Here is a 72,089-nt window from a genome sequence, read left to right as displayed (position 1 = left end):
TAAATGATTATGTTTTATGTATGTTGAAAAATATTGTATGATGAACATAATAATTTTTGGTAATGTTTTATAAACTCTAGTTCATCATATTAATTTTTGGTCAAAATTGGTTTTAAAAGGTAATTGATATCTCTTTAACAATTGATATCGGTTTTTCAAAAACTTTGGTTTTACAAAATTTTGACCTTAAATTTTTCTTAATGATTATGCATAGATTTTTTTAATATTATAAAGTTTTAATGCATAACATTTTCAAAAACTTTATGCATGTGCTCTTAATATCGATTATCAACATTGCATAATGTTTTGTATGTGAATGGATTAAAGCATAATCTGATTAGATGAATTTGACAAAAGATACAATGTCTTATTTTTAAATTAAGTGTTTGCAAAATTTATTGACATTGCATCTACTTTGATTATGCTTGTTGGTCATAGAATAGGAAACATTTACATGGTGCATTTAGACTCTATAGAAATGACTAATTTATGCCTAGTTGCAAAGGATGAGCATGATAGTTGGTTATGGCATAGGAGACTAGGACATGCTAGCATGAGTGTTTTGCAACGGTTAATTCAAGGAGACTTAGTAAGAGGGCTGCCTAAACTGAAATTTGAAAATGATAACATCTGTGATGCTTGTGCTAAAGGAAAACAAAAGCGAGTTTCTTTTAAATCCATTAATGATGTATCAACTAGTAGAGTTTTACAATTGATCCATTTAGATCTTTTTGGGCCAACTAGAACTACTAGCTTGGGTGGAAAACAATATGCATTTGTCTTGGTAGATGACTATTCTAGATATACTTGGGTTCTATTTTTAAGTACTAAAGATGAAGCATTAGAACAATTCATCACGTTTTCAAAAGTAATCCAAAATGAAAAAGGTTACTCTAGAACTAGTGTTAGGAGTGATCATGGAACTGAATTTGAAAATCTTGGATTTACTGAATTTTGTAACTCTGATGGTATTAGCCATAATTTTTCAACACCTAGAACCCCTCAACAAAATGGAGTTGTTGAGAGGAAAATCGAACTTTAGAAGGAATGGCTAGAACCATGCTTTGTAAAAATAATTTGCCAAAATATTTTTGGGCAAAAGCCACAAATACCGCTTGTTATGTTGTAAATCGAGTAATGATTAGGCCAATTTTAAAGAAAACTCCATATGAAATTTTCAACAATAAAAAGCCTAACATTAGTTATTTTCATCCTTTTGGATGTAAATGTTTTGTTTTAAACAACGGTAAAGAAAACCTTGGCAAATTTGATGCTAAAAGTGATGAAGGAATTTTTCTGGGTTATTCCTTAAATTCTAAAGCTTATCGTGTATTTAATAAAAGAACTTTAGTTGTAGAAGAGTTTATACATGTTGTTTTCGATGATAATCCCCTTCCGAGGAAGGATTCTTGTGTGAATGATGATGTAGGTCTTATAAATACAAATGACGTTAGACATGACGTTGGAGAACCATCATCAAAGGAAGAAACGAAAAATGAGGAAACTCATGATCCTCTTGAGAATCCAACCATTGAAGAAAGGGAAGTATTTTATCCAAGAGAGTACAACTATGTCAAGGATGGTGAAATTATAGGTGATCCATCCAAAGGGGTAACAACTCGATCTTCTCTTAGAAATATTTGTAATTATGTTGCATTTATCTCATGCATAGAGCCTAAGAATATTAAAGAAGCATTAAATGATGAACATTGGATTATGGCTATGCAAGAAGAGTTAAATCAATTTGAGAGAAGTAAAGTATGGACATTAGTTGAAAGGCCTAGTAATAAATCTACTGTAGGTACTAAATGGGTATTTAGGAATAAGCTTGATGAGAGTGGTAATATAGTGAGAAACAAGGCTAGACTTGTTGCTCAAGGGTATACTCAAGAAGAGGGCATAGACTATGATGAAACATACGCTCCCGTAGCTAGGATGGAAGCAATTAGAATGTTATTAGCATTTGCATGTTTTCATGAATTTAAATTATATAAAATGGATGTTAAAAGTGCATTTTTAAATGGTTTTATAAAGGAAGAAGTGTATGTGGAACAACCTCCAGGTTTTGAAGATTCAAAATTTCCGTACCTTGTTCTTAAATTAACAAAAGCTCTTTATGGTTTAAAACAAGCTCCTAGAGCTTGGTATGAAAGATTGTTAAATTTTTTAATTGAAAAAGGTTTTTCAAAAGGGAAGGTTGACACTACATTGTTTTTGAAGCATAAAGGTAAAGATTTATTAGTAGTTCAAATTTATGTTGATGATATAATATTTGGTTCTACTAATGATGTTCTTTGCCAAGAATTTTCTAAGCTAATGCAAAGTAAGTTTGAGATGAGCATGATGGGGGAGCTCTCATTTTTCTTGGGACTCCAAATCAAGCAAAGAAAAGATGGCATCTTCATCAATCAAGCTAAGTACATCAAAGATATGCTCAAGAAGTTTGGACTGGAAAATGGCAAACCGCATGACACTCCAATGAGCTCTTCAACAAAGCTTGACTTAGATGAAGGAGGTAAATGTATATATGTTAAATTATATAGGTCAATGATTGGATCTCTACTTTATCTAACTGCAAGTAGACCGAACATTATGTTTAGTGTTTTCTTATGTGCTAGATTTCAATCATGTCCTAAGGAATCACATTTACTAGCTATTAAGAGAATCTTTAGATACCTTAAGGACACTCCTAGTTTAGGACTTTGGTATCCTAGAGACTCTAGCTTTAGTTTGCATGCTTTTTCTGATTCGGATTATGGAGGATGCAAATTAGATAGGAAAATCACCTCCGGTACTTGCCAATTCCTTGGAAATATGCTAATTTCTTGGTTTTCAAAGAAACAAAATTGTGTTGCATTATCTACCACTGAAGTCGAATACATTTCAGCTGGTAGTTGTTGTGCACAAGTTTTATGGATGAAACAACAACTTTTTGATTATGGAATTGAAGTAGGTATCATTCCTATCAAGTGTGACAATACTAGTGCTACTTGTCTCACTAAAAATCCCATCCAACAGTCTAGAACTAAGCACATTGAAATAAGACATCACTTCATTAGAGACCATGTCACTAAGGAAGATGTAGTTCTAGAATTTGTTGATACTTTGCACCAATTAGCGGATATCTTCACAAAACCTTTAGACAATGAAAGATTTTGGACACTTATGAGAGAATTAGGTTTGACCAACCTATCTTCACTTAGTGTTTAAAATAATTTTAGCACTTTTAAGAATATATGAAAAATGCTTATAATAGTAATTTTTGATTGCATTCATTGCTATTAGTTAGGGGGAGTTTATGATTCTTAATGAAAAATTAATTTTATGTTCAAATATCGTTTAAAGATTAATTTAATTGTTTGAACATGATTAATTTTCAATATATGAGTTGCCAATACCACTAGAGGAAATTAATTTAGCATTTTGGGTGTTTAAAATCAGATTTTAGTATTTTGGTGTAGAGGGAATCGATCCCCCCATGAGGGAACCGATTCCCCCCACAGGGGAATCGATACCCCCCTGGGGTTCTGGTTATACACGGGCAGAACCCTTCAAAACCCTCAAAAACCCTTTATTTTCTTCCTTGCCGCCAAACTCTCTCCCTATCTCCTTTCTTACCTCAAATCATCGATTTTAATCAGAATTCACTTCAAATATTATCTTCTAAACTTGCTATCATTATTAAAATCGTGCAAACAACATCAAAATCCACTCAATCTCATCTTTCAAGGTAAAATTTTCTAAACTCTCTATTTCATTGATTTTGAACATAGGACTAGTTTTAATTAGTTCTAGGATGAATTTTAGATCGGGCATTGAGTGTTTAGTGATTAGAAACTAGATATCACAACTAATTTCATCAAAAACACAAGAATTTTCCAAAAACAATTTTAAATTTTTGAAATTAAAAAAAATTGTTGATTTTCAAATTATTGTGTTTTGATTGAATTATGTTGTTATGAAAACTATACATATATTGTTTCTCAAAACCATATTTTTCAAAAGTTTTCAAAAACATTGCCCATTAGGATTGATTTAGAGAACCTTAAAATATTGAGGACTCAATTGAGTTTTGGGATTGATTGAATTACATACATGTGTTTTCTAAATTGCAGGTTATCCCTTCTATTCTGATTTCCAAAACCATGTCCAATCCTATGTGTGCTAGGTCATCATCTAGTCGCTCACACCGTCAACCAAATCCACCTCCAAATCCTCCTCCTATTCCAATTTGTAATCCTAATCCCATTGATCCTAACTTGACTATCCAAAATTCGTGTTTCAATCATCCTGGTCCTAGAAAGCATCGTTTTTGGTATTATCAATATTTCGACTCTTACAAAATCCGGGAAGAACGTATTCCTTCTCGTTAAGCTATGTTAGCTATTAATTTTAAATATCTTCCTCTTTTACAAGAGTGGAAATTTGATAAACTCTTTGACCTTGAACCCATCGTTTACCATCAACTTGTTCGTATTTTCTATTCTAATGTCGTTTGTGTTAAAAACCAAACTGAAACCGAAACCATAGGAATTCATTCCTACCTCCTAGGAGAATTCTTATATATTGACTCGGCTTACATAGCCAATACATTCGGATTAGATAATGATGGTATTTCAAATGAAAAACAGGTTTTAGGATCTCGTTATAAAAGAAGAGATAGTGCAAGTGTCTTAGACCTTCATTAACGTTTTCTTCATCTAATGATTTATGGGTGGTTTCGACCATCCGGAGGTCGTTATTATACTATTAGAGCCTTAGATCTTTGGTGGTTACATTGTTTCGAAAATAATATTAAAATTAACCTACCTCATATTATTTTTGCTGAAATTATTGAAACCGTAAATCTTGTTCCTAACAAGAAACTCTGTTCATCTCTTGTTTGCGGTTGCATTTTGAGTAATCTGTTTTCCAAAGCTGGGCTTAGAGTCGGTCTAGATGCCGTTTTTCCCCTTAAGAAACAAATTAATCTTCTTTCCTTAACGAGAGCGGGATGGATTAAGGATAAGGAAACCGGTGAATGAGTTCGATCTTCTGCAAATACTCCGGGAGCTAGTTCTTTACAAGCTCAACTCGAAGCTGACGAAGATCTCGAGCTTGAGCAATTAATGTGAGACATCGATGAAGCCGAAGATGAGCCTGAGCAGCCCGAGGAGCAAGCACAACAAATGCATAAAATGCCTCCATATTTTCAATCCTTTATGGAGACATTCGATTTCCGATATGCTACCATGGATTCGCGCTTTACTTCTATAGAGTCCCACTTATCCACAATGGGAGCTCAACAATTAGAAATTCTTCAGGAGATGCGTGCAAACAACAAAGCAACCAACATACGTATTAATGACCTCACTCACGAAATGACCGCTATGCGAGCTCGTTTTCCTCATCCTGATCCGGATATGTGATTTTGTGCTTAAATTTAAAACTTTGAACTAAACGATTATTGCTTCAACTTTTTGGGTTATTTGATTTTTGTGACTTTGGATTTGTTTGTTTGAATTTAAATATTTTCTTTTGATGGTTTAGTTAAATTTATTGCATCATTTACATCATTATAGCAATATGACCAATTTTGCCATGTCACATTAATTATGAATATTGATTATGAAACTAATAGCTAACGTTTCTCTTGCTTCTGATCTTAGCAGCTTAAAATATAATCAATTGGCTAAATGATTTCAAAACCTTGTTTAGATTCTTTAAAATGTCTTTTTGATTTAACAAAAAGGGGGAGAAGTGTTAAATGTGTTTTTAAATGATAAATGGGAGAAGCGTTAAAGTAAGGGGGAGTAATTTCAAAACTTGATTTCAAAATCTTAAAATTACTAAAATGTTTTGTTATATCAAAAAGGGGGAGATTGTTGAAAACATTTTGATATTTCGATATAACAAATTAAGTTAAATGAATTTTAAGATTTTCCAAATGATTTTCTAAGTATATTCGATATTCGAATATCAAAACATTACTCCAAATCTTTCAAAAATCATTTTTAATCCTTACTCAAGTGTAAAATTAAGTTTTAATCTTAAAACAATTTCAAAATAATTTTACAAAGTATTTCGAACCATTTCAAAGCCAAAAATTCTAGATTGCTCAGAGGGAACCGATTCCCCCCATAGGGGGTACCGATTCCCCCCTGAATGGTTTGGCTCCGAGAATTCCAGTATGCTCGGAGGAAACCGATTCCCCCCCAGGGGGTACCGATTCCCCCTTGTACAATGATCGAAATATTTTAATTTTACACTTAGGGAACCGATTCCCCATAGGGGGTACCGATTCCCCCCACGCTCCAAGCTGTTGTATTAATGGTTTTCACACTTAAACGGCTCCATTGACTCCACTAATCATCCCCAACGTTCAGAATCAATTGAGGAAGTATTTAAACAAGTTCTGAAGCCTTTGATCAACAAGAAATTATAGAGAAACAAGAGAGAAAGCATCAAACACCAAGTTTGTGCAAATCAAGCCAATTTTCCTTTCAATATTCATTTTGCTTTCAAAGAACACCATTTGTGCTCATTTGTAATTATTTGTGAGTGTTCTTTTCTTGTTCTAGAATTGTGCAAACATCTTACCTTGTGAGGTTTTTCTTGTAAGTTTGCAAATTTGTGTATTTCTCTTTGAAAAAGAGTGTGCTCAAGAATTTGGGGTATAATTATTGAGGGAGCTGTAAGGTTACTCTTTGTCCTCAAAAGAAAGAACAAATTAGTGAATTTGTTGGAAAATCCTTAGTGTGGATAGCTAAGGTAGTGGACGTAGACTTTGGTTGATAAAGTCGAACCACTCTAAATCGATGTGCAATTACTTTCAATTTTCTGCAAAAGGTTCCACCAAAATTTTAATTGCCAATTCACCCCCTCTTGGTCGATTCCGTCAACCGATTAACTCAACAATTAGACATCAGAAAAATTTTAGATAAAATTTCGGAGTGCTATAGAGACTGTAAAGAATTTAAAATATGAACGGTTTTATTAAAATTTTATGATTGTAAAAAGTTATCAAAATTTATAATTGAAAAATATTTATATATGTTTAAAATTTTTCTTTTTCCTTAAATCTTTTAAAATAATTGTTTAAAATTTTAGACACTCATTTTCGTCCGGGACTTCAAAGGGCTTATTTAGTATATATGATAATATATATAATAATTTCAAAAATATACAATGCATATAGTTTTTGAAAATATATAGTATAGTTTTTGAAAATATTTTTTAAAAATATATAATATATAGATTTTAAAACGATTTTTTTTTAAAAACATATAATGTATAGTTTTTAAAAATGGTTTTGAAAACATATAATATATAGTTTTTAAAAGAGGTTTTTGAAAACACATAATATATAGTTTTTAAAAAACGGGTTTTGAAAACGTATATAATATAGTTTTGGAAAACATATTTTGAAAACATATATATATATATATATAGTTTTTAAAACGGTTTTTGAAAACATATATAATATATATAGTTTTTGAAAACTATTATATAATTTTTGAAAATATAATATATGTTAATATAGTTTTTAAATAAATATATAGTATGTATTTTATATATTATTTATAGTGTTATTTATTATTTATTATTATTATTTTCATTTATTTACTTAATTATTTTTATTGGTTTTAGGTCCAAATTGAAATCCAAGTCCAGCAAGGGTATAAGGGAGTCCAACCGAGTACGTAGGCCTAACCCAACGAGCTAGGGTTCTACGTTAAACGGGGAGCACCACGTGATTGAGAGCCCTCTGATAAGGGCATGGATGAACGACCTAGATCAAAAATTTCTTAGGGTTTATAAACCCTATCAATTAAAATATCAACACTGCAAAATAGAAGTCGTTAGATCTGATCAATTGATCCACTGGCCCACAACACAACAGGAGACCCCAACGGTCACCGTTCAACGTGTGGAGGTCATGCGCCAGTAACCGACCGAGATTTCCGACCAAGTAACCCAGGACTGAACCATCCTAAGATCCCTGGTCAAACATAAACCACGAACAACCTAAAAAATCACAAAATCGAAGCAACAACCAATATGAATATCGTCATTTTTGGGACCACAACGGCCAGATCCAAGACTATAAAAGCCTCCGGTGAAACGTCGAACAGGAAACATAGAAAAATATCAAAAAAAATAAAGTATCCATAGAAACCAAAGAAAGCACTGAACAAAAACGAAGCAACAATCGAAGAACACACCAAGAAATAAAGCAATACACATTACAATATAGCATAAACCGAGCAAAAAAACATCTCGCAAAGCCGCGAATAAATCACAAAGTGAATGAGCAAACAACCACTTAAAAATCGAAGGGTCATCGGAGATCAAATGTAAGCAACGAAACCTTTTAGTCTAGATTTACGTTGAGGGGATTTGTTTTTGTTGTTTTAGGGTTCGAATTTGGGTTCTTAAGAGTGAGACAAACATTTTGGGGTGTTTTAGGTTCATCCGGCCACCCATGGCAGTGGCCGGGGAGGCATTGAACGGCAGGCGTGGTCACCGAAGCCGGGGGTTGGTCTCTCTCAGTTGGGACTGGGGTTGAAAGAGTTTTTGTAGGGGAGAGCATTTTTTTAAGTAGGAGGGGATAAATGATTTTTTTGGTTAATTTGGGGCTATTTATAGGGTCGGTTTGTAAATATCAAAATTTTAAATTATTTTTGCAGTCCTTGGAAGTTTGAAGTGCAATTCATTTTGGTCACATGCTATAAATTCACCCTTTAATTTTGAATTTATTCAATTTAATTCCTGCTATATTTTTTATACGTTTGCAATTTAATCCTCTAACTTTATTTTTGTCCTTGCAACTTTCAATTAATTCAATTTGATCTTTAATCATTTCCAATTTAATACTTTTAATTTATATTTTCTTTTATTATTTAAATTTTTTATTTATTTAATTTTACTTCAATTTTTTATTTACTTTATTCTTACCCTAATATTAATTTTTTGTGTTTTTCTTTTATCTTATTTTATTTAACATTTTTTACCTTTTTAGGACAATTTTAATCGATCAAAGGTAAGTAACTCGGATCGAATTTCAAATTTTAATTTAACTTTTAATTTTCGTAATTAAGACAATCATGAAATTAAATTGGTACCGAAAGGGCAGTACAAGGGTGTTAATCTTTCATTGACTGTAATCGACTCTTGAATCTGAATTTTTTTTGGTAAAACGCAGATCAGGTAAAATGGTAAATTATTATATTCAATCAACCAAATCTTAAATGATCGGTGGAGGCTCTAACACATTAAATTCAAGTTGAACCCCCAATTTTGGGCCCACCCAAAGGACGGTTACGACATCTTGGCGGCTCCTCTGGGGATAGGTAAGTGAGTCAGGCTAAAATTAAATTTCGGTTGTCTTCTTAAGCGAAAATTGTGAGTTTAAATTTTAATTTATCTTTTTTATCCTTATTATTTATTTTTTATTATTATTTTTCAAATAAATAGTCGTACTGATTTTTTTTAATGATTTAAGCTTTTCAAAAATTAATCTCAGACTCTATACCCGAGCTCCAAACCCTTTCGTAAGTGGAGGTAAAAGTGATGCCTTCGTGAGAATTTATTTTTCGTATAGGCCTATCAATTAACCTTCGAGATTCATATACCTCATGTCTTCGTGTGAATTTATTCTTCGTACATACATAAGGGAATGTGTCCTCTCGAGTTTAACTCAGTCCACATAAGCTTGTAATGGGCTTAGGAATGAGGGTTTGGCAAGCCCAAGATTGCATCAGTAAGGAGAACTCGTATACTTTTTTTTTAGAATCTAAACCGGGAGACTGCAGGAAATTAGAGTCCACCCCGAAACTTTATTTCAAAAACATAGGATGTCTGATTTATTTCTTGTTTTCAAAGCATTCAAATTAGAAATATATGTGGTTAGGATTTGTTCAGAAATTAACATGCGGGATAGAAATCATGTCCGTGTAGGAAAAAACATGTAGGGTAGGAATTTTTATTTTTATTTTTATTATTTTGATGATTATTTTTATCTTACTAACTTGTTTCCCTTATTTTTTGTTTCTTTTATTTATATCATTTGCATCATTTAAAGAGGCGTTGATCCACAAAAAGTGTTCGTTAAAACTCAAATAATTTGCATTAACAAACAAAGGGGTTGTAATGCAAGAGGTGAAAAATACAGAGGTCCGATTATGGTCAGAGAAGACTCAGAAGGAAAAGGGGGACAATTTGCAAAGTAACTATGTATTAGATCTGGTTGGCTATGCTTCTGTCAGCCTTAAACAAAACAATATTCAGGAGTTGCGGTGCATTTGGGACAGCTAGAAAAATGACAGGTTTAATTTTAGAATCCATGGTACAGTTGCTTTACATTTAACCAAGAAGACATGTTTCCCATAATTGAGGAATACACTACCCTATTACATTATGAAAGAATCATAATGGACCAGGTCTACACCAAATATATCAAAGGTTAGCCTTTCAATAATGGTTGACAAAGCAGGGGTAGATGAAAAGTGGGTAACTGACCGGATTTAGCACAAAGGCAAGGGAGAAGGAATTTCTTGGACTCACATCAAGCAATTAGTTAAGAAACATTCTGATGAGTGGAAGGTGATTGACCTTTTTGCACTGGGTATCTATGGCTTGGTTATATTTCAAAAAACTTTAGGATATATCGAGACAGCTGTAGAGGAACTGTTCGAACAACTACCTAAGTAAATAAACCCTGAACCAATAATCTTATCTGAAATTTTTTGTTCATTAAACTATTGCAGAAGGATTGGTGGAGGATGATTTATAGAGTGCACATAGCTTTTTCAGTCTTGGATCCATATTTATTTCTGGAAGACTGATGGGATTTCTTACCGCCGATTCAACACCACTTACTCTCCTTTGGAAGAATTCCTTACACAAAAGTGGCGAGAAGGCATTCCAAAGGAGAAATGGGTAAATGTATTCATGCACCTTCAAGATAAGGACATTGTATGGAGAGCCCATTGGCTCACTCATAGTGACATCCTTTATCGATGTGGAGACTTAGGAATAATAATGTTACTTGGGTTATGGGGAAGAGTTGGTTATTCTCCGCTTTTAGCAATTCAGCAGTATTGAGCACGTTAGTTTGTCCCAGTTACACATGAGATATTTGGATCAGAGTTTGCATACCATGAGAACAACTAAAGAAGAAGGTCAAAGATGTAGCCGAGTCATAGAAGAAGATATTTCGTACAGATGTTGTAGCTGCTAAAGGCATGTTTACTCCAGATTATATAGAATACATGAAGCTAAGGAATAATGACACCGTTCCCATACCAGATCATGAAGATACTCAGACCATGGAAGAGTATCTTAAACATGTTCCCTCTGAATTAGAGATAGCAAAGAAGGAATTCGAAGCTAAAAAGGATGAGTTGAAACAAAGATTAAGGGAACTCGAAGCTAAAAAATTCCAATGGAAGTTAAATGTCGATACTCAAAAGGATCAAGAAGACATGTTAGAAAAGGAACATAAGAAAGTATGATTTGTGTTAGAAGATTTGAGAAAAGGGCATCAAGAGCAAGTTCAAAATAATTCCAGCTTAAAAAGGTCTTTCAAGTACTGGAAAGGTGAAGTTAACAGTCTGAAAAGAAAGTTCGAGGAACAAGATCAAAGAGAGACCATGAAAGAGCAGTTTAAGACTTCCCAAAGATGTTTGTTAGAAAGCCAACACCAGAACAAACGATTGAAAACCAAAGTAACTGATTTGGAAAGATTCCTTCAAAAATAGTAAGAACAGGATGATATAACTATAGCTGAGTTTGAGGTCATTGTAGACAAATTCAAGAAGCATGCAAGTGAGCTTTAGATAGTTCTTTTTGATAGAGGACTTTAGTGGTGTTTTCGTTGGGAGCAGACTCAAAAAAGGGTGAAAGGTAGAGATATAGTCATTCAAGACCTTTTAGAGGAGGTACAGAAAGCAGCTCGTTACCTGTATGGCTTGGCAAGAGAAGCCGGAGCAGTTAGACAAGGTATTCAGCTAGTGACAGATGAAGCAAGAAGACTTGTCAACCTATTAGAATCTGTTCGGAGTCTAGATGACCTAGCTAGAATGTACCTTTGAGTTGTTTTGGTCTCTTAGAAATAACACTTTTTTCTCAATAAAGATTATTTGTAATAACATACACATTTTTGGATCAGTGCCACGAAAACTTCATGCATCATGCATTCCTACATATTTTTCATTTTTCTTTTTCTTTTCATTTCTTTACATTCACAATAACTAATAGAAAATGTCTCATCAAACAAAGGAATAAACATTGGGCGCACCACCTCAAGCATTAAATACACCTCATCCTCACAAAACTCATTCAAAGAAAAAGAAGATGAAAGCTAATATCACTCAACTTGAAGAAAACATGCTAAGGTTACAAAAGGAACTTGAAGAAAAAATAAGTCAAAATTAACAAAATACCTTGGATTCCATCACTAGGATCCAAGAGTCATTAGTTGATCAGATCGTTGCAAGGTGGTCTGGCCTAAATCAAATGAATATTCCTGGGTTAGGGGCATCTGAAGGGGTGATTGTACCACCTACCCCACAGCTGATTATCTCACGTGATATTTTACCAGGACTTCAAGGAGACTCATCTATTGCAAAAGCACAAGCTTCATCGGCTGCAAAAGCACAAGCTTATCTAACTAACCCTCAAAATAATTCAGATGGTTATCGTATTTTGGATTTTGATGAAGAGGATAAAGCAAAGAAGTTGAAGGAGAAAATTAAGTTGTTGGAAGATCAAATGAAGATGGTTAAGGGAGAAGATAATTATTATGGAGTTGATGCTCTGTAACTAAGCTTAGTCCCAGATTTAATTATTCCTTCTAAGTTTAAAGTCCCAGATTTTGAGAAATATAATGGGAACAGTTTCCCTTCAGCTCATATTACCATGTTCTGTCGAAAGATGACAGGAAACGTGGGAAATGATCAGCTTCTAATTCACTGCTTCCAGGAGAGTCTGTCAGGTTCAGCCATCTGGTGGTATAATCAGATGAACCATTCGCACATCAGAACATGGAAAGTTCTCTCCAAGTCTTTCTTAGAACAATACAAGTATGTAAATGACATGAGGCCAGATCGTGTCATGCTGCAAAGTATGGAGAAGAAACGTAATAAAAGCTTCAGACAGTATGCACATCGATGGAGGGATTTAGTTGTGCAGGTTCATCCTTATTTGGATGAAAAATAGACAAGGAAGTTCTTCGTACATACTTTGAAGGATTCTTTCTTCGGGCATCTGGTTACAATTACATCTGGGAATTTCTCTGATCTGATTATGGACGGAGAGATAATCGAGACGGCCATTAAACAAGGAAAGATAGATGAAGGTGAATCAAGCATGAGACCTCCCATGAAGAAGAAAGAAGAATAGATCAACAACGTCAACACCTTTAGTACCAACAAGAGTGTTACGCTCTCTAAGTCAAAACCAACTGCATCTATACCATCAGGTACTTCTAGACAAGATGCGAGGGAACCAATAAGGGAAAAGAAGTATTTCGAATCGATTCCCATGACATACAAGGAACTTTACCAGTAACTTTTTGACACACGTGTGGTGTCACCATACCTAGTAGAACCATTAAAGCCCCCATACCCCAAGTGATATGATGAAAACGCACATTATGAGTATCATGGTGGTGTCCCGAGGCATGCTATTGAAAATTGTCTCTCTTTTAAGAGGATCGTTCAAAGGATGTGCAACATGAAATGGATTTATTTCAATAACTCAAAAACACCTAACGTTGCACATAACCCTCTGCCTAACCATAAAAAAAGTAGAGTTAATGCAATCATCGAGGAGAGAGGTAAGAGGGTCAACACAAGTGTTTTTGAAGTGAGGTCTCATATAGCTTGGGTATAGAAATAAATAGTAAAAGTAGGATTTCTTGTGCCACATACAAGTACATCGGAATATAAAGAAGGCAATTGTTGTTGTTATCACAATGAAGAGGGACATGAGGTTCATGAGTGTTCCAAACTTAAAGCTTTGATACAACTCATGATGGACAAGAAGGAGATGGAATTCAAAAAAGAAAACAAGGACACTCCAGAAGCCGATGTTTATGCGATTGAAGATTCATCTGACAAGGGGCATGGCACGGGTCGCCCTTGATAATCACTCCCAAGGTGAAGATGACGGATAAAATACCGACAAATGTGGTAATAACAGCACCAAGACTTTTTCCCTATAAAGACATCAAACAAGTGCCTTGAAAATATGAATGCCAAGTAAGCTCTTTAAAGGAAGATGTCTATGAAGTGGGGCCTACTGTTGGAAAATACTACTCCCAAAGGTCTAACCTACCGCAGAGACCACTAGAACCATTCAAAGGGGATGTACTAGCAGTAAATGAGCCAATAAAGGAAGAAGGGGCTGTAAAGTTCTTAAAATTTCTAAAACACAATGAGTACAACATTGTGGAACAATTACATAGCCTGTCAGTATGTATTTTAATGTTGGCACTATTGCTGGGTTCGGAGGCACACATAGAGGCCCTTCTAAATGTCTTAAATCAGACATTTGTGCCAAAAAAATATATCAGTTAATAAAATGGATTTACTGGTTAACAACATCCAAGCTAATAATCTCATCTCATTTTTCGATGATGAGATTACGTCTAGAGGAAGAGGTCGAGCTAAAGCATTATACATAACCACTCATTACAAAGGGAATGCTTTGCCAAGCGTATTAATTGACAATGGCTCCGCCCTGAATGTAATGCCTTTAGTCACTCTGAAAAGGCTACCAATGGATACTTCCCACATGAGAACATGCTAGAGACTGGTTCGAGCATTTGATGGGACAAAGAGAGAAATGCTCGGTAAAATTGAAGTATCATTGACCATTGGACCAACCACGCATAACATAGAGTTCTTAGTGATAGACATTGTGCCTTCATGTAACTGCCTTTTAGGAAGGCCATGGATTCATCAAGCTAGGGCAGTATCATCAACACTACACCAGAAAGTCAAGTTTGTTATTGACGGGGCTTTTGTAACCATCAATAATGAAGAAGACGTAGTGGCCAACGTGACCACAGATGCCCCTTACATAGATGTGAATAAGGAGGCTTTGGAGTGTTTGTTCTGATCATTGGAGTTTGTCAATGCCATATTTGTGGTCGAATGGGTAAGATTCCCAAACCAATACTCTCAGAATGCACCAAGATGAAAATCAAGCGAACTTTGGGAATATGTACAAAGATAGGAAGAGGGTTTGAGATTTCTCTACAAGGGAGAATTAGCCCCCATTTTTCCTTTTGCCAAGCTAAATCAATTTGGGCTTGGATATCAACCCAGTCATTAATAGATGAGGAAGGGCAAGAATGACTGGGGAAGAAGTTCAATGGAAACCAATAGTTTTTCCTCCCCTTCACAACACATTCCGATCTGGAAGCTATGTGTTTGAGGATGAAGCAATTATGTTCTTACCTGATTTTGAAGAAGCTCTGAAAGACTTAATCATCAATGTTATAACAACGGATGTCACTGAAGATGTTGATAAATCTGGAATCCATATATTACCGTCGTGGTTTGTTCTTAACAATTAGACGACTGAAGAACTCTATGTGGTTTTCAAATATCTTTCAGAGTAATACTCAAACTTTCCCTATTTTCCTATACCCGAGGCAATAGGTGATCTTTTGTAAGGGTTAATGAATTGTTTTTATTTATATTTTAATAAAAGATGCAATTTTCCTTTCAGTCTAATATTTTTTATTCTTTTTTTATCTTATTTCCTTTCTTTCGTATATAATTTTATTTATTTTCTTCATTTTATGTGGGATATTTCTTCTCTCGCATATACATATTTTTGTCTCCTTACCCTTTCAGGTCTTTGGATCTTCATGATGTGAACAATAACGATTCTGACTCTTTATCAAAATTTTAAATTATTTTCACAGTCCCTGGAAGTTTGAAGTGCAATTCATTTTGGTAACCTGTTATAAATTCACCCTTTAATTTTGAATTTATTCAATTTAATCCCTGCTATATTTTTTATACGTTTGCAATTTAATCCTATAACTTTATTTTTGTCCTTGCAACTTTCAATTAATTCAATTTGATCTTTAATGATTTCCAATTTAATACTTTTAATTTAGATTTTCTTTTATTTATTTAATTCTACTTCAATTTTTTATTTACTTTATCCTAACCCTAATATTAATTTTTGTGTTTTTTATTTTATTTTATTTAACATTTTTTTACCTTTTTAGGACAATTTTAATCGATCAAAGGTAAATAATTTGAATCGAATTTCAAATTTTAATTTAACTTTTAATTTTTGAAATTAAGACAATCAGGAAATTACCTAAAGGGCAATATAAGGGTCTAATCATTCATTGATTATAATAAACTCCCGAATCCAATAAATTTTTGGTAAAACGCAGATCAGATAAAATGGTAAATTAAGGTATCCGATCAACCTAATCTTAAATGATCGATGGCGGCTCCAACATATTAAATTCAAGTCGAAACCCGATTCCCGATCCACCCGAAGGACGGATACAACAAAAATAATTAGAAAAGTATCAAAATAAAATTTTAATTATGATTGAGAGGATACATAAGATATTATTCGTTAATTTAATGTTTCATTTCATCTCTTCAACAGTAATTAAGGATAGGCATGTGCCATTTCAGGCCAGGTTTTTGGCCAACCAAAGTATTATATCCTTTCATCTGATCCTTGTTTATGGACGTTCTATTTGACTTGATTTTAAGAATAAAATCTGTATTCGATACGGTAATGATATATATACATATATCATTTTTAATAAGTATTATATGAGCCTAATTGAAAAAAATATAGGGAGAGATTTATAATAATTATCCTTTAATATATAAAAGTCAATGATACTATTATTTATGAATAAGATATTTCATCTTAATCAAATCCAACCTTAAACACAAATTTTTTAAAATCGATCCTATAAAATTAAACCAAATCAAATCTATCATATATGAATCTAATATCCATCCCTAAAAATGATTAACGACTAATAATGACAAGATGTCTATTTTATAATGAAAATAGAAGTTGAAAATTCATTTTATAATTTTCAAACATTAATAATAAAATAAGAATAAACTATATCGATAGTCCTCTATATTTTCAGTATAACTGACTTTGATTAAAAAAATTAAAGAAAAATAATACCTAACAATATCAGTTCAAGTCTCTAAAGTTATCAATACGTCCATTTAAATCTCTTTACCGTTAACTTTTGTTAAAACCCAAATGACAATTAAAAAAAATCAAAATTCAAAACCCACGCTGTTTTCTTCTTCTTCTAACACATCCGTCACTCCCAACACATAATTATCTTCTTTAACTCTCTTCTAAAACCCCCATCTTCACACAAGCATCTTCTTTAACTCTTTTCTAAAACCCCATCTTCCCCTCACCCTTCTCGACGCTCCCAACCACAATGACAACTCTTAAGTCTCTGGCTTTGCCTCTCCTGTCTCTCGCTCTTTGCTCAACCAACCACGCTCTCTCAAGTATTTCTTTATTTTTCAACTCCTTTTATATTCTTCGCTTGCACTACTCCACGTTGTAAAAGGCCACAGATGAATTAGATAACGTGGTTTGAAAAAATTGGTTAGTACAAGAATCTGATTTTCTTCAACTGAACTCCATTTATCCCTCCTCATGTGTCCATGACTGACACGACGGTGGCTGGCTACTTCATCCCAAAGGGCAGCCATAATTCCCATCGTTCGCATGATCACTCCAGTTGCTCGAACGTGCGCTTCTGGTGTTAAATGACCATGACTCAACCCCAATTCATCAGTGGAAGGCATGGCTGAGCTTCCCTGGGGCTTCAAACCGAAGCCAAGCTCAGCCAGGCGAACTAAGAGACGGGTGTAAAGGAGGAGGGTCTAGGAAGTACTGGAACGATAGGATTTGGCTGTGGTTTTGCATGTTCTGAGGCTGCTTTTGTAAGCCTAAATCACAAGGATTGTAAGCATTAGCCATGGTGGTATTGCTAGCATCAAGTAAAGGATTGTTTGACAATGAAGGAGAGGATGAGGGTCCAGTCTGAAGCCTTTTAGCCGAGGGACGTAAAGGGTAGAGAGAACCCAAAATCCAATATCCATTTAATCAGCAACGAAATTTAATCCGAAACTGTGTTTTAACTCACTCACTTTCGTTAGCGTAATGGAGATTTTAAAAGATCGAAAGCTCGAGAAAACTGAAGTGTGGGAAAGAGTTCATACTGTTTTAAAAGATTGAAAGCTTAAGAAAACTGAAGTATACCCAAAAGTATAGAATTTATGGGTGATTGGTGGGACTAATGGTGGCTCTTTATATTATTTCCCATTAAAGTATAAAAGAGAAGTAGTGACAGGAACCCAAAAGTAGTTTTGGGGGTGGTCATATGGGTGTTATTAGGAGAATATTGCTTATGTCAAACATGCAAAGGGGACCTGCTCAAAGTCGAGCATTTATGGAGGGACGAGGGGCGAGGATGGTTGCTTGTTCGGTTGGAAGGGTGAGCAGGTTTATGATAGCCCAGGTTAATGGAAGAATAAGAAGAGAAAGAAGGTAGCCCAGGTTAATGGAAGAAGAAGAAGAAGAAGTAGAAGAAGAAGAAGAAGAGGAGTAGGAGGAGCACATGAATTTTTTTTAATTTTTAATTGTCACCTAATTTTGTTAATGATTAACGGAAGTTAATTGTAGAAGGACTAAATTTGGACGGAGAGACAATTTTATCTTATTTTCTCCGGTGACTAAAATCAATCATACCAAACATATAGGGACTATTCACATAGTTTACCCATAAAATAATTATTTAATATAATTTAGATACTATTTATATTTTATCCTAATAAATGAGTAAAAAGGAATCCCAAAAACAGAACCTTGGAACCTTTTCCCCAAATTCACTCTAACTCTCTTGATTTCGCAAACGAAAAACCCTTCAAAGCTGACCGTATTTACATCTTCTGCCACTCCAAATACACTTGAAAATACGTATAGAAATCCAGTACTGAATATCCGATACCGTATTATATATTTAATTTTCGTTTCTCTTTCTCATCCTCGTTCGTTTCTGTCGGTGTTCAGATCTTGCAAGCTCTACACTCTTCATTCAGACATTCCTTTTTTTTCTGTTTATTTTATTTGTATATTTCTTGTTTCGAGAAGAGAAAAGGCTGGAGAAATTTGGGTTATGGGTTAAGTTTTCCGAAGACTTGAAGAGAAAGGAATAAGATAGAAAATGGTGGTACAGTTGTTAAGACTGAATTATCAATGACTGGTTTCGAGAGCTGCGTTTATGGTAGTTGAATCCGAATTGTTGTAGTAAAAAGCAGAAAACAAGAGGAGGAAGCGGAGCAGGGTAGTTTATGAAAGATTTAGTTTGGGTTTATTCTGCTGGAGAAATCGATGGGATTATGGACTTGTGATTCGGAGTCGGGGGAGATGGGGCAAATGTGGTTGACTTCTTAGATTTATCCCATTTATTCATTCATCTGGTTCATTTGTTGTTCATTGGGTTTTTGTTTTAACTATCTGTTTCTTCGTGATCTTACTTGGGAATAAATTTGGATTCTTTTTTCACAAGATGGAGCAATATCACCAAAAGAAGGTGATTTCTCAATTCTTCTTTCCTCTTTTCTTGGGGTTTTTTTTTAGTTTATTTATATATAGTATATGATTATTGACAAATTGTTGTGCCCAAATCGAGCTGTTATGTTGGGTAGTTAGGTAAGACATGAAAATATGGGATTGTTGTGTTTTGCGCTGTGGTAGATTTTTGTGACTGAAAGGAATGATTTTATTTTTTATATATTTTCCTCTTTGGTTGAATTAAGTAAGTGAAATGCGTTTCGAATATGGGAAGGAGAGATAAAACAGCATAAATTTAATGCATATTTTGATTTGGAATAAGTGAGTTTCATTCTTTTTCTGGAATGCTATATATTGAAATAATGGCTTTATACTCCTCTTTGATTAACTGGATGCTTCATTACATATGTAGAAAGTAGGGAATTGGAGTCCATTATTGTAAGTTTAGTACAATAGGGTTGTCTTCTTTTACAGCCTTTTGCTATGCTGCCAATCTGAAGCTTGATTATATATATAAAGAATTGTGTTAAAAGTTTTAATGTCTTTTTTTTTAAATATTAGTTGCCTCTGCTGAAAGTAATTGCTTAATGTTTAGTTTATGAGTTTAATGTCTGTATAATCATATAGTGATTGAAAAGAAGGAAATTGTAGGTTGGCTGTAGGGAGTTTTAGTATTTCGTTCTGTTTCATGTAGATACAGTCAGTCACGCACTAATACTTCATTGATATTGACGGCATTGTCGTATCCTTTTTTTCCCTTCTTGTTTTAGTTTTTTGTTCTACATTTGTAATGTTGATCTTTGTTTTGAGTTAAATGGTGTGCGTTTGATAGTACTTAATTTGAATGATTCAAGATATGCATGTCATTACCTGTGTCATTTATGATGTCGTGCCATATTGAGCTATGTGCCTTGTTTTTGCTGAAAATTTATATGCTTGGCAACCTTGTCTTATATGTACTTTTGTGCCACAGAGTTCAACCGAGATGGAGTTTTTCTCTGAATATGGAGATGCTAACAGATTTAAGATTCAAGAAGTTATTGGAAAAGGCAGTTATGGTGTTGTGTGCTCTGCAATTGATACCCATACTGGTGAAAATGTTGCAATAAAGAAAATACATGATATTTTTTAGCATCTTTCTGATGCTGCTCGAATACTCCACGAGATAAAGCTGCTCAGACTTCTTCGGCATCCGGATATTGTTGAGATTAAACACATCATGCTGCCTCCATCCCATAGGGACTTCAAAGATATTTATGTTGTTTTTGAGCTCATGGAGTCAGATCTTCACCAAGTTATTAAAGCTAATGATGACTTCACTAGAGAACACTACCAGTGTTTTCTTTATCAGCTACTCCGTGCGTTGAAGTATATTCACACTGGTAATTGTCACTCTGTATGGGCTCCAGTGCATTTTTCTGATACTTTAAACTGGTATATAGCTATATATATGTGTTGATCAATTGTGATAATTACACATAAAGTTGTCAGAAATAAGCTTTTTTTACTTTAAACTCCAATTATGCATGATATTTGGTAGACATTTTTCTGGTTAATATTTTTGTTTAGCCCATTTACAGTTTCCAAAGGCAGTTTTCAATTTTCAGCAAACCTGTTGTCCTCTAAGTTATATTCATGTTTGGTAACAAGTGTTGCTTGTAGCATGTGGTAATGTTTCTTGGTGCTTTTTTCCAAATTCATTATGCTCTCCGTTCCCCCCCCCCCCTTTTTTACATCACCTTTGATGTCTTGTTCTGTGGACAGGATTGATTATATTCATAGACTGCAGAATGTATCCGATATTTGATTTTTTGGCTGCAGCAAATGTCTACCATAGAGACTTGAAGCATAAGAATATTTTGGCAAATGCAAACTGCAAACTTAAGATATGTGATTTTGGTTTAGCTAGAGTTGCATTTAACGATACTCCTATGACGATATTCTGGACGGTATGCCTTTTAAAACAATTATTCATTGATGTTTCCGTATTCTAACTGTTCTACATATATCACAATAGAAAGAGCTGATTTTTCTGGACTTTTTTTGTTGGACATTTTCAGGATTACGTTGCTACCAGATTGTATAGAACTCCAGAGCTCTGTGGATCCTTTTTCTCCAAGGTAAAGGGGTCCTCTTACAAACCCATTAAAGTTCGGAACTCTACAAACTTAAATCATGCCATGTATTTATTCCATTTATGGGATTATATTGGTTGAAGTTTTAACTATGTTTCAATTTATGTAATAAAGCTTAGTCTATTCTACGGTTCATGCAATGTTCTGTCTAGATATTCAGTTTCTTATTTATATCTAGTTTCTTTAATTTAGATCAAGAATTGAATTTAAAAGTGTGACTATTTTAACAGATGTACATGCCTAGTGTTTAAGTTCTCTCTAAAATGCATGTAGATGAATTATTAGGTTCATAGGATTTTCATATCATGCAGTACTGTAGCAATTTATTTCATGAAATGGTTGCTTTTAGTCTGGCTAGATGTGCCAATCTGAAATGAATTGTATATTGTGTATTGGTATGTGATCAAATTTAAGATTTGTATTTAACAATACAAAATTAACAAGTTTTGGTCATGAAATTCTTAAATCTCATATTTGTTTAGATAAAATTTTTAATTGTTTAAATATATCTTTTTAAACATATCATGTGCATTGTTATTTAATTTATTTTAGATCATACAATGTTCACATTCAACCCATTATATTTATTCATTATATTTTGATCAGGAATGTTGTCAATTTTGGAAGCTCAGCTCGAAATCTCAATTATGTTTTTTTTATAAGGAAAGAATGAACAGTATAATCCTCGAGAGAGAAGGACTCTATCCACGGCGAGTGAAAGAGAGAGGGAACTACTTATTTGATCACTCATCTATTATTTAGTTTTTATATTGATTATTCAATTATTATTTTTCTAAAACTATATTTAATGTTATGTTTTAATTTTGTTTTGATCATCCATCGCTAAAAAATTAATAGTGATGCTGACGTAGTATTTTTTTAAAATTATTTTTCGATAGTATCATGACACTACCTTATGATAACATGTCAACATCACAGTAATTGTTTTACGGCGAGTGACATAAAAAGAACCAAAATTTAATATTAAGTATAATTTAAAAAAAATAATAATTAAATAATTAAAATAAAAACTAAGTGATAGATAAATGACCAATTAAGTAATTTACACCCTAGTAGTTATTTTGAATAGCAGTCGTTCTTAATATTATATTGGTTTAGCTTTCCCGATCTGAAATACGTGACGCTATGAAATCGTTCCAATCCAATACAATTTTTTTTATCAACCATTTTGGTTTAAGTGATAAATAATGATGTTATTTAAGTAGGTCTCTCGTTCAAGTCTTTGTGTGCGTATAAAATTCCAATTAGTAAATTCACCCACTAGAATCCTGTGTACGACCCGAATCGATCCAAATTAATCAAGATAGAATAATAAAACCGAAAGAGCAAAAACATAAAAAACAATACAGCTTTTTTATATAAAAGTTGTGCCTATCCGATACGAAAGATCGTGTTGAGATGTATTAATTAGTCAATAATTAAAGATGTTTATATTGTTTTATTTGTATGAATTTAAATCTTAATATTTATTTAGAAATATAATCTCTCTCTAAATAAAAAAATATGAAAGATAATGTGCAAGAAATGCCATTGTTAAAATCTTGAGTAAAATATATGTTTAACACTTAAACTATTATTTTTGTTCCGTTTTAGTTTTTAAACTTTATTATTTTTTAAAATCATACATAATATTTAGTTTAGGTTTCATTTTGATACCCGTCGTTAAAAACTTAACATAACTGTTATACGTGACATTTTTCTATGGATAAACTAACATCATACATCACTCAACTATCTTCTCTTTTCTATTTTTGGTCACTAAAGTTTAAAAATTTTCAATTTAACTATTTAACTTTCAAATTGCTCTTGTTTTAATCACTCTAATTTATTTTGTTAATATTTTTTGTTACATGACATTTTTACTATTATTTTATTAATATATAATTTAAAAAATAAATTTGTAAGTTAGAGTGATTAAATTAGGAGTAATTTAAAATTTAAGTAATTAAATTAAAAAAATAAACTTCAGTGGCCAAAATAGGAGTGAGAAGATAATTAAGTGATGAATGATATAATTTACCTATAAAAAATATCATGTATAATAGTTTCGTTAAGTTTTTAATAATAAAGTACCTTAACAAAGTAAAAAGTAAATGTTATGTATAATTTATAAAAATGAAAGTTTAAGTATCAAAACAGAAAAAATAATAATAATTTAAGTATTAAATGTATAATCATGAAATCTTTAATAACCATTTTAATAAGATGTAATCACAAGAGAATAATATCCAACAAATTCAAAAGTAACAAATAAAAATAATGAATATATCATCATGGTGAGAAAACATCAAAAGTATTTGTCAGATCATTTATTTTAAATTTATATTAATTTAATCATTTTATAATTAAATGGATTAACTTAATCCCTCTTCGTTTACAGTAATCCTGTAACACCCCCAATCCGTACCCTACCCGGATACGAGTCCGAGGTGTCACATTGACTTTTCAAACTTTGACTCATGACAAAAACTCGAGAAAATTTAAAACTTTCATTAAAGTCACAGCGGTTTATTTAACTCAATCAATTAGTACATGCCAACTATATTCAATATACAGAATCCATCTAATTCAAGACATCTTTTCTAATATGATCTTCGGTAAGAAGTAACTGACCTGTCTTGCTCATCTTCACTTTTCTTCTAGCTTTCCGGAATCTATGTGTGAAATACTCACACGCTAAGTCGATGACTTAGTGAGGCATAAAAATATATAATTCCTACTAATGCATTCATAATCTATACTTATTATATTATACACAATCATACATTCTGTCATGCAACCACTATCCACTTGTACACACACACCATTCACATATTCTTATCATATATCATTATAAGTAATTCAATTTAACAATTGATCTAGTACCTATTATATTAGTTTTGTCATATAACACGCATATCATTTCTCAAGGAAGGACACATCACATCATATAATTCCTATAACAGGTTTCATAGCACAAACATGTAAATCATATGTAAGGTATTTATTATTATCTCTTTATTAGTCTTATTTTCATTCTTTATCTTTTTGTCATATGTTCTTGCATCTATTCCTCTTAACCAAGATATATACACATCATCATATCACATATATCACTTCACACCATAAAGATTACAAACCAATCACATACTATCATGCAAGGTTCTTTTATATTTTTTCCTTTATTAGCCCATGTACACATGTGAGAACCATAGATATGTGAGTCTATAGAGGTTGTGCACTAATGCTGTCACCACAACTCATATAAATTGCATCGAAGTGCCACGTAGAATTACACCGTAGTGCAGCGTAGAAATGCACCGAAATGCCATATAAGGTTGTCCCTAAGGACCACATATCATTCCTTAAGAATCATATACATATGCCAAGGATCAAGTATGTGTCTCAAAAGACCTCACACATGTTCCAAGGAATACATATATGTCCCTAAGGACCGCGTAGACCCTCGACTCTTGGCATGCCAACTATACCCCTAGCTCTCAAGACACATAACATGGGCATATTCTTTTATACTTATCATTTCACATAACACATAGTTCACTTTCACATATCACGTAGCTTATATAACTTTTCGTGTCATTTTACATTTCTTGACACCTTACTTACATTCTATTATTATGACTTCTCATAATTACATATACACATAATCTTATAGTTCATTCACATAGCTCATCATAAATTTTCATAAGATCACACCCATTCACGTAGTTCATTTCCATATAATTCACTTGTACCTATTTTGTTTCTCATATAATCGCATAGTCTTATAATATTTCATACTACCTCATACATCACATCACCTAGATACATACTCAAATACTCATAGTTATATAGTATTTAAATTATTCCTATTCACATCATTCATGGTCATATAGCTTCCATCACAAAGTCACTTATTTTATCTCTTATTCTCATGTATTCATATTTATCATATAACACATAACCTGTGTCATATTTATAAGCATGTATTTTATATTATATGTGCATATCATCACTTTATATCCAAATCTCCTAAGTGATATATTATTCTCAGTTTCTTTTATAGTTCAATTTTATCTAGTTTTCCTCCATTCTCCATAAATCTTATAACTCTAATGCACAATTTCTCATAATTGATCATATCATTACTTACTTGTCTCATTTATGTTTCTATTATTTATATAACCTTTACACATATTTACCTAATTCAGTTTTACATACTTATCACATATACAAGTATTCTAATAAATTATCATCAAAAGCTCTTATAACATCTTCCTATAGCTTCATAGATCTTTACCATATAATTGATCTTACATATCCCTATAACCAGTTCTATCAATATCTCCTAATATACATATATCTATTAATCTCATATTGTTCTATAGGCCAATAAGGAATTATTCATATCTAAATCATTGAACTTTCATCTATCCTACTTTTATCCCCAAATTCTAAAATTTTACTATTTAATCACTAACTCGGTATTGAGGATGTTACAAATCCATTAATTATTAAAAACTAATTTTATATTAAAAAAATTCCAATAAGATTATTTAAACATTATTAATATTTTTATAACCTTTCTGAATCCACAAATAAAATGTTGTTTAAAATGAAACTACAATGAAATAATAATAATTATAATACCATTTTTTTTAAAAGTGTAAATGTTGAATATGTAAAATTTAACCTTATTTAATTCTTGGGTAAAGTACACAAATGATAACAAACTATATGATATTATTTTATTGAGTCCCCGACTATTAAAAATTATAAAATGATCATTCGACTATATGACGTTAATTTGTTGAGTCATGACTATTAAAAGTTACAAAATAATCATCAACTATTCATATGTTTCAAAATCATCATTTATGTTAAAAAATTTATGATAATCTAAATTGAATTTTAACATGTTGACTAGAATATGATCCTAGAATCTCATACGATTATTATGTCTCAATCAACATGTCAATATTCAACTCATACGACTATTAATCTTTTAACGAAAAAGAACAAGTTTAGAACATATAATTAGTCAAATTATCATTTTGTAATTTTTAATAGTCGAGATACTCAACAAAATAAGGATCATTTTATAACTTTTAATAATCAGACACTCAACAAAATAACACCCTATAATCAGGGACCATTTGTGTACTTTTACCCTTAATTCTTTTTACAAGTACATTGATTAATAGTAAAATAACTAACTTGAATCCGTGTCCGTAATAAAGAGACTAAAGTGATACAGAAAGATATGTAATGCAACAAGTTGCATTTACCTTGATACTCCTAATGGACACCCCTCTATGCAAAGGATCCACGTACTTCGTAAAAGCCCCGGCTAATACATCCTTGTCATGCTGTACTGAACAGTCCCGACCTTCCGATGAGCTGTGGTTGTTGCCACAGCAGTTGCAGTGACACCTATTCCACCATACTGAGCTTTTGCCTGCAACAAGTTCGTATCATTGGCAATTCTATTTTCAGCCTGATCCACCTTCGCTCTGGTCATGAAAAATGGATTACAGTCGATATCGATAGCAATATCTGGCACAAATTTGGCTGCCATGCCACATTGAGGACCTTGTTTAGCTTGGGATGGCAATTCCCTTCCAGATCTTTCTTCGTTTCCTAAGCTAGTTATGTGATAAGAATATGCAGGGTGGACAGCCTGTTGTGGAATGCCTATGCTTCTTATGAACATTCTTGGATCATTAGAATCTTTCATGATCGTTCCGTTCTCATACAACGCAACAGCACCAACTATATTTCCAGGTTTAGCTGAAAAGAGATTCAAGCACCAATAATAAATACACGAAAACTAGAAGGGAAAAAGAGAAAGGAAGGGCGTGCCAGGATACCCTAAAACATACCCAGTGGGATTCTTTGTTGTGCTTGCGGAGTGGCTTTCGATAAATGTAGCGGAATGGCTTTGGTTTCCCTGGAACTTTTTCTGTATGCATCTTCTGCATTCTGCCTCTCTTTTAAGGACTTGAGGCTTGGTTGCTCTTTGGGGGCAATGGTATTGGAATGTACATTTGTTGACCTGCCACAATTCATAGGATTACAGTTTCAACCATCAGACTAATGCCCCCAAAAATTAAATGCTTATTTGCAATGAATTTCTCCCAATCTCGTATCTGATCAAAAATCTGAAACTCGGGTCGCTAGGAATGAAAATGAGCTTATATGCAGCTTTTCCAGATGCATATTTGCTTTTACAAAGTGAACCACATGCATAGTTAGAAGCTTTAGCTTCATCTTATTTATTTCTAATTCAGAATTTCAATCATGAGAAATAGGGGATCCTGGAGTACAACAGAAACCTCCTAAACAATAAAATGATAGGATAGTATTTGTTATTAATAGCATTAAGAGTTCAATTCTTCACCTTGAAGAGCTTTTCCGCTACAAAAGTAGAAGCAATGTATTTGGCTGTCATAATTTTCTACTACACTATAAGGCATTGACAGTAACAAGATTGAAAGTAAAAGGTACAGCATAATATCTACCTTGGAAGGGAGGCATGCTTTCGTTCGAGGGGAATAACTGGTGCACTTTTACCACCGTTTTCCTCAAGATGTGCAAACTGCTTTCTGAATTGATCAACCGCACTGCATAAAAAGTAAAAAACTATACTACCGAAAATAAACTGCAAGTAGAAGCAGATTGATCACTAATGAACTTCGGTAAGTTTAAAACAATGAGAAAAGCAACAACAAAAAAACACTAAATGAAACCTTGGATAGAGAAAGTTTGTCCTCTCAGTTCCACTCATATGGTCTTTCAACAGCTGAGGATGGTATTCCAGTATTTCGCGGAAAATTAGCTCCTGTATATCATCTTTTGTGACCTTTCGCCTCTCAAATTCAAACTCCATCTTTGTAATCGGCTGACAAGAAGGCTCCCTCTCAACTGTTATAAAAAGATGCTATTGTTATAAAATTCAAAAAACGATTGATATCAAATATGTTGAAGTCAAAAGAAACTTTGCAAAAGAATATTGTCAGAAGAAAACCAATACTTTATAACAACAGACCTCTGCAGCTGTTGGCCGGTCTTTTGGATCAAACACGAGCAACCTTTGCAGTAGACGTAGAGCCAAAGGATCTGCATTTGGAATTTTTTGTTCAAATGGGATCGGTTGCTTTTTTCTCATGCTAGTTAAGTATCTTCTAGCCTTTTCATTTCGAACCTGTGAGCAAGAAAAAGAAAGAAGTTAACAGCTGTCATGTCTTCATGACCAAGAAACTGCAAAGAAGTCTTGATGTGCATACTCGAGAGATGGTGTCTAATGAAGGTGTACCAAGCAAATCAGTCATCAAATCCAGCTGGTGAACAACGTTTTTCCAGGAAAAAATGGCTTCCCAGTTAATAATTCAGCAAAGATGCATCCGATACTCCAAATATCAATAGCAGGTGTATACTGTATTAATTTGAAGTAACAAGGATGGCAATCAGAAATATGAAAATGAACAGAGAAAACATGAAGCATCCATTCCAAGTAGTATGAACGTTAATTAAAAACTTGAAATTAAAAGAAACCCCATCATGCAAGCAACCATTTGAAGTAAAAAGAGCATGAATACAAAAAACAAAAATGAACAGATATCCGTTGTGAAAAACTTGATCGTATATGATGCAGGAAAGACAAAATGTCAATTAGATTTTTTTTTTTTTTGGAATGGAAAGAAGCCTATTACTGTAGGCTAAATAAAAGCAAGGTTTTCTTGTTGGGCTGTGTTTGCTGGTGAATTTCTCAAATAATGTAGTTGAAAATTTGAATAGGACACTCTTAAAATTATTTCGTGAAATAGGATGAATGCTACAGTAAACCTGAAGATGCTTTGGAGTCCAAGCAACTTACATATAAATTTGGGGGAGACGCATGGAGTACAATGCGTCTCCCAAATTTTTTCACTTTTTCATAAATGTACAAAGGGTAAATTACACAATTAATCATTCAACTTTATTCTCTCTCCAAATTCACTTACTGTACTTTTAATTTTTTCAATTTAATCACTCATATTTTGTTTTACTCCTGTTTTGATCACTCATCGACCATTGATCGAGTTGTTATATGGAAGTCAATTTGATCCATCAGCTCTAGCATTGAATTTGTGTACTAAAGAAACCAACATCGTGCTTACATAATTTCTAATTGAAATTGTTGTTCAAAACAGTGCAGTTGCATTTAATTAATTTATTTTTATTATACCCTAAATTAGTAGGGGTCATAACTCCCACCTAAACCCAATTTCAATTAGAAATTATGTGAGCACGATGTTGGTTTCTTTAGTACAGAAATTCAATGCTAGAGCTGGTGGATCAAATTGACTTCCATATAACTACTTGAACAATGGTCGATGAGTGATCAAAATAGGAGTAAAACAATCCATGTCATTGTAGAGTGATCAAAATAGGAGTAAAATAAAAGAGTGATTAAATTGAAAAAATTAAAATTACATTGAGTGAATTTGGAGAGAAGGTGAATAAAAAAGAAATGAAGGCGAATAAGAAAAAAGAAAATATTAAAATAAAACATGGTCTTAAGTACACGGTCTTACAAGTTCAAATTCATAAATCTCAACCACTTGTGCCAACACTCGTTGCAAACTCAATTGAGAAGGTGAGCTTGTAAGACTCAATTGAGATTTATATATGAATTTATACATGGTCTTACAAGCTCAAATTCATAAATCTCAACCATTGTGCCAACACTCGTTGGTAATGTTAGGAGTCTTTTCATTTTAAAATAAAACGTTAAATATTAAAATATTTTAAAAAAAGAAAATGATTATTTTAATAATTAATTTTCATATTATACCTTATTTATAAAAGACACAAAAATGGTTCTCATCATGATTGCCGCGTGACCGTAAGTTTGCCGCATTATTCGAATCTACCATTTTCTCTACATTTCTAAACAAAACAAAGCTATTCCTTCCATGGAAATGTAGTATTAAACAAGACTTTATTAGTTGGTTATTACTTTCTTCTGTGATTTTCTAGGCATCCAAACAACATGGAGGATTCAATAATCACCGACGAGAACGATAACGAAGCAAAATTAATCCATCTCACTCAAAAAGTCGAAGCGCTCGAGAAAGAAAAGCTCGGATTGGGCGACCAGAACAAACAAGTGAAGGAAAAGATCAAGACTCTAACCCTACAAGTCAATCAATTACGAAACAAGGAAGATGAGGCGGAACCTGAGTTGGACGAATGGGAAGATGATCACGCCGTCCTCGAATCGCTCGCCTCTAGATCCGCCGATCTCGAAAACGAGGTCTCCAGGCTGCAACATGATCTCATAATTTCCATGCGTGACATAGACGAAGCCAACAAAGAGGCGGTTGATTTAAAGAGAGGTCTGGAAGAGAAAGAGGCGGTGATTGAATCACTGGAGAAGGAAATGGATGAGTTGAAGAAAGAGAAAATGGAGATCGAGAGGAAAGAGAGGGATCTGGAGAGGAAATTTGGGATTTTACAAGTGAGGGAAATAGGAGAAAGGAGTAGAAATGTACGGACCGAAGAGGAAATGAAGGAGAAAACCGATGGATTGCAGAAGAAAGTCGAGGCACTCGAAGCGGAGGCAGCAAGGACGAGGCTTGAATTGGAGAAAACCAATGCGGAAACATTAGGATTCGAAGAAACGGCGCTAATGTTGGAGTTCAACATATCGGAATTGAAGAAAATGGTGGAAAGGAAGAAGGTCAGTGAAGGCATTAATGAAAGGTCGACGGTTAAAGGCTTCAAAGCGTGTTTGTTTAGGATAACGGCGGGATCAGCGGCGGTTCTCTTCGCGGCTGCCGTGGCCTATCTATTTCGTAGGAAGCGATAGTGGTGGATGGTTGCTACTGTGGAAGATCAATGTCGTCGTCATCATCATCATTGGTTTCACCATCACCTTCTGCAATCTATGGTTCATTTTATTGGTCGTCTTTCTAACTTTATGCTAACGTTGTTTATTAAAGAAATTATCGGCTTACTTTTTTTTTCAGAAATAGGCAATTAAACGAATCAAATAATCAACATGCAAGAAATAAATAAATGAAATAAATATGAGTAAAATACATAAATAATTTTATCATTATAGGACGTTTTTAATTTCAATATGAAAAGTTATCAAATGATTATTTGATCTTAGAAAATAATAATTTAATCGTTTATCATTAAATTATTAACAAATGTGACATTATAGTTAATAAGATTGATATAATAACAAATTCAATCCTTAAACTTTAATTTTTATATTTTCTTTTAATTTGATTTCAAGTATAAAAAATAATACTCTATATTTTAATGTTATACCAATTTAATCCCTCTCCTAACCAATTTTTATAATTATACTCATGACCAATGTTGTGTGAATGTAATATGATTTTTGTGGAAACATACACGTCATAATCAAATAAAGAGAACGTGTGGAAACACGTTGGATATCGAATCCACAGAGAATGGACAATAACACTTGGTAATATTTGGAGATCCATCGCATCTACTAAGATTTACAACACTTGAACAATAAACATGAGACATAAATAAAGAAATTTCGAAACAAGATATGTACTAAAACAAGTATTTAGAGTTTAACATACTAGAAATTTAAAAAAAAAATCTAGTTCAAAGGAAATAATCAGTGATCGTATAGGATCAAGACAACAACAAGCATCTCTCCAAAGCTCAGTTGCTAGGACGTGATCTTCACTTTTAGATTATGTCAATTGCATTACAAAAGTTTGCTCCAATGAATCAACATGTATCGACACTTAGAGAATATATTAACAAGCTTTGTTTTAACAATAAAAAGCTTAAACGACAGATAAGATAATTTTTCTCCCCTTAAAGAAAATAGTTTGTACATACAAGTAAAATACTAAACTCTAAAACTAACACTAAAATAAAAGAGTTTATAAAAACTACAACCTACTGGAGAGTTATCAACCTTCTATCACCTTCTTCGCGACTTTCTATCTACTCTTATGACCTTCCTCTATTTTCATAATTATACCCTATAAATCTTTTATGAACCACCCAAATTACAACTATACATCGACACCACATAAGAATCTACCCCCAACCAAACCAGAAAAGGGTGGAGCTGGTGTCGAGACTCATACCGAAATCCAACTCGATGAGCTCAATAGCTTTGTAAACAATGATTTTTTTCAAGTCATATTGGGTTAGGATGATGGACGAAATCATAGGAGGAGACAATGATACAGCCTCAATTGAAGCCATTTTTTGGGGTCAAGCAATCTCAGTGGCACAGGTTAACTATGGAACACATGATATTATATGTAACCTTAGTGACAATAATATATTCGACACTAATTCCACGGGCTATATCCAAATATCATATATATATATATATATATATATATATATACATATATATATATATACCTAGACACGGTTATCTATTATATACTAAATGAATGAACTATTAAAAAATCTTCATTATAATGACTATGGTATGGATGCGATGAGACACATGAATTGTGTTTAATGATGCTAAAGTATGTTTAGTCCACGTTAATTTATTAAGTGATATAATAGAGCAGATTTGTACCACTGAATTTTGTAAAGTTATTATTATTTTTTTGTGTGTAAATTTTTAGATTTTGTGGTCGAGTTAGGGCAGAGCATTCTCATAGGAGTTTTAGCAAGAAACATTATCATAGTACAATACATAATTTCGTTATGCATATATGTATTTGCATGACCTTTAATGCTATATTTGGTTTGTAAATCTTATTTCATATATTTGGCCTTATATAATGTTTAAATATTGGACGACACGAGAATATATGGGTTAAATATCAGTTAAATTGTGATGACTTTTCAGATGGGATATGGGCATTTTTGGGTTGACAAGTATTCTTGTGAATCAATTGTCTATCAATTATCTTTATAAAGCAGCTTGCAATACCTCAATCGGACCTCAAAGACTCAAGATATGTTTGTTTTAGTGAAGACATCACAGGCAGAAAACTAGATACAAGACACATAATTTTTTTTTAATTATTATGAATATTATAATTATTTTATTGATTATTTATAATTAAATTATCTTAATATTTTATATTATTTATTTTATATAATTTAGGGTCATATTAATTATTTATCTATTTAATTTTAGAATTTATTTTCATAGTTAAAATTATGTTTATTTTATGTACAAACAAGGTTGTTTTATTTTCAAGTGAAAATATTTTCTCTCCAAATAAATTTAACATTAATGTAAAAGATATTGGGGTTTTTTGTTATATTTTTAAGGTTTTTAAATCTTATAAATCGACATTTTTTATATACGTATATTTTATCTCATAATCAATAAAAAAAATCGTAGTGCAAAGTTCTCTCGAAAGCTTTTCTTATTTGTTCAATATTTTATTTTATTTTTACTTTGGAGTATGAAGTTCCATCTGCGTTGCGATGTGTTGAAATGTTATTCTTCGCTATGTAAGTTTCCTAGTATTAACTATCTTTATATGTTAAATAGTGTAAAAAATTCCATGATTCCGATCATCTACTTTTCTCGAATGCACCATAAAATATAATAAATCTCTATCTTCTTCCACTCTCTTTCTCAACTATTTCTACATGTACATAAGTAGATGAAAACTAACAAAGATGGACAATAGTACTTAGTTTCCATTCCATGATTTTCTCAAACCACATACATTCCAACAAAATATATTCACTTCATCCAGTTGGTCCATTGATCTAAGCATGTCGATGCCATTATGTAAGCCAAATTCCTGTTGGAAGTGTGAATGGGCACTCGGTGTACTTAATAATTTACACAACATTATTTCTTCAAAATAAATTACGATACAACCCTAGTAGCGGCTAGTTCACAAACACAATTCGTTACAATTTTGTAGCTCTCTTAATCTCTCTAATTTTTTCTTCCCATATATATACATTAAACGAAGCTAAAACACATAATTATAAGGGTAATTAAATGCCTAAATGAAAGGTCTAAATGTTGCCAAATTCTTCCTGCATTGCCGCGTCAAATTACTTGTAGTAATGAAATTCCATGTCCATTTTCTTGCCACGTTGCCTCCATCAATTTATGCTCAAATTTTCAACCTTAAGCTGCTGCCAAATGATAATTATTGCTGCCGTTTTAAACTTAGTAGCTACCACTTCATTCTCTTAATTGTTAAGCATCTTTGTACCGATGACGTGACTAAGTTTTCATGTTGGGTTGCCACAAAACTTCATCTCCACTTGCCAGATATGGTTATCCATATAGCTCTCCAAGTGGAAATTTCCAAATCCATTATTTTGATTCAAGCTTTTCCATCTTTAATGGAAAAACAGGTTTGATATTCTAACACTCACCCTCAAATATGATTTTCCATTACAATATTTTTTTTATTTTTATCTTCGAATGTTTCTTCATATGTTATGAGATCACTATTCGCAAGTAGACTGAAAAGTGAGAGATTTTGTAATTCATAATCATTGTACCTTTCTGGTATTCGTCTCTCCCTTGTAGATCTTTGAACTTCTGTTTGAGGTACGTCAGAAATTTCTATTATGCTGCTGCTACTGCTGTTGTAGCTTGATGATGGTGATACAGTTAAATTTTGTTGAGGACCTTTATCATCATCTTGTTCATCTTGATCGATAAGATTGTCGTCATCTTTATCTTCATAAAAAATAGTCTTTCAACATTCTTTTCTTCTTTGCTCCATCTATAGTATCTTGCTTCATCAAACTCGACATATCTTGAAATGATTATGTTCTTCGTGGGAGCATTATAAAGTCTACAGACTTTTCTTCTTTCATCATACCCGATGAAAATACACCTTTCTCCTCTATCATCGAGCTTCTTTCTTATCTACTAAGAATCCGTACATATACGATGCATCCAAAAACCTTGAGGTGTCCAACTCCTGGATTCTGACATTCCACGCTTCATTTAATGTTATATACTTCACACTTTTGGTTGGACACCGATTTAACAGGTAAAATGTACTACAAACTACTTCGGCCCAGAAATTTCTTTTAATATCCCAAATTACGGGTTAGTGACTAAATTGTAAAAATTCAGAATTTGGTGATTAAAATAAAATAGTTGGATAGTTCAAGAATTATTGGAGATATTTTATGAATTATTATTAGTAATTATTAAATGAAGTGAAGGGCAAAATGGTCATTTGACAAGAAAGATTTTTATTTCCTTATAAGATAAGGAAACCCACGTGGAAGTGAAGAAGGAAAATAAACTTCCATAGTTATCTTCTTCTCACTTCTTCTCCCTGCGTGAAAACTCAAGGCAAAGGTGAGTTTTTTGGTTAATTGATTATTTGTTGATTTTAAGAGTGAGTTTTGATCCTTAGGTGATACTTAAGCTTAAGGAAAGCTTAAGTTGTCTTATAATCAAAAGATGAAGAAGTTATGAAAGATTAAAGAGAATGGGTTTCAAAGTGAATTTATGAAAAAGAGTAAATAAATGAACTTTGAGATGGATTTTGACTTTTCATAAGTGTGAATAAGAAGTTATAAGTGTTAGAAATAAGTTTGGATTACATGGAAAATTTAGTAAGATTCTTAGTTTTAAGAATCTGAATGATATATGGGAGATAATAAAGTGTTGGAATGAAAAAAGTTAGTTAAAATGGTTGTAGTTGAGTTTAGTGACATGAAAGGAGTTTTATATGAGGAAATTCAGTGAAGAGTTGATGAATTTTCGGGTGAAAAAACCTATTTTGGGTAGAGTGTATCGGTACCCTAAGTATGTGTACGATACCCTCTTGAACGAAAAATCATAGAATACAATAAGGGTACCGATACCTTAAGGAGTGTATCGATACCCTCCTAAAGGAAAAAGTGAATATTGGTCTATTAAATTCGTTTAAGTTAATAGCATCGAAGTATAAGGTTTAGGCTTTTGATAATTGTCTTGAAAATTATATTTATGTAGATATAGAGCCTAAACGAGTTCCGGAACAATTGAAGAATTAGGATCGAATCGAAGCAAGCAAGGCTAAGGTGAGTACATATTAATTGGTATATGATGTTTTATGGAAATAAGACTTGCAATGAGTCTATTTCCTATACTATAGTGTATGAATTTATGAATATAAGCATGTGTTTGATATGATTATTATGTGTGCATGAGTAATTGAATATGAGCATATGTGTGATTTGTTATTGTATATGTTACATGATTTATGTGAATACATGTTTGAGTGATAACCCATGTGAACTAGTATAAATGACATATGTGATTACATGAGAGTATTATATAAGTTATGTGATATGAACATAAGGGATTATATGAACATGTGATATAAGATATGTAAAACTGAACTATGTGCATATATGAAACTGTGATATAAGTTATGTGATGAGGAGTTATATGTTATAAGATTTATGTGAAGATATGAGAACAAGATGTCAGTTACGTGACCATGATCGATGTGAACATATGAGAATAATATATGAGATAAGTGAAGGTATGCATATATGATGTATGAAATAAGATATATATGATTATATGAAATATATGAGAAAAGATACACGTAACATGTGAATTTATATGGAAATGATCTACTTGTAAGTGAACTACGTGACTATGTGATCATGTGAAAATGTAACAATGAGCTATGTGAAAGAACTATGAGATTAAGTGCTTATGTGATTCTCATGTGTGTATGAATAAATGGAAATAGGTATATGTTATTATATGTGACATGATCTACATGTTTACATGAATATGCAATATGTGATATATGTTATATGATATGAGTTAAATGTTTACACATACATGTGGTATGTGACAGAAGAAAGAAATATGTGATCATAAGAGCAATGATATGAATTATAAATGATAATGCCCATGTTATGTGATACGAAAGCTAGGGGTATAGTTGGCATGCCAAGAGTCGAGGGTTACTTATGGCTTTTGGGACATATGGACAGCATTACCTATGTCTTTTGGGACATATGGACATTATTACCTATGTCTTTTGGGACATATGGACAGAATTACCTATGTTCTTCGGGACATATGGACAATTTACCTATGTTCTTCGGGACATATGGACAGTTTACCTATGTTCTTTGGGACATATGGACAATTTACCTATGTTCTTTGGGATATGTGGATAGTTTATCATATGAGCTGTGGTGACAGTATATGTGTGTACAACCTCAGTGTACTCATATACCTTAAGTTCTCAGTAATGCACATGAGCCTATAAAAGATATCAAAAGTATTTTCATTATTATATGATATCGTGTTATTATTGTTTACACTAAATTACATGTGTACATGGATTAATAAAGAGAATTCATAAACAAACTTGGTATGATGGTATATGGGTATGTATGCATTTCGTTATATGAAATGATTTATGGTTTCTATTATATGTTTCATATGCCTCACTAAGTCAACGACTTAGCGTGTAATTGTTTCACGCGTAGGTTCTGAGAAGAAGAAGGAGTAAAGTTAAGCCAGACAGACTAATTTCTCCTTTCCAACATTTTTCTTTAAATTTGTTATAATTAAACATAATTCAATAGTATATTATCGTATTTCCTTAATATTAGTAAAAGTTTTAAAATTGTTCACTATTTTGTACAAGTAAATGTTTTGAAATGTCAATGTGGCACCTCGGATTCGTATCCGGGTTGGGTACGGGTTGGGGTTGTTACATTTCTCGGTAGGTGCTTCCATTTTATCATACTTCTTACCATGTCAAGAATTGTGTTGTTCTTTCTTTCAACAACTCCATTTTGTTGAGGTGTATATCTAACTATCAGTTGATGAATTATGTCATGCTCTCTACAGAAGTATTCAAATAAATTTGATGTATACTTGCCTCCTTTATCATATATGAGTATCTTTAAATATTGACCACTTTGTTTTTCTACCATTGCTTTGAATTCTTTGAATTTCTATAGTGCTTCTGATCTTTCAAAATATAAGTCAACTTTTTCTTCTAAAATCATAAATAAAAGTTAGGTAGTACATGTTACCACAAAGTGATGGGATGTCAAAAGGACCAACCATGTTAGTGTGCGCAATCTCCAACGACCTTCGGACTTGCCAAGATTTGCCAACTTCGAAGCTTTGTCTGTGTTCATTTCTTTTAATGTAAGCCTAACATAGTTGATTTGGAGGGTTGACTTCTATCAATCATTTCACCATATTTTCCTTTTATAACAACTTTAGGCTAAAAAAATAAGATGCTTATATCGTAAATGTCACATCCACAAATCATCATTGATTGTTGTCCTCATGCACTTCACTTCTCCTTACTCAAATATCAATGGTAAATAGATGATTTTGAATCATGTCAACCTGTCTATAAACTCTCCTTTATTTTTAATGGAAAGTGAGCGATTTTTCATCTACACTTTATATTATTTTTCCAAGAGTTGACCAAGACTGATGATATTATTTTTCAAAGCAGTTACATAATAAACATATGAGATGTACTTATGTTCATTATTTTTCTAAGTAATCATGACTTCATATTTTCCTTTGACTTCTGTGTGCGAGTCATCACCAAAAATTACTCGACCATGGATTGTTTTGTCTAACTTCACGAACAACTCTTTTCGACCACAAATATGGTTGCTAGCACAATTATCAAGATACCAAATATTCTTCTTGAACTCTTCATTTCCTTTATAAGTAAGGAATACATGAGATTTTTCAATTTTCTCTTCTTCAACTTCTGTTACGTTATTTCTTTATTCATGCTAAGGAGCTGATATGCACTCGTAACTAAAGTGACCACACTTGCTGTAATTATAAAATTGTAGTTTAGATTTATTTCTTTGTTGATATATATCTCTGCCTTGGACTCTAAATCTTCATTCACAATATGATGTTTGGTAATTTTCACTCGTTTGAGTGGTGTCATATAATCGAACACCACGTCCTCGTGTTCCTCATCTGCCTCTATATCTTTCATAAAATCCACCACAATTTCCTCGACCTAGTGTGTTGCTGCTGGTAGCTTTCCCTTCGCAGATGCTCATTTTTCTTTGTAATGTTAGCTCTAAATTTTCAGAATCTTCATTTTGTTTCATCTTCTTGATACAGGTCACCCTAACACCAACAAATGTCATTGTTGAGCCCTTTGATTGTTTTGATCTATGATGGAAAAAAGGATCCATGTATAATCAAGAAGTCTAAAAAAGAATGATTAATGAAAGATAGAGCTGGATACGAAAATTATAGATGAAGATGATGACATGTATAAAAGGATATAGTGAATTATATAAGGTGATATAGTTGAACGTAAGATGGGGAATAGAAGTATGGAGATGGTGATGGAATTTCATAAATAATATCTCAAGTATCAAGAAAGGAACAAAGTCATATTAAAGCTTAACCCATACCTTATAAGATAACTTTGAGGTGTGGTGTTTAAGGACTTTGACCTATTATCTATAAAGAGATAGGAAATAGAAGCATCATGGTGAAAAAAGAGGGTTGATGCCACAAGCTAAGCTTGATAAGTCGATAAATCCCACTTAAGAACTAAAGAGAAAAAATTCTCACAAGTTTTGATTAAACAAAGTTGGTTTTACAAATGAATGACTTAGTTATTTATAAGCCTTAAAATTGCCTGATATAATGCACGCATGGTATGAACTAAAAGGCCTTAATGAATGAACATTCATGGATGAATGTCCATCCTTTAAGTAGATACAATGTACACCTAATATGAACAAGGATAATTCATTGGATGAATGCATGTTCATCTTTTAAATGAATTAAATCCCCTTGGCCAAATTCATTCCCCTTTGGAGCAAACAAGATGGTTTAGCTCTCGTGTGAACATGATGGTTTGACTATCTTCATGAATTTGGTTCCCATGTGAACATGATGGTTCAACTACCTTATATGCACTTGACTCTACACGTCTTGGATGAATGTATATGTTGATGAATGTACTTGAATTAAAGTGTATTCATCCTCCTTGTTCTTACATGTAATTCATTCTTGGTTCTTGATTATGGATTCATGAATGATTACATTCATTTCTCTTATAGTGTGAACAAGACTCTTAGGTTGCCTTGGTTGAATGTACACCTTTCATGACCAAATGTACTGATTCTCTTTGCATAAATTCATTGTATGACGAAATCATGATCTTCACGTGGTTTTTACCATGTTAATATGTTCACATTGAGGTAAATATGTCCCTTTAATATATTATAGCTCCTTATGTCTAAAGGTGATGAATGCTTGGTCTTGGACACATGCTAAGCTCATGAATCATGCATGGCACTTAGGTAGGCACTTAATTGGCTATCTAGGTGAGTGTAACTAGGTAGTGTTACTCCAACTAACACTTCAGTTGCCTTAGTCATTTCTGCTACTTTCCAACTAAGTTTAGATGCCCTTCAACTCCTTTAGTTATCCTTTGCATACAATGAGATGATATTGAGCTATGTGAGCTATCTTTTAATGTTTATGAGCTGATATGAGCTGCCAAAGATTGTATCTTTTAACCCCGAGATTCAATAGCTTGCCTTAGCCTCCAATGTACCTAAACAAAGTATGTAAACAAGTAATTAGATAGGAATTGAGCTAGAAGAATGATGAATGCATGTTGTCACCCATGTTATGAATGCAAACGAGCTAAGGGTAAATCTAAAACATGAGATAAGCATAATTTAAACTAAGTATAAAATGTGTATGCATTAATTGAGCTAAATTGATATGATCTCGATTATGAGTTTCAAATCATATATATGATTGCCCGATCGTGATTCTTGTATGAAATTGAATTGCTTGCTTTGAACAAAAGATGATGGAAGTTGTAGTTTGGATGTAATGAAAGTATAGCGAAGGTATGGGTTGGTAATGGTGTGGAATATGAAAGATGGATTGAAAAGAATATGGATTGTAACCCTCTAACTATATGGAGTTAGGAACTATAAATATAAATAGATGAAATCGAAGTGGAAGTAGATGGAACATGACCCACTAGCTATAGATGAGTTAGGAACCAACGCTATAACAAAAGGAAATGGATGAAGACAACAAGACTATCTTGAAGCCAATAAAGTTCTACAAGAGATCAAGAATGAAAGAAACCTCTCAAAGATGTTTTTTATATTCAATGTGTGTCTACAAATGATCCCAAAGGTGTCTATTTATAGTGTTTCTAAGCAGCATATGAAAAAAAGTCAAAAGATGAAAACATTCCCATCAATTTAGCAATAAAATGCACTTGAATGCTTTGTCTTCTTATCTTCAAGGTTGGTTGAATATTCTAGATCATTTTGGGGATGAATCTAGACAATTTGAAGATGAATTTGACCTTAATTTCGTCCAAGGGGTGAAAGACTCTTGCTATTCCATGCTGAAAATTGTCTTAACAAGTGAATTAAATCACCCTTCATTGCATACTCCCTTGAAGAATATGAACAACCCTTAAACTTAGATGATAACAATCAGATTTGAATGCCTTGAATGGGTGAATTAAGATTCCTTCAATGGATTTTCACTTGGATGAAGTTGAAAATACTCTCCCTTGGCTTAAACTCATCCAAATCATCCATGCATAAAATTCCATTAACAAAATTTCAGCTTGCACTCTCTTCAATAAATTGATCATATCTCAAGCTCTCGATATCGGATTAAGGTGATTCAAAAGGCGTTGGAAAGATAAGAGATAGAGAAATAATGTCCAATTTATTTCTAGAACCAAACACATCTGTATCACATTCATAATTGGAAGACATTCTGACTGACATTCTTGTATATGTTGAAACCATTCAACTTCTTTCATGTACCTAGACACAAAGGTGAACTTTATTCAATATTTAATTGAAAACATGCATGAAACATTTAAGAGTTAATTTAATAAACAAACTAGTTTGATGAATGAACTACTTCCCTAAATGAACTAGATTATTTAAATGCAATGCATGCTTGGATGAACAACACACTTATTAAATGCAATGAATATTATGCAAACTTTAAATTGTCATGCAAATTCATGCATAAGCAACGTAAAGTGTTCATCCCTTATTATTCCTTCTTCATCACGTTCTAAACTTGATGTAAACATACTCTCCATGGCTGCTTGAATTTTTTAGCCGTTGCTCGTGTGATGGGGCCACTTGGGTACTTCTCCGGGTCTTTGCTATTGGTGATCATATCAGTCCCTCCCTCTTTAAGGTGATTTGTCCCCAAATAGTCACCTATATCATAAGGAGACAAGTAATCAACATTGAAGGTTGCATTGACATTAAATTCACCTGGAAGATTTAATTGATAGGCGTTGTCATTGATCTTCTTGACTATTTGGAATGATCCATCTCCCCAAGGCATTAATTTGGACTTTCGTTAAGCCGGAAACCTTTCTTTCCTCATGTGCAGCCACACCCAATCCCCTGGCTCAAAAGTAATTCGCTTACGACCCTTATTTGCTTATTGCTCATATTGCTTAGTTCGCTTTTCAATGTTCTCCCTCACTTGTTGATGAAGCTTCTTAACAAACTCAGCTTTGTTAAGTCCATCTTTATTCACAATTTGATCAGCGGGTAATGGTAACAAGTCTATCGGTGTTAATGGATTGAACCCATACACCAATTTGAAAGGCGTACGCCCCGTAGTAGTATGGATTGAATGGTTGCATGAAAACTCCACATGTTGTAAACTCTCCTCCCATGTTCTCAAGTTCTTCCAAATGACAAATCGAAGTAACATGGAAAGTGCTTGATTCACCACTTCAGTTTGACCATCCGTTTGAGGGTGGAAAGTGATGGATAATAGTGTTTTAGTACCAATCTTACTCCATAGGGCTCTCCAAAAGTGGCTTAAGAATTTCACATCCCGATCAGACACAATAGTTATGGGTATACCATGTAGCCTTAAAATTTCCCTGAAAAACAAAGTAGCAATATGTGAGGCATTATTAGTTTTTTCACAATGAATGAAATGAGCCATTTTGGAAAATCTATCAACAACTACAAAGATGGAGTCTTTGTTATTCTTTGTGCGTGGAAGCCCTAGCACAAAATCCATGTGGTATGACTTTAGATTTGGCCTTCTTGCAAGTAATGCAACACTCACATAACCTTTCCACGTCTCATTTCATTTTTGGCCAATATAGACGTTCTTGAAGTATAGCCAAAGTCTTTGCTATCCCAAAATATCCCATTAATCCTCCTCCATGGGTTTCCTTAGTGAGCAATTCTCGCATGGAACCTTGAGGGACACATAGTCTCCCTTCCTTGTATAGAAAACCATCATGCTTGAAGTATTTATCAATCGTCCCTTTCTCACAAGCTTTGTAAATTTCTCCAAAATAAGAGTCAGAAAAATATAAGTCTTTAATAAAAGTAAAACCCAACAACTTAGATTCCAAAGTGTTTAAAAGAACATACCTTCGTGGCAATGCATCGACAACTATATTTTCCTTACCTTTCTTGTACTTGATAACATATGGAAAAGTTTAAAGAAACTATACCCATTTGGCATGACTTTTATTGAGTTTATACTGCCCTCGAATATGTTTCAATACCTCATGATCGGTGTGAATGATGAACTCCTTAGGCCAAATGTAGTGTTTCCATTGCCCTCATAAAAGCATACATCTCTTTGTCATAGGTAGGATAGTTAAGCGTAGCTCCACTTAATTTCTCACTAAAATAGGCTATAGGATATCCACCTTGAGACAAGACTGCTCCAATTCCTACACCTGATGCATCACATTCAATTTAAAAAGTTAAATTAAAATCAGGTAGAGTAAGTAAAGGGGCATGTATTAAATAATCTTTAATGCTATTAAAGGACTTCTCTTGATCTTCCCCCAAAAGAATTTAGAATTCTTCTTAATAACACTTGTTAGTGGGGCAGCTATGGTGCTGAAGTTTAAAACGAATCTCCGATAAAAACTTGCAAGTCTATGGAAGCTCCTAACTTGATAAATGCTTGTTGGTCGTGGCCACTCTTCAATGGCTTTAACCTTCTATTTATCAACCTCCAAACCTTCAGAACTCACAATAAAACCTAGAAAAACAACCCCGTCAGTACAAAACATACATTTTTGTAAATTAGCAAACAGTTTTTCCTTCTTCAAAACAAGTAAAATTGACCTCAAATGTTGAACATGTTCTTCCATGATTTTACTACATATTAGAATGTCATCAAAATAAACCACACAAAACTTACCCAAGAATGGCCTAAGAACATGATTCATTAACCTCATAAATGCGCTTGGTGCATTAGTTAAGCCAAAAGGCATAACCAACCACTCATAAAGACCTTGCTTCATTTTTAATGTTGTTTTCCACTCATCACCATCTCACATTCGTATTTGGTGGTAACCACTCTTAAGATGAATCTTGGAAAAGAAGTTAGAACCGTTAAGCTCATCTAACATGTCATCTAAGAGAGGAATAGGGTGACGATACTTTATCGTAATTTTGTTTACCGCTCGACAATCCACACACATGAGCCAAATTCCATCCTTCTTTGGCACAAGTAGAACCAGCACGACACACGGGCTAAGGCTTTCCCTCACGTACCCTTTTTTCATCAACTCAGATACTTGCCTTTACAATTCATTAGTTTCTTCGGGGTTGCTTCGGTAAGCTGGTTGATTTGGAATGATGGCTCCAGGAACAAAGTATATTTGATATTCTATGCCACGAATAGGTGGCAACCCACTTGGTATATCTTTCAAAAATAGGTCATCAAACTCCTGCAATAAAGACACAAAAAAAGCAGGCAAATTTTGATCAAGGTAGTTAGTGTTCAAAAAAATTTGCTTGTACATGAGCACAAGTAGTTCCTTTGCCGTCATTAAACACTTTTTCAACTCTCTCTTTAGAAAGAATGATGATTTTCCTTCCCTTATTTTGATCACACTCTTTTTCTTTTACCTCCATTTTGGTCTCTCTCTTTGGCTCTTTCAAATTTTCCTCTTAATTGAATTTGGTCTTCATGTATTTTCTTTGGTGAAAATGGAGCTAAAGTGATCTTCCTTACCCCATGGGTGAATGTATACCGGTTGGTATAACCATCATGGATCACTCGCCTATCAAATTGCCAAGGCCTTCCAAGTAGTAAATAGTTTGTGTACATTGGAATGACATCACATAACACCTCATCTTTGTACTTCCTAATGGAGAAAGCAATTCAAACTTTCTTGGTCACCTTGAGTTATCCTCTATCATTGAGCCATTATAGATTATACGGTTGTGGATACTTTGTTGTTGCCAAGCCAAGTGTATCTACTATTAAGGTACTAGTAACATTAGTGCAACTACCTCCATCAATAATAACAAATCATATATTTCCTCCAATGTGGCAGCGAGTATGGAAGACATTTTCACGTTGTTCATCTCCTCCATTGGATTGCACGTTTAGGCTTCTTTTGAAAACAAGAACCTCTTCTTCCACACATGCTCTAATTCTTCCATATCAATGGTAGCAGCTTTTTTCTCATCCTCTTTTTATTCCGATTTAACTTCTTCATCATCTTGAAGAAGCATGATGTTACGATTTGGACATTGGCTTGCAATGTGTCCATACCCCAAACACTTAAAACATTGTATGTCACGGGAACGATTTGGAGTGGCGGCAATCATACCCTTGCTGGTTTCGACAATGGGCTTAATTTTTTTGGGTGGCCCTCCTCTTTCGTGGGATGGCAATGGAGGGGTCTTCTTGTATGAACTTTTCCCCATTTTGAAGTTACACTCCCATAAGATCATGTGGCACAATTCCTTTTGAGTTGCTTTTCCATCTTTATGGCCATATGCACTATGTCTTCCATTTTCACATAATGTTACAACTTAACCACGCTCGTAATGTCCGAATTAAGTCCCGATAAGAATCTTGCCATTGTGGCTTCTCGATCCTCATCGATGTTGGCTCAAATCATGGCCATCTCCATCTCTTTGTGATAATCTTCAATACTTCGGTTACCTTGTGAAAGGTTTTGAAGACGGATGAATAACTCCCGATGGTAGTGGGTTGGAATGAATCACTTTCGCATCACTGCTTTCATTTCATCCATGTAGTGATAAGATGTTCTCCATTGTGTCTCCTACTTGATGTCAATTGACCCCACCATATTAGTGCATAATCCATAAACTTAAGGGCAGCTAGTTTTACCTTCTTGAGTTCGAAATAATCATGGGACCAGAAGATATGCTCTACCTTCTTTTCCCATGCTAAGTAAGCCTCGGGATCCGTCTTTCCTTGGAATGGTGGAATGAAAATCTTGATATTAACAAGATTATCATCCATTAATGGACGAAACCTTTTGGGCCTTGTACCTCGATTTCCCTTTCTTTATTGAGATGCACGATCTTCTTCTGGTCTTTTCACTTCTTCATTTCCTCCATTATTGGCATCTTATTGCACTCGGAATCCTTGAGTACACTCCTCTTCAATACGATAAATATGTTCATGGAGAGGTTCCAACTCTTCCCTCAAAATCCTGGTCAATTCACGCACCATTGCTTGCATTTGTAGGTTTGGTTCAACATTACCTGTAACTTGAGAATTATCTCCTGAATGATGAGACATAATTAGTAATAAAAAAATAACCTCACACAAAAAAAAGAAACCTCACCAAACACTCTAAGAAAAGTCACCCCACTCGTGTTTCATTCGAGATGACTTTTACTCTTAATGATCACCCTTGCCTTTTACCACTCCCGCTTTGATTTCAAGTCCTTTTGGGAACTTCCTCAAGGCTTACAAGGTCTAGTTGACTTCGGCTGAAACAATTGTGGCTTGGTAGTAAGGATAGTGAAAAGAAATTGGCTACAAGGAAAAGAGATGGTAAGTAAAGGTAACAAAATTTAATAATTGAACATAAAGATGAAGTAAATATTTTTTTAAAGATGAAAAGAATTACTCCCTCCCTCTTTAAATTTTTTTCTTTCTTCTTTTTTTTGATTTGTTTTTTTACTAACATGGGAGAGAGAAAATAAAACGATACGCTTATTGAATCGACTAGATCTGATACCAAATGATATGATCTCGATTATGAGTTTTGAATCATATATATGATTGCCCAATCGTGATTCTAGTAAGATGATGGAAGTTGTAGTTTGGATGTAATGAAACTATGGCGAAGGTATGGGTTGGTGATGGCGTGGAATATGGAAGATGGATTGAAAAGAATATGGAAGATGGATTGAAAAGAATATGGATTATGACCCTCTAACTATATGGAGTTAGGAACCAGCAATATAAATAGATGGAATTGAAGTGGAAGTAGATGGAACGTGACCCACTAGCTATAGATGAGCTAGGAACCAACGCTAACAAAAGGAAATGAATGAAGACAACAACACTATCTTGAAGCTGATAAAGTTATACAAGAGAACAAGAATGAAATCAAACTCTCAAAGATGTTTTATATATTCAATTTGTGTCTACAAATGATCCCAAAGGTGTCTATTTATAGTGTTTCTAAGCAGCATATGAAAAGAGTCAAAAGATGAAAACATTCTAATCAATTTAGCAATAAAATGCACTTGAATGCTTTGTCTTCTTATCTTCAAGGTTGACTAAATATTCTAGATCATTTTGGGGATGAATCTAGATAATTTGACCTTAATTTCGTCCAAGGGGTGAAAGACTCTTGCTATTCCATGCTGAAAATTGTCTTAACAAGTGAATTAAATCACCCTTCATTGCATGCTCCCTTGAAGAATGTGAACAACCCTTGAACTTAGTTGATAACAATCAGCTTTGAATGCCTTGAATGAGTGAATTAAGAGTCCTTCAATGGCTTGTCACTTGGCTGAAGTTGAAAAGACTCTCCATTCGCTTAAACTCATCCAAATCATCCATGTATAAAATTCCCGGAACAAAATTCCAACCTGCACTGTCTTCAATAAAACGATCATATCTCAAGCTCCCGATATCGGATTAAGGTGATTCAAAAGGAGTTGGAAAGCTAAGAGATAGATGAATAATGTCCAATTGATTTCTAGAACCAAAAACCTCTGTATCGCATCCAGAATTGGAAGACACTATGACTGACATTCTTGCATATGATAAAACCATTCAACTTCTCTCATGCACCTAGACACAAAGGTGAACTTTATTCAATATTTAATTGAAAACATGCATGAAACAATTAAGAGTTAATTTAATAAATGAACTAGTTTGATGAATGAACTACTTCCCTAAATGAACTAGATGATTTAAATGCAATGCATGCTTGAATGAACATCACACTTATTAAATGCAATGAATGTTATGCAAACTTTATATTCTCATGCAAGTTCATGCATAAGCAACGTAAAGTGATCCTCCCTTATTATTCCTTCTTCATCACGTTCCAAACTTGAAGTAAACATACTCTCCATGGTTGCTTGAAACTCCTTAGCTGTTGCTCGTGCGATGGGGCCACTTGGGTACTTCTCTGGGTCTTTGCTATTGGTGATCATATCATAAATAAAGATGTGAATTAATAAGTTATGCATGAATATCATATATTATACAATAAATGAAAAAAATATAATACTCAAGCATGATCTAAAGAATATTCACTTCACATTTAATGCATAGATGAGTAAATAAGAAATTAAATAAGGTAAAACTCCCTTAGAATCAACTTGGAAGAACTTTAAAGTTGTGAGCATGTTCTGAACAAATTTGGTGCCCGACATGATCACATCACTTCTGCTCATGGGCTTGAAGAGAACACACAAGCTCATTGATCGATATTTGAGATAAATTTTTTGATTTCCACGACCAGATAGTCAATTTTTTGTGAAAATGACCGCAAAAATCTTTTCCATCACTCTAACCTCTTCGAGAGATCCACCTTTCTTTTCATTTCATTTACTACCGCTTTCACATGGCTAATGTAATCATTGTTTTTTTGTATTTTTTATTTTTAACATTACAAACTCTGCTCTTAGGGATTGTAAACTTACTTTTTTCGCTTTTCGGCACCTTGAAGAGATTTTTGTAAAATCTCTCATGCTTGTTTTGCGGTCTTTACATCGAATTTTTTTTCAAATGTAGATTCGTCTACTCCATGAAAAATAAAGAACAACACCCTCTTATCTTTTTTACGAGCTTCCTTTAGTGCCCTTTTCTCTTTATTTGTTAAAGCTACTTCGACCGCTACATTATCGGGCTCGACGTAACCTTCCTCGATGATGCCCCAACAATCTTGGGAACCACGTAACGCCTTCATTTAAATACTCTAATTGCCATAATTTGACTTTGTCAATCTCGAGATTTATGGTTGAATCGTGTTGATCATCTTCTCTGCTACGTAAACTCGAATCAAACTCTAGATATCACTTGTTGCAAGAGTAAATGTGCACTAGATGTACTTAATAATTTAAGCAATATTACTACTTCGAAACAAAATACAATACAACTCTAGTTGCAGCTAGTTAACAAACACAACCCTACTACAATTTTGTTGCTCTCTTAGTCTCTCTAATTTTTTTCTTCACATATACATACACTAAACTAAAACTAAAACTAAAACACATATTTATAAGGGTAATTAATGGCCCAAATGAAACGATTAGATGTTGCCAAATTCTTCTTGCATTGCCGCAACAAATTACTTGTAGTAATGAAATTCCATGTCCATTTTCTTGCCACGTTGACTCCATCAATTTATTCTCAATTTTGCAACCTTAAGCTACAGCCAAACGTTAATTGTTGCATTCGTTTTAATCTTAGTTGCTGCACCTTCATTCTCTTAATTGTTAACATCTTTGTATTGATGACGTGATTAAGTTTTCATGTTGTGTTGCCTCACAACTTCATATCCACTTGCCACATATGGTTATCCATATGTGGATATTTTCAAATCCACTATTTTGATTCAAGTTTTGCCGACATTAATGGAAAAGTAGGTTTGATATTCTAGCAATTCCAAAGAATCCACAAGATGAGTAAAGAAATCAAAGTTAAATGTTGCTCTTCTACATCAACAATATTGAGATTAGCAAAATCCCTCCTCCATAACTACATGATGAAATTGCTAAGAAGAATAAATGAGACAACCGAAACACAAGGAAGTATAGAAACTAAAATGTAAATTTAAGCATAATAAAGGGACCAAAACAGGAATTTGAGCTATTTATTATTGTTGGCAAAATCAAGGAAACTTATCAACGGTTGCGGGAAGAGGAAATCCAATCCGGGAAAAAAGAAAATGCATTTGTTTATCGAGTAAACAGAAACAAATTCATTGGAGATGCAGCCGGTTGTACTTGCTGCATTCCCCAACTGTTGCTCTTTCGTTCCCACACGCCTAGTTCATTTCAATTCCGGAGAAAAACCCATCACCATTAATGTTTCCTTCCCCAGGAATCAATCGCACCTCAAAACCCTCTGTTTTTTAGCTCTCCCTAAGACCACCTACGATTTCAGCCAACCCCAGCACGAGAATCAGAACAGAACCAACAGCTACACGTACCCAGATCATAAATCCACCTTTTTAGAACAATTTTATCCTTCCTTCAGCCAGAAAAACGTGAATAATCAAGACCCAGATCCGCAAGACCAAGAAGAAGAGGAGGAGGAAAAACATCCTGAAAGGACCAATTTTGGGGGTTTTCTAAGAGTCATTTTCTCGAAAATGTGGTGGACGGATTTGAGGGCAGCTGTGGGACAAAGAATCAATGTTGAAGGCATCTTGTTTTCGGTCCGGGTGTTTGTTAAAGACCGTCACTTGGCGTTGCCGCATGTTGCAGTGCGTGATATAAGGTGCATTGATTGGTCTGAGCTCCACAGAAGAGGGTTTAAAGGCGTGGTTTTCGATAAGGACAATACCATTACTGTTCCTTATTCTTTGACGCTTTGGCCTCCTCTCCGTCCTTCCATTGACAAGTGCAAGGATGTTTTTGGACCTGATATCGCCGTGTTTAGCAACTCTGCCGGTACTTTTTTTGGCTAGTCTCTTTCGAAATCGTGTCCTTTTTATTCTTTACTCATTGATGTTTTGTTTCCCCCTTGTCTCCATGAATTAAGGTCTTTTAGAGTACGATTATGATGGTTCAAAGGCGAAGAAACTAGAAGGGACTATTGGGATTAAAGTGATAAGGCACAGTAAGTTTTCCCCTTTCCTTTCAAGATTTTTGTTTAATTCTGTTAACAAATTCATTTCTATAGCGTTTATGAAGGAAGAAATCGATTCTTCAGCTGTATGTTATAGTTTCAATCATGTGTTAGAACATTAAACACGTAAAAACCTTGGGATGAGTTACAACTTCTGCTAAAGATTGTAAGATTTAGCACACATTAATTTGAGTTAGATTTAATTTATGAAGAAAGTGTTTGGTTTATCTAGAATTGATTAGGGTCTCCATATGATGTCTTTGTAGAGGTGAAGAAACCAGCTGGAACAGCTGAAGAAATCGAGAAACATTTTGGATACAAGTCATCGCAACTTATCATGGTATGTAAAAGGCAATAGAGCTAACTGGGGGTGGTTAATTTTATCTTGATTTTGGATTATGTCGGCGACATAATTTATGTTCATGGCAGGTGGGTGATAGGCCCTTCACAGATGTTGTTTATGGAAACCGTAATGGATTTTTCACTATACTAACTGAGCCTTTAAGTGTTGTTGAAGAGCCATTCATTGTTAGGCAGGTTGGTTTTCTTCTCCTTCTCCTTTCCTTTTCGTTTATTTATTTGTTTTTTTGCTCTAAAGGATCTTATTGAACAATCTGAAAAAATAGGATTGAGGACCCAAACCCTGACGAAGTATCTTTGTACTCTTATTCTGTGAGTAACTTGCTGGCTGCTGAAGGTTAATCTCGGAAATTAAACCTAGCTGTTAGCTTTAGATGTTAATAAACCATAGCTATTGGATCTTTTTTTCGTTCTTCTACAACGCCTTAATCCGTTTGGTTGCCTTTTTCTAATCCTGTGTTCTCCATTTGATGAGTAGACTGTCTATTAACCTAGCATATTTAGGGTTGATGGACTCAAAGTCTTCAACTCTCACAGCAATTATACGTATGTCTATATAAATAATGATGAGAATTGTATGGTGAATTTTGTGTTACAGGGGTTCAGCTAGTTTTGTTCCTTGATATAGTGTTTTGTGGATCACCTAGATCTTTTTTTTTCTTTGATGGAACTATCTAATCCCCTGCCAATTGATACTGACTTGAATTATCCCGTATCTGCACTACATTAAGATAACACCTGTTCGGAAAAAATTATTCCCCAAGTTTTTTAATTGCATGATGCTTGCGTCAGTGTGCTCATATGTTTATGAATTTTATTCTGTTATGATATTCCAACAAACTTCCTTTATCGATCAACACTCATTCTCTGGTAGATATACCACTTCTTTTCAAGGTGGGTATTTCGATTGACAATTATACTGAACAACATGGACAATTTTTGAACCATCTTTTACCTGTTTTCATTAATTACAATCGTGAGACGCATGTTCAACGAAGGCTTTTCACACGAGGAGGATGGATTTGGGAAGTTAACTGCAAGAACCCCATAGAAAGAATGGATGTGAAAATTGTACTCTGAGCTATTTGTTTGTTTTGGACTCTCTTGGATGCATTCCATCTTTCTAATGTCGAACATGAAATATTTTGGGTACTATATATGAAATAATGTGCTAAAAGATTTATGCGAGACAAATGTGTTGTGCTGTTTTAATCTTTAATAGTATATAAAATGCTAATTATCTGTTTTTCTTTTCTTTTTTCCTGAGTTTTCTAGTGTTTTAAATGGAAAACAACTGTACATTGGATTGAAAGCTGAAATAGTATAATGTGAAAATAAGATTTTGCTGAAAGGATGATTTACAGTTTTCTGTTTTTGCTTCTTTGTTATCCTGTTCATCTTTGCTTTGGCATCGTTTCATGGTATGTATAATATCTGATATTTCTGTCAAATGCTTGATGAACTGTAATGGAAGAAAGTAAATGTTTGCAGGTTCGGAAACTAGAACTGACCGTCGTAAATTGGTGGGTTAGAAGAGGTTTGAAGCCAGTTAGTCATAGTTTGCTACCAGATGCAAAGCAGTGTCTGAAAGATTCAGATTGTTAGTAAGAATGTTATGGATACATGTGAAAATAATTGTTGATGTAGCCTATGACAAATTTTTTAGTCATGATTATTTGGTTTTACCAGCCATGTGAGCCCATTAGTTTTTTCATTATTTGTTGCTATTACCCAACAAGTGAATTTAGTCTTTGAATTTACCCAAGTAAGTTGATAGGCATAGGCCTGTAAATGAACTGAACGTTAAACGAACCGTTCATGAACCGTGCAGCGGAAAATTCGATTACGTGCGTTATTTATTAAAAGAACGAACATGAACAAGATTTTGTATTCATTTAATTAAATGAATGAACATGAACATAGGTTTCGTTCGTTCATTTACGTTCGTGAATGTTCGTTTATGTTCGTTCGATTATGTTCGTTTATGTTTATTCATTTATGTTTAACCCAATCTTCTTAAATCAATTTTGGTGACCAATTTGTAAGTATCTTAAAAATATTAATTAATCTGATATTTTGATGACAAATTTTATAATTAATCCAATTTTATTTGGAGATTAAATCCAATATGTTAATCCTGTGAGGCACCTCGCACCTATATTTATTTTCCCTATTTTTTTCCCAAACCCTAGTGTTCACTAGAGAGTGGAGATGATCTCTGAAAGCTTCAAAAACAAGTTATATTATAGTGCAATCTAAATTTTTACAGGTCTGTTTTCATCTCTTTCTATGTTTTATTTGACTTAATAGTTAATATGTAAAGTTATTGCGGGTATCTTCACATCTAAAACTCAAGAAAACATCATACTTCTTTTTAGAAATATATGGGAAGATAAAGGTCACAATCGGAAGTATATAAGCATCAGTAAAGAGAAAAACATATAGAATTTACCAGAAAATAAAACAAAGGTTTTTATGCAATTTCTGAAAAATAGTATAATAGCGGAAGTAATGGGTTTTCTAGGAAGAATTCATTAATAAGTAGAAAATACACTTTGATAATGAACTTTTGTTTTCATAGTTCTTGTGTGACTTTTAGTTGTGGAGTAGACTTTAGGTACGCTAAAATTTTGAATGGTGATTTAGCAATAATATCGTTTACGATATGTAGCATCGAAGGGATTTCGGATCTATCTTATTGTCTTATAGTCCAATTTGTACCGTTCGAAATCTTCATGCTGTTAAATTTTCTACTCTGCCAACGGAAAGGACCAGTATGAACAAACCTGACTAAAGTCTGACATTGATGTCACAAAACTTTTAGCCGGCGAATTTATTAGAATAACGTAGTGGAAAATGATTGTTCATATGTAATCATGGACCACTAAGATAAATGCTATAGCGTTAAATTAAAGTCGAGTGAATAATTTAATATCTTTAAAAGATCGATCGAAATATTTGATATCTTCAAATATTTCATCACTACTAATTAGCTCTTACGCTGTTTATCACTGTAGATTAGGTTGATTTGCATTGTCGACTATTTTTCATGAAAGAACAATGTAAGGTAGGGTCTCCAATGTTTATGTTCGTGTTCGTTTATGTTCGTGTTCGTTTATGTATTAAATAAACGAACATGGACAAAAAAAATTTTGTTCGTTTATGTTCGTGTTCGTTTATTTATTAAATGAACGAACATGAACATACCTCCGTTTGTATGCGTTCGATTCGTTTACAGGCCTAGGTAGGCATAAAATAGGCAAATTGGTTTTTACTATCTCACAAGTTTGCTTAGCTGTGTTGATTCTCCATCCTCATTCATTTTTGGTTTAATACTCAAATAAGTGTCCAAATTATATACTTTTCATCCAAATTGGTGCCTATAGTATTTTTTGGTACATCCACGTGCCTAATTGTTATAAACATGACCAATTTAGGTGCATGGGATGTAACGGCTGTTAGTTTTCACTGTTAAGTGACACATGTTATAATCTCTTAATTTTGAAATTTATATATTTTTTTAAAAATATTAAAAATATTATTATATTTATAAAAAACTTAATTTCTTTTAAATTACAAAAAAGTCTCAAAATCACTAAAATCTCCAAATCTTAATATTAACCCGTCGCCGCCGCTCTTTCCGGCCAAAACCATTACTGACGACGTAGTCTCTATCATCATCCTAGTTATATGTCGTCATAGTAGTCGTCAATTGGCCGTTAGTATCCTGTGGGATCACGATTTTCATCCTAGGGTATGCGGGGTTTAAAACATCGATCAGTCATGATTTCATAGTAGTTTTGGTCGCCGGTGGGAGGTGATGTCGGGTGAGCTTCATCGACGGCAAAGGGCGGTGGCCAGCTTATGTTTAGGGGTTGAAATGAAGGTTTTCAAAGTTTTGGAGTTATTTCAAAATTTATATGTTTTTTTAAAAAACATAGAATTTTATTTTTAAAGTTTTATAAGAAGTTTTAAAATTATCGTATTGTGATATGTGTCAATTAACGGAGGAAATTAATACCGTTGACGGCCCGAACACTTAAAGCGGTAATGTTTGTAACATTTGGCACCTGGATGGGTCAAAATATATTGTAGACACCTATTCGGAAAAAATGATATAGTTTAAGCACTTATTTGGGTATTAAGCCTTCATTTTTCAAACAGGATAGGTGGATTTACAACCTTTTTCTTCCCTAACCGACTGTTTTCAGTTTCAATTTTTATATAATTTCTGATACATTAAACTATTTTTATTTTACGTGTTATTTATTAAAGTCACGTGTTTTAGTTCCAATGTAATCTCAAGTTTATTTAGTTATATATATATATAAAAAAAGCATTATATATTGTTTACATTTAGGTATTACTTTATTTTGAATCCATCAAGTTTCGGTTGTTAATCGAAGAGTTGCTCTTTTTAGAGTTTTGAATTTGAAGATCTACGTTTGTATGATGTGTGTTACATTGTCAATAATGAGTATATATTATTTTGTATTCGTCCTGAATTATTAAAAAAACAGAGTGCCTATTTTTTATGTTTTAGTAGTCGATGAACTCAATAAAACATATTCTAATAATCGAAAGATTATTTTGTAACTTTCAATAGTTTGAAATTCAATAGAACACAATTCTATAGTTAGTGAATTATTTATATATTTTACTTTTCAATTTAATATTAATTTTATGATGATAATAGTCAGTAAAACAATTTACATCATTAATTGTTCTCGTTAAAAAATTAATACTTTATTTATAACAATTAATATTAATTTTATAATGACATTAGTCGGTAAAATAATTTACATAATTAATTGTTCTTGTTCAAAAAATAATATTTTATTTATAACAAATCCATTTTAATCAGGGATGAAACTATGCTTCGTCCCGGGGTTAATTGTCCCCTACTTTTTTATAATTTAAAAATATATATGGATATATACCAAATTAGGCCTTATAATTTTAGTTTATTTTGATTTTATTTTTCATTTTCTATGGTTAGTTTTACTTTGTCTCCCTCAATTTTTAAGGTTATTTACATTTTGTCCCTTTAAACTAATGTCTCGGCTCCGTCCCAGATTTTAATAGTAGATTTTTCTTGTGTCAAAAAGGAAGTTTATAAGAAAAATGTATTGAAAGTAACTGTTTTAATGACATGACATTCTAAGAATAGAATGCCTAAATTATATCAAAGTACATAGATTATATTTGGAGTATAATAGATGATCATTATATATATATATATATATTATTTAGACTTGAATGGAAAGAAAGAATCATTTTGGGGTTTTGGGAGAGATGTTGATGGGCATTCCTTTAGATGGAAGTGGGAGAGGATCCATGATAATGGACTCATTAGGATGAACCAATGACCAGTTGTAACCAGTAAGTACATAATGCAGGAATATGAGGATGTTTAACTTGGCAAGCTGATAGCCGGCGCATCTTCTCGCCCCTCCTCCGAACGGAACATAAACATAGGGCGGCACCGATTCCCGGAATCTGCTGGGATCAAATCGCCATGGATCTTTGAAATACTCTCCATCGTAATGTGTTCCGTACGCTGTCCATAACACCTGCATATGCGCGCATATAACGCCATACTATAAGCCATTATCTTCACCAGAGGAATTAATGAGTGCAGCTATGAGGAGGTACGTACCTTCCAGCCTTTGGGAATGGTGAATCCTTGGTATTCAATGTCTGCAACCGCTTTCCTAAAAGAGCCGAATATTGGAGGGAACAGCCTCATGCTCTCTCGAGCAGCTTCCCAGATATACTCCATTTTCTTCACATCTCCTAGTCTCAGTTCTTCACCTTCCTTCTTCGTCTTCATCACACCATCATGCTCTGTCAAAACAATAGGGCTTGTTTTGAATATTATGTAGTTGAAAAACATTGCCTAAAGTACTTTGAAGGGGATGTTGCTACTACACCTTGAAGGATTCTAGAGTAGCAGTGTGGATGTTGAGCTAACATTTTGAAGGTCATGGCAATGGCGAACGAGGTCGTATCATGAGCTGCAAAGACCAGCAAAACCACATTGTCAATCACCTCTTCTTCTGTGAGATCCCCACGAATCATTGCAGCCACCAATCGTGCCAGCAGCGTACTACTACTACATCCCATGCTGGTTTTTTCCATTTCTTGTCTCTTTTCAGCCACTACTTTCTGCAACATCTTCACAATCTCCACCCTTGCTCTCTTGGCTCTTGAAAATTTAGAACCGGGGAAGTTGATGGGTGGAGCGAAGGCACCTTCCAAAACTCTTTCAAATGTCCCCAACATCTGTGGCTCCACATTGATCCCTAACAAGCACTCGAACACTATGGTGAATGTCAAAAGCTTCGTCGAACAATAGAGGCTAACCCTATCTTTTCCATGCCAGTAACTTTTGAGGTGCAATTGAACTGCCCTGCATATTTTAGGCACTAGACTCCCCAACGCTGAACAGCTGAGGCTGGAGGTTATTAAACCTCGTTGGAATCGATGTTGGTCCCCTTGCTTTTCCATGATTGAGTTTCGTCCCATGAGTTGAACCGATGACGAAGGCCATGAGCTTATCACTAACTTGAACTCGTTCGACAATATGAACCCATTCGCTTCGGCTCCGTTGACGATGACGGTCGGTGATCCCATGAGGCTTGTTTTGAAGATTTTTCCGTACTTTGCTATGCGCGGTTCGACGAAATCCTCGAACAATCGATTGCTGCGTTGAGCTTTGTAGAACTCCATTGTTTCACCTATCAATGGCAGCCCAAGTTTCCCCGGCGGGAGTTTACTCTTTGATGTATAACAACGTTTCTTGCGTTGGAAGAAAACGGTGGAGGAGATGATTGCTGCTAGGCAAAACAAAATCAATGGAAGAAAACTGTTCATCTCCACAGCCATTTTCCTTTTGAGGTATGAGGAAAATATACTGAGAAAACCAAGAATTTATATACCTTCCTGGATATTGATACTCAAACTCAAAACCCCATTTTTGGTTTTCTAAGAAATGTCAACTATGTATGTATGTATGGGCTCAACAGAGATTGACTTGGAACAGAAGAATATGAGAAGAATGAACAGTGAACATGGGCAATGCATGTGCCAGCAGATACCCTCACCGCCCTCACAATAACAAAAGGTAATCATCATAAAATATCTGAAAATTATTCATTATCTGATTGAGTGGTAAAGAATCCCTTGTTTAAGTGTTGCTGGAATTTTATTTTTTAATTCTCAGAATATCCCTACAAATCTGCAATGTGAAAACAAAGTCAAAGTGAATAAAGAGGGGTAATTAAATAAGGGCCAAGTTATGAGAATCAAATGTCAACTCGTGGGATATTCATTCAACTTGAGTATGTAGGAGCAAGATTTTTTTTTTATTAATTTGGAGAAGTACAACACAATATCTGATTAAAGATAACTCTCAATCATTTGGCATTGAACATTCATACTCGTGATATTTCTGATGTTCGAATTCAGGGCCTCAAAGAATAACTACAATTCTTTTTACCATCGAGGTCGCTTAGTTCGTGCTAGGAAATTAATAATAATATAAAGAGTAAACCACACATTTAGTGCCTAAACTATCACTTTTGTTTCATTTTAGTACCAAAACTTTCATTTTTTTTAAAATCAGACCTAAACTCGACTTGAATTGAATTCGAGTTGTAATTTCATAAACTCTCCTCGACTCAAAAAAATTTCAAGTTCAAATCAAGTTGTAAAATACAACTCGAATAACTTGAAATTTTTAATAATTAGTAGATTGATTTTCAAGTTTGAGTCGTGTTGACGAAAACGGGTAAAGAAAACAAAAGAACACGAGAATTTTACGAGGTTCGGCAATGTGCTTACGTCCTCGGTGCCTAGGCGGCGCTAGAAGTTTTTATTCAATGATTGGTATTTTAGGTCTAGGTTACATCTCTATTTATAATAGAAAACCCTGGTACATAATTACAAAATTAACCTTGTACCGTACCGCGGGGGCTGCGCCCCCGCACCCCCAACCCACATAATTCGTAACCCCACAACGAGACTTTCTTTGTAAGGACAGTTGATGTTCGCTTCGCTCACTCCGCTCCATCTCCTGTCCTCTTTACTGGTATATTTATGAGCCATACCTAACAAATCTCCACCTTGGCGAATATCCTGCCTCTTGAAAATTCAATGTGGGTTGGGTTACCTTGATTCTTTAACAACTCGAAACATTCAACAAGTCCAAGCAATGCTTGAACTTGTCTGTCGTAACTGGCTTAGTGAACATATCAGCGGCATTTTCATCAGTATGTACCTTCTGAAACAAAACCTCTCCAGATGCAACCAACTCTCTGATCTTGTGGAACCTTACATCAATATGTTTAGTTCTAGCACGATACACCTGATTCTTAGCCAACTGAACTCCACCTTGTTGAACACCCAACTCCTTCACTAAACCAGTAAGCCATAAAGCTTCTTTTGCAGCTTCAGCCGCTGCCATGTACTCAGCTTCAGTTGTAGATAGAGCCACAATAGATTGAACAGTAGACTTCCAACAAATAGGCCCTCCACCAAGAGTAAAGACATACCCTGTCGTAGATCTTCTATTATCCAAGTCACCTGCATAGTCTGAATCCACATATCCTACAACCAAAGGATTATCCCGCTGACTCCCAAAAACAATTCCATGTCCCACAGTACCCTTTAAGTACCGAAAGATCCACTTGACTGCTTCCCAATGTTGCTTACCAGGTTTAGACATGTACTTACAAACTTGACTAACAGCATGAGCTAAATCAGGACGAGTACATACCATCGCATACATCAAGCAGCCAACAGCATTAGAATACGGAACCTTTGCCATATCTTCAGCTTCCTTATCTGTCTTGGGGCACTGTTCTGATGAGAGCTTAAAGTGATTCGCCAATGGAGTGCTAACTGGTTTTGCGCTGCTCATCGCAAACCTTTCTAGCATTTTCTCAACATAACCCCGTTGAGATAGCCGCAGTTTCCTTGAGTCTCTGTCCCTGCAAATTTCCATTCCAAGAATTTTCTTTGCAGCACCTAAATCTTTCATATCAAATTCCTGACTCAATAAAGTTTTCAAACCGATAACATCATCCATGTTCTTCGCAGCAATCAACATATCATCAACATACAGTAATAGAAAAATAAAAGAACCATCATCAAGGCTCTTAACATAGACACAACAATCATACTCACATCGGTTGTAGCCAATCTTGATCATATAGGAGTCAAACCGTTTATACCACTATCTCGGAGACTGTTTCAACCCGTACAAAGATTTCTTCAATCTGCAAACTAAATGCTCGTTTCCAGGTTGAGTGAAACCTTCAGGTTGCCGCATGTAGATCTGCTCCTCTAAATCACCATGCAAAAAAGCAGTTTTAACATCCATCTGCTCTAAATGCAAATCCCAACTAGCCACCAATGCAAGTACTGCTCGGATTGAAGTGTGCCTGACCACAGGAGAAAAGATTTCATCATAATCAACTCCTTTCTGCTGTGAAAAACCCTTCGCTACCAAACGAGCCTTGAACTTCTCCCCCTCTTTTTCTGTTACTACTGGTTTCTTCTTATACACCCATTTGCAACCAATCGGCTTCTTACCCTCAGGAAGGGGAACTAACTCCCATGTGCGATTGTGATTCAAAGACTCCATCTCCTCAACCATGGCTGCCATCCACTTGTCGTTTTCCTGACTAGTAACGGCATCATGAAAAGTAACCGGATCATCACTGCTAACAATAAGTGCAAAAGATACCAAGTCTTCAAAACCCAATCTGTTCGGAGGCTTTATATTCGTCCGTCTCACCCTGTCTCTGGCGAGACTATAATCCTGCAAATCATCCGTAGTGGAACCACCAGAAGTCGGTTGAGAAGTTTCTGGTTTCTCAACTGGAAACTGCTCGAAATCCACCACTGTCGTGTCTTGCTTCTGCTGCAACATGGATTGTTCATCAAAAACGACATCTCTACTAATCACAACTTTCTTCGCAACTGGATCCCAGAACTTGAATCCTTTGACACCTTTCTTGTAACCCAGAAAAATGCACTCCTTCGATTTTGCATCAAGTTTGGATCTCTCATCAGCAGGTACATGCACATAAGCAGGACAACCAAAAATCCGTAAGTTATCAAAACTAACATCATGACCAGTCCATACCTCTTCTGCAACTTTCCCAGCCAGCGATGCCCTTGGCGATCTGTTGATAAGGTAACACGCCATGTTAACAGCCTCAGCCCAGAAGTGTTTGGGAATCCCCGCATTCAACCGCAAACATCTGGCTCTTTCATTCAACGACCTGTTCATTCGTTCCGCAACACCATTCTGTTGTGGTGTCTTGCGCACTGTAAAATGCCTCTGAATCCCATGCTCCTTACAGAATTGTAGGAACTGTGAATCTGTGTACTCCGTACCATTGTCAGACCGCAAACACTTGATTTTTCGTCCTGTTTGGTTTTCTACCTCAGCTTTCCACAGCTTGAACTTCTCAAAAACTTCAGATTTCTGTTTCAAAAAATACACCCAAACTTTCCGTGAAAAATCATCAATAAAAGTAACATAGTACCTAGATCCACCCAAAGACGATGTCATGGAAGGCCCCCATACATCAGAATGCACATAATCAAGAATCCCTTGAGTTGTGTGCTTCGCAGTCTTGAAACGGACTTTAGTCTGTTTACCAAGAACACAATACTTGCAAAAGTCGAGCTTACAGCTTTTGACACCATGCAACAAGTTTCTCTTGTGTAATTCTGCCATACCACGTTCACTAAGATGAGCAAGGCGCATATGCCACAATTTTGTCGTATCATCACAGGACTCAACAGAGTGAACTCCACCTGCAACGGTACTCCCTAACAATCTGTAGATATTCCCTGCAGTCATCTTGCCTTTCATCACAGTCAATGCTCCTTTAACAATCCGAATGGTTTCCCTATCCTCGTCAGCCTTAGGGATAAAACCATTCTTGTGCAAAGTGCCCAAGGAAATCAAATTCTTCTTCAAGTCTGGGATATGTCGAACACCACTCAACGTCCGAACGGAGCCATCGTGCATCTTAATTCTGACATCACCAATACCAACAATATTGCAACATCGATCATCACCCAAATAAACCGAACCAGAATTAACCGGCCTGTATGTCGAAAACCATTCCCTATTTGGCGTGATGTGATAAGAACATCCAGAATCAAGAATCCAAGCATCCGTCAATTGTGTCGTTGAAATAGAAAGCATATCACCCTCACTGCAATCAGAATTATCATCCTCGACCACGCTCACAGACTTGGATGAGCCATCACGCTTCTCATCAGTCTGCTTTTTCAACTTCGGACAGTCTCGCTTCATATGTCCCGCCTCCTTGCACTTGTAACAGTGAATCGTCTTCTTATCCCTGGATTTGGATCTGGAATTCCGCTTCCCGGACCCTGCCTTCTCTGGCTTCCATCCACGATCTCGATTACCCTTGACATATAAGCTATCGGCTTGAGAGCTTTCCCCTGCATTCTGCTTCCGCTGGTTGTGAGCCAACAAGGCTGCAGTAATCTCCTCAACATTGATAGTCTCTTTCCCATATGTAAGAGTAGTCACCATGTGTTCGTAAGAGGGAGGCAACGAACACAACAGAATCATCGCTCTGTCTTCATCCTCAATTTTCACATCAAGCCGAGCCAGATCAGAAACGATTTGATTGAAGACATTCACGTGTTGCGCCAAATCGTGATCGTCCTGCATCTTCAGCCCATACAGCCGCTGCTTCAGATACAGTTTTGTCGTTAAGGATTTGGACATAAACTGACTTTCCAACTTCCTCCAAATTTCGTCTGGAGACGATAGATGCATGACGTGATACATGACCTCGTCCGCCAAGCATAATCGTATGGTTCCTGCCGCTCGCTGCTGCAATTCTTCCCAATCTTCCTCATCCATCGACGCCGGCTTTGTAGATCGCAAAGCTTTCAAGATCCCTTGCTACGCCAATAGATCCTTCACCCTCGTTTGCCATAATCCGAAGTTACCCTGACCATCGAATTTCGCGACTTCGAATTTTGCTCCTGACATCTGATACCAATTGTTGACGAAAACGGGTAAAGAAAACAAAAGAACACGAGAATTTTACGAGGTTCGGCAATGTGCTTACGTCCTCGGTGCCTAGGCGGCGCTAGAAGTTTTTATTCAATGATTGGTATTTTAGGTCTAGGTTACATCTCTATTTATAATAGAAAACCCTGGTACATAATTACAAAATTAACCCTGTACCGTACCGCGGGGGCAGCCCCCGCACCCCCAACCCACATAATTCGTAACCCCACAACGAGACTTTCTTTGTAAGGACAGTTGATGTTCGCTCGCTCCATCTCCTGTCCTCTTTACTGGTATATTTATGAGCCATACCTAACAAGTCGAAGTATGAGTAGAGTCCCTCGACTTTGTATGACATATGTAAATTACATATGAAAAAAATATATATATGTATTGTATATGGCTATAAAAAAAATTTAAATTAGAATGAAACAATGTATTATATTATAAATATTTACAATTAAATTTAAATAGAAACTCAAAAATTTGACTCGACTCAAATTTTATAAACTCGACTCGAAAAATTTCGAGTCAACTCGAATAATTCAAATATTTTTGACTTGACGCGATCGAACGCTCACCCCCTATCTATAAGTTGTTGAAATAAACAATATATTTCTACTTACAATTTATTTTTGATTATCCTAAATTGTTCTATAAAATTTTCAAATAAATAATATATCTGATTATAGTTTATTTTGATTTTCTATAAGTTGTTTTACTGTGTTTTTTACAAGTTGTTCCTTTACCCTACTGTCTTTTTACAACATGCATTTAGTGTGTGTTTTATTTTTCATATGTTTCCTTCAATAGACAAAACAGTGAGATCAACAAACATAAACTATCTTTATATTAATTCTAATAGACAAAACAGTAAAATCAACGATCAAAAAAGACAATTTGATCAATACAACATTTAAAATAAGGGTGAATTATCCCATTCATATATGAAGTATACTAAAATTTCAGTTTCTTACATAATTTTTAAAAATTCTCGATTTCATATATGGTGTTTTCTACTGTTAACAAGTTCATCCATTTCCGTCACAGAATGTGACATGAAACTCTATGACCACTATCAAAATGTCATGTGACACTTCAAAAAAACATTTTTTTTATAAAAAATAACCTCTCACATTCAACCATTCAAACAGTTGCCCATTGTCGTTCAACCTTTTCCGACCGACCATGGTGTGCACCGCCGTCATCACCGACATCGTCGTTGTCCCGCAATCAAATTTCGACCGTCGGTTACCTCTATTCGCCCGTCGTTCATCGAAAATCAGTGAGAGACGATGGCGTTACTTGTCGTCGATCTTTGCCGTTGTAGGTCAGTGATCGCCACTACCATCATCACCGGAGTGTCTTGCCACCACGACCAAAACCCTGTCGACCGTTTGTTGTGAATCGTCGTCGATCTCCGTGGAAGATGCTTCGAAGTTTCACTGGAAATAAGTTTCTTGTGCTGTTTTTTCATTGTTTCGACCGACCCCGACATCTGTGAGCCTCACAGGCATCACCACTAGAATCCCCAGGCTATTTGTATCAAAACCTAGTACGTCCCCTCGCCTTCGTTGCCTTCTCCGATAGTTGTCGTTGGTCTCGTTGGGATATTACACTAATTATGGGGAAAATAGGAAAATAGAGGGAAAGTTTTAATTTTTAAAAAAAATTAAAAGTACCACATGTCATTTTGTTAGTGGTCACAGGATTCTACTTCATCTTCTGTGACGAAAATGGATGAACTTGTTAACCACAAAAAATATCATATATGAAATCGAAAAGTTTTAAACATTATGCATAGAACTAAAAATCTAGTATACTTCATGTATAAATAGGATAACTAACCCTTAAAACAATAATTTTACAGTAGTGGACATAAAAGACAACACAGTATAACATATCTTACTATTTTCGATACAAAATAGTATACAAACAAAAATTTAAACAACATAGCATAAAAATAATATGAGGTTTTCTATAAGTTTAATCAACAATACAAGGTTGTTGATGCAACATAGTACTCAAACAAAATCTAAAACATAAGCTGGGTACGATATTTAAGAACAAAAATGTAAACAATACAACACATTATAATTAGTGGAGTTAATTGAATCATATGTCCATAAACTATAATCCTCATTTTAAATTGGTCCTTAAACTTTTGAATATTCCAATTTCATCCCTAAACTATGACTCTATTTCTAAATTAGTCCCTAAACTTTTAAACATTTCAATTTCATCCCTAAACTATGACTCTTTTTCTAAATTGGTCCCCAAACTTTTTGAACATCTCAATTTCATCCCCAAATCCATCCATATGTGTAATTGGTTTCAGCCATAAATTGTTTTTTTTTCAAACATATAATAATATAAGTTGGCTTAACAATTTTATTAACAAGAGATGTGATTAATATATACGTATACTTTGGGATGAAATTGGATTGTTCAAAAAGTTTGGAAGGGATAAATTTGGAACATTTAAAAGTTTATGGACCAATTTAAAATGAGGGTCATACTTTGAAGGCATATGATGTAGTTAACTCTAATCAGTGAGACAAAATCAGAATACACCTTACTATTTTTTATTAAGTTGATAACAAATTATAGATTCCCTAAAAAGATACTCATGAAGATCAACTAATCATAGCATAATAGAAACAATTTGAAGAAGCAAGTAGACAAAAACAAAATATTAAAAAAGGGGAAATGAAGGAAATAAAAATTGACCTATGAAGCTCTTTCTTTTTCTTTTTTGAGTTGTTGAATGATCGGAGTCCCGCTAGAAAATATGAAGGATTAAAAGTTGAGAAACAACGTGAAGATGAGCATAGCATGAAACTAGGTTGATCCAATGATGAAAGTTTTAAATTGAATACAGAGTGATTTTGACTCAAGAGGTTTATGGTCAGATTCAAGTGGTGGTTCAACCATAGAACGAAAAAAAATCATTAAAAACTTGACAATTTCCAAGAGAAGGGAAACGATGATGCTAAATTCGTGGAGTTTGAGGTGTTTTTGGTTAAATATGTACAAGACTCACGCTCACGAGAGTGAAATGAGTTTAGTGAAAAATGATCGTCGTTGACAATGATTAGTTGCAACGAGCGGTGGTCGGGATCTAGACATATAGAGATAAAAAGGGAGAGGTGGAAAAAGGAAGAATAAAGTAGAGGAAAATGAAGAAATCGGGAAATTGGATTTTATAAGAATTCAAAACGGCGTCGTTTTTAAATAAATTAGACTTTTCTAAAACGATACCTTTGGAAAAACAATATTGTTTTGATGAAAAAACTCCAAGATGCACCATAGAGTACAAAGAACTAACAATACACTAATCTCGACATAAAAATAACACTTCTTTTGTATTATAATGTTAAAAAAAACTGAAACGTAATTTTTTTATTAATATAGAGATATTGATATTTTTGGAAATAGAAAATTCCACGTCAATCTTAATAGAGATTTCCTCTCAAATATCGGATTACAAATTATTCATTAATTAAATTAGTTACTTTTCTGCTCCCATGGGGATAGTTATATTATACATCAGTCTAATTTAAGACTAAAAAATAGTGATTTTGGGACATAATCGAATATGTGATAAAAATGAGAACACTTTAGGTTGAGCGCAATCTAAAATGTTATTTTTTAATTAATATTTTTTATTGAACAAAAAATGTTAAGAAAATGATACCATTTTAGGTTATAATCAACTTAAAATATTATGATTTTTATCACGTTTTCGATTTCACCCTAAAATCACTATATTTTAACATTAAATTAGGTTGTTGCTTCTTATACTTCCCTACCCCATGTCATGACACCGTGTTTACATATTCATATATATAGGGCTAGCCTTAAGTTTATGCATCCAAATGGCACCACCATTGCTGTGTTTCTTTACTTCTGTAAAAAAATCTACACCTACCTCTCTGCCACACCCATTTAAGATGAATTTCTCATTTGCAGAACTGTGGGTCCAATTCAGCCTCATGAAAAGAACCTTCAATTCCCTCGGAAACTCACGTTCCATCATGGTCTGATCCTTTTCTAGTGGGTTTTGACAGGTTGCACAAGTTTTGTGCTTCAACAATTAGCCAACTAATCACATAGTGTTTCCATTGTAACTCACAGGCTAACCGTATATCAGATAACCCATGGATCAAGGAGGTGTTCGGATGCGATCGCAACCTTCAAAAATTTCAAAACCACACCAACAGCAAAGTCTTCATCAGGGAAGATGAACCACACCATATTAAGTGCAGGTTCCATATTGGGAAGTTTAAAGATCCTGTATTTAAGTAAATATTAATCTCATGCCAATACTAATCCACTGATCCCATATTAATATAAGTTTCTGTAATAAGTAAAACTAAATGAAATGCCACTTGGACAAGCAATCTCTTTTTCTCCCTAGAAGTTGATTATAGCTCAATTATCTATATGTAATCATAATTATGTATATGATTAAAGACCAGGCTTGATTCTACATGTTCCATGAGTTGATGTCCTTTGTTAGAGGAAAAAAAAAAGGAAAACCATTTGAAGCTCAGTATTGTTTCAAGAATTCAAAAATAGATATTAATACAACATATAAATGCACCTGCTGTCATCAACTAACCTCAGCAGGTTTACCTGTTTCCATTTATTTCACCTGGTTCGGGTTTTATATTGATCATCCCCTTCCTTCTTCCCTTACACCTTCCACTTTTTGCTGTTGTAGTAGTCATCTTGTACCACACAGACATGGCGAGGGAAAGGAACAAGCAGCTTTGTTTGATGTGGGTTTTGGTTGCTGGCTTGCTCTGCCAAAACTTGGTCGTTCCTGTGAGCTCCATTGATCTTGGGGAGCAGAAAAACTACTATCCATCACCAGACCCTCATGCAGGAACTCCCCCCTCAGGTATAATGGTTCATACAAGTTGTCTGATCTGATGTTTCCGTTTTGTTGTGGATGCTGATTGTAATTGGTGTAAGTGCAGGTTCACATGGAACACCACCATCCCACGGCTCAGGTGGTGGCACGCCTCCCTCTCATGGAACCCCATCGCATGGAGGTGGTTACCACCATACACCATCAACACCATCAACGCCTTCAGGTGGAAATTGTGGAACCCCACCACATGAACCATCAACTCCATCGACACCACCGCGAACTCCTTCGCACGGTAGTCCCCCATCATATGGAGGTGGCAGTCCACCAACACCAGTAACTGTAAGCCCGCCAACTCCCATTATCGATCCAGGAACTCCAAGCACACCTCCATCATATGGAGGTGGAAGTCCGCCAACTTATGGAGGTGGCAGTCCACCAACACCAGTAACTGTAAGCCCACCGACTCCCATTATCGATCCAGGAACTCCAAGCACACCTCCATCATATGGAGGTGGAAGTCCGCCAACTTATGGAGGTGGCAGTCCACCAACACCAGTAACTGTAAGCCCACCAACTCCCATTATCGATCCAGGAACTCCAAGCACACCTCCATCATATGGAGGTGGAAGTCCGCCAACTTATGGAGGTGGCAGTCCACCAACACCAGTAATTGTAAGCCCACCAACTCCCATTATCGATCCAGGAACTCCAAGCACACCTCCATCATATGGAGGTGGAAGTCCGCCAACTTACGGTGGTGGTAGTCCACCAACACCAATAATCGATCCAGGAACTCCAAGCATTCCCACACCCCCATTCTTTCCTGCTCCAACTCCACCAATCGGTGGTACATGCGAGTAAGTCATTGTAACTTCCATCAGTTGCTTGCTTCTACCATCAAGTTACTAACATCTCATAATTGTAACTTTCAGTTTCTGGAGGAGTCACCCCACACTGATATGGGGTCTGCTTGGTTGGTGGGGAACTTTAGGCAGTGCATTCGGCATGACCAGCGCTCCTGGGTTCGGAGCAACCATGAGCTTGCCCCAGGCACTTTCAAACACACGTAGTGATGGACTTGGGGCGCTTTACAGGGAAGGAACCGCCTCGTTTCTCAACTCCATGGTAAATCACAGGTTCCCATTCTCGACTGAGCAAGTGAGGCAGAGTTTTGTGTCAGCGCTTGGCTCAAACAGTGCTGCAGCAGCACAGGCTCATCTCTTCAAGCTCGCCAATGAAGGCCACATCAAGCCCAGGACCTAAGCAAAAACCTTCCAGTGTGTCAGTTTCTTGAAGCATTTTATCCACTAGTGTGTGCTACTTAGATTTTATGTTCCTAGTATTTGAACTTCTATAATGCCTACAGCTATCATTTGGATCCATACTTTGCCTAGAACTAAATGTTAAGTTTATGTTTTATTATTGTTAAATAAGATCTATTATGTTTCAGTTTCATATGTGATTTCATATACTAAATGTAGATTTTCTAATACATTTTCTGATAAATTTTTACTGGAATTTTCTTGAAAAAATTAAATTAAATTATAATATCAGATTTTGATTTGTAAACAAATTATTAGAAACTCAACCCTAAAAGTAGTTAAAATATAACCTGAAAATTTTCATAACTAAAAAATTTAGAGGGAAGATCAAATTTTGATCTCCTCCATTATAATTTTTTGTTTATGTCAATTTAAATTGTATCTATAAGCATGAGACCTAGTGACTTTGGTGGTAAAGAAATTGTTATTATTCTTTAAGGTCTTGAGTTCGAGCACCAAGAATGCTAGGGATACGAGCATTCGATGTCAAAAGATTGAGAGTTATTCTTGAACAGATACTATCTTGTACTTATCCTAGATTTAACAAATAAAAATTGTATATATAAAATTTTAATTTTAATACATTTTGAAAAAAAAAAATTTAAATATTTTGAGACATTAAATTTTAAAAATTTTAAAAAAAAATCTATTGAGCAGCAGTAAGAACAGGAGACTGCCTGCATGGCGAGTTCAACAACAGGAGCGTAATAAGAACAAATGAGAAGTAAATGCCTGATTAAATGGTCATAATACAGAGAAGTGAAACTTGCAGATAGCCCACAGTGTATTTCATTTATTATATAGCCTAGCTGTTGCAATTCCATGAACCATATTTAAGAGGGGATTTAACATAAGAAACTAGAATCTTTTAGGGTAAATTACAAAAATGTCTTCCGATTATAGAGTGTTATTTTATTAAGTACTCCGATTATTAAAATTTGCAAAATGATCCATCGATTATAGTGCATTGTTTTGTTGAGTCCCCTAACTATTCAAAATTACAAAATAATTCTCCGACTATTCATATGTTCTAAACTTATCATTTTCTATTAAAAGATTAACGACACCTCCATGTGATTATACTTTGATCTTTTTTACAAAGTGGAAACAAGTCCTATAATGACAACATGATCTTTAAATTTATGTGGTGGCATGTCTTTAGTTAAAGGATCAACCAACACATGCTCAATGTTAATGTACTCATGAACACTTTTTTCTTCTTTAGCACATTCCTTTCTGGTTGGATACTTAATGTCGATGTGTTTACTTCTACTTCTACTTTTGTTTTCCTTAACTATAAAGACAACAACAAAATTGTTACGATATATCATTAATGGCTTAGAATCCGAGTCCACAAATCTAAGTTGAAAAATGAAACTCTTCAACCATACTCCATGTGAGTTAGATTCAAAAAAAGAAATGAACTCAACCTCCATAGTGGAGTACCAGTTAAGGTTTACTTGACACTCCTCCACGATATAGCTCTGCTAGAAAAAGTAAATATGTAACCTAATGTTGACCATCACTAGCTGAGAATCTTAATGATACCCGCCTAAAGGTTATTGTGTCCTGTAAAAACCCTTAGAAGTGATTTAGTCCTAATTGGTATAATGGTAGAATGGATGCCCACCTAAAGGTTAACAAAGAT

General features: G+C 34.4%; 4 protein-coding genes and 2 pseudogenes across 10 annotated transcripts; 4 read left to right on the top strand and 2 right to left on the bottom strand.

The window, feature by feature from the left end:
- The first annotated feature begins 19,116 nt into the window (after positions 1-19,116).
- On the top strand, positions 19,117-21,824 carry LOC120162882 (annotated as a pseudogene).
- Positions 21,825-27,015: 5,191 nt separating this feature from the next.
- On the bottom strand, positions 27,016-29,247 carry LOC120162861 (annotated as a pseudogene).
- A 1,515-nt stretch (positions 29,248-30,762) lies between these two features.
- Positions 30,763-31,581, top strand: LOC120162850 (peroxisomal and mitochondrial division factor 1-like). The gene has a single exon (XM_039172916.1). It carries the CDS (start codon positions 30,763-30,765, stop codon positions 31,579-31,581), a length of 819 nt encoding a protein of 272 aa, XP_039028847.1.
- Positions 31,582-50,880: 19,299 nt separating this feature from the next.
- LOC120162857 (phosphatidylglycerophosphate phosphatase 1, chloroplastic-like) lies at positions 50,881-53,861 on the top strand. 2 transcript variants are annotated; one of them, XM_039172922.1, is made up of 5 exons: positions 50,881-51,626; positions 51,718-51,795; positions 52,071-52,144; positions 52,234-52,341; positions 53,656-53,861. In XM_039172922.1, the coding sequence occupies exons 1-5, from the start codon at positions 50,942-50,944 to the stop codon at positions 53,767-53,769; spliced, it is 1,059 nt and encodes a 352-aa protein (XP_039028853.1). In that variant the 5' UTR covers positions 50,881-50,941; the 3' UTR covers positions 53,770-53,861. The 2 variants fall into 2 exon arrangements, with proteins under 2 accessions (XP_039028853.1, XP_039028854.1); XM_039172923.1 differs by having other exon boundaries at positions 53,643-53,747.
- A 3,576-nt stretch (positions 53,862-57,437) lies between these two features.
- Positions 57,438-59,071, bottom strand: LOC120162885 (taxane 13-alpha-hydroxylase-like). Its single transcript, XM_039172948.1, has 3 exons — positions 58,098-59,071; positions 57,824-58,011; positions 57,438-57,737 (listed from the first exon to the last, which is right to left on the bottom strand). Exons 1-3 carry the CDS (start codon positions 59,050-59,052, stop codon positions 57,438-57,440), a joined length of 1,443 nt encoding a protein of 480 aa, XP_039028879.1. The 5' UTR covers positions 59,053-59,071.
- Positions 59,072-68,858: 9,787 nt separating this feature from the next.
- Positions 68,859-70,541, top strand: LOC120162833 (protodermal factor 1-like). 6 transcript variants are annotated; one of them, XM_039172904.1, is made up of 5 exons: positions 68,861-69,146; positions 69,226-69,543; positions 69,742-69,812; positions 69,903-69,976; positions 70,052-70,541. In XM_039172904.1, the coding sequence occupies exons 1-5, from the start codon at positions 68,990-68,992 to the stop codon at positions 70,380-70,382; spliced, it is 951 nt and encodes a 316-aa protein (XP_039028835.1). In that variant the 5' UTR covers positions 68,861-68,989; the 3' UTR covers positions 70,383-70,541. The 6 variants fall into 6 exon arrangements, with proteins under 6 accessions (XP_039028832.1, XP_039028835.1, XP_039028834.1 ...); XM_039172903.1 differs by lacking the exon at positions 69,742-69,812 and adding an exon at positions 69,631-69,701; XM_039172902.1 differs by having other exon boundaries at positions 68,862-69,146; positions 69,742-69,808; positions 69,899-69,976.
- Positions 70,542-72,089: the final 1,548 nt, after the last annotated feature.

The sequence above is a fragment of the Hibiscus syriacus genome, unplaced genomic scaffold, assembly GCF_006381635.1.
Source record: "Hibiscus syriacus cultivar Baekdansim isolate YM2019G1 unplaced genomic scaffold, ASM638163v2 tig00111409_pilon, whole genome shotgun sequence".
In the NCBI taxonomy this organism is placed as follows: Eukaryota; Viridiplantae; Streptophyta; class Magnoliopsida; order Malvales; family Malvaceae; genus Hibiscus; species Hibiscus syriacus.
This window is presented reverse-complemented; position numbering and strand designations above follow the sequence as displayed.

Coding starts and splice junctions, on each gene's coding strand:
- LOC120162850 (XM_039172916.1), top strand. CDS start 30,763: ATGGAGGATTCAATAATCACCGACGAGAACGATAACGAAGCAAAATTA.
- LOC120162857 (XM_039172922.1), top strand. CDS start 50,942: ATGCAGCCGGTTGTACTTGCTGCATTCCCCAACTGTTGCTCTTTCGTT. Junction 52,145..52,233: donor AGTCATCGCAACTTATCATG/GTATGTAAAAGG, acceptor TGTTCATGGCAG/GTGGGTGATAGGCCCTTCAC. Junction 52,342..53,655: donor AGCCATTCATTGTTAGGCAG/GTTGGTTTTCTT, acceptor AAATGTTTGCAG/GTTCGGAAACTAGAACTGAC.
- LOC120162885 (XM_039172948.1), bottom strand. CDS start 59,052: ATGGCTGTGGAGATGAACAGTTTTCTTCCATTGATTTTGTTTTGCCTA. Junction 58,012..58,097: donor CTACTCTAGAATCCTTCAAG/GTGTAGTAGCAA, acceptor TTGTTTTGACAG/AGCATGATGGTGTGATGAAG. Junction 57,738..57,823: donor CCATTCCCAAAGGCTGGAAG/GTACGTACCTCC, acceptor GCGCATATGCAG/GTGTTATGGACAGCGTACGG.
- LOC120162833 (XM_039172901.1), top strand. CDS start 68,990: ATGGCGAGGGAAAGGAACAAGCAGCTTTGTTTGATGTGGGTTTTGGTT. Junction 69,544..69,741: donor AAGTCCGCCAACTTATGGAG/GTGGCAGTCCAC, acceptor CATCATATGGAG/GTGGAAGTCCGCCAACTTAT. Junction 69,977..70,051: donor CCAATCGGTGGTACATGCGA/GTAAGTCATTGT, acceptor TGTAACTTTCAG/TTTCTGGAGGAGTCACCCCA.